The sequence below is a fragment of the Podarcis melisellensis genome (assembly GCF_964234715.1).
Source record: "Podarcis melisellensis genome assembly, chromosome: 9".
Taxonomy (NCBI): Eukaryota; Metazoa; Chordata; class Lepidosauria; order Squamata; family Lacertidae; genus Podarcis; species Podarcis melisellensis.
In genome coordinates this window covers 45010196-45082284 of record NC_138541.1, presented here as the reverse complement: position 1 = coordinate 45082284, position 72089 = coordinate 45010196, and positions in this window count along the sequence as shown.

The window sequence follows — 72089 nt, the reverse complement described above, 5'->3', positions numbered from 1 at the left end:
AAATAACAAGTGAGGAGAGCAGAAGACCTGGATTCACACTGTACTGTACTGTAGTATTGTCACAGCACATTGTTCAGGGTGGGAGGGGATTCCACTCTCCCCACCCCCAGTATGGATTCAAATTTAAGAAGGAGAAGAACATATGGAAGAGATCAAAATGCTCTACAATTCTCACCTGCAAATTCCAAGCTCACAAAGAGATGTTTCGGCAGCATGTCTCCATATAAAAAGTTGGGGCACAAGGTTTCTGGGTCTCTGGCAGGCAGCAGGCCTAGTGTAAGAGGTCCACTTAAACTCTGTTGGCCATAAACATGGAAACTGCTGTAGCTCAGTGGTAGAACATCTGCTCTGCATGCAAAAGGGCCCAGGTTCAATCCCTGGCATCTGCAACTGTGAAGGGTTGCTGCCAGTCAATTAACACAATACTGAGCTTGATGGACCAATGGACTGACTCAGGATAAGGCAGCTTCGTGTAAGCCTAACAAAAGCTAAAAGATGTTCACTGAACCATTAGTGCATGTAGTATCCAGAGATCAATGAATAGTTGAAAGATCTGTATGCTGAAAATGTTATTGCTGCTACCCTAATTTCAGTGCAAGAAGCGCTTCTGCAAACTCAGATGTCTCTGTGTGTCTTTTGCATTTTATAGACAATTCCACCTGTTGAGATGAAAAATGAATGAAATTACTTCATCTAGAATTAAAGGCAGGATTCTCATTAGGATCTTGCTGTTCCCTATTTTCTAATTACAAGAATGTGCCTATCAATTTGCTTCAGGTTAGATCCCATCTGAGGTCTGAATTTTCTCACTGAAGTGCATATGCTTAATCTGAATGACCCCAATTTAAAACTAGAGGGGGAGTTATTTCTGGCTTCCTTTCTTAAGGAATGACCACCCCTTACAATTTCCTCATTAAGGAAGACAAAAATCAGTTTGCAGACAATTCTTGCCTGTTCAAAAAAGAGGTCCTGTATCATTTTTGGATATTCACAGCAGAATCCTAAGCATGGTTCCTCAGAAGTAGCCCCTTCTGAGTTCAATGGATTTACTCTCTGGTAAGTGTGTTCAGGGCCAGTTCTACCATTAGGTTAAGTGAGAGGCCTACCCTTGTGGGGCAAATGGGGAGGCAGTAGTTGAAACAGTCTCCTGGCTGTTCCCCAAAAACTGCTCCCTGACCATTATTTTCTGTTGGAGGACAGAGCTATGTTTGCCACACAACTGGTCCAGGCACCCCCTAAACTAACCTGCTGTCTCAGGTGCAGTGGAAGATGCTATCCTTTCACCAGTGCGGAAGCAAAATTCAAGCCAGTCCATCCAGTTTCTGTACAAAACCACTCAGGTTTTTAGATTTTTGGGGGGTGGCCCTTCTCTCACCCTTCTCAGTGGCTGCTCCCAGACTTGGGAACTCATTCCCTAGATAAACTAGACTGGCTCCCTCCTTGCTGTCCTTCCACCGACCAGTAAATACTTCCTTGTTCCAACAATCCTTTGGGAATTGACAACTTTTTATGAAAGGGCTGCTTTTATTGTAATTAAATGGTATATTTTGAACAGATTATATATATGCATATTTAATTCTATTAGTGTTCAATTCTATTTTAATGATTGATTTTTCTATGTTCTTAGTGGTTCTTGGTTTTTTTATCATTAAGCCACCTTCAGCCCCATCGGGAAAATATGTGGGTTATGAATAATAAATATTTCAGGCACCCAGATGTCTTGTACGAGTCCTAAGTGTGTTTGTTTCAGATTCAGACTTTTGGGGACATCTCTGCAAAAATAGGTTCCAAAGTGAAAAAGCAGCAAACAGGAACAAGCTTATTGGACCAGGCCCAGATCAAACTAGCTTAGTAACTTTTCAAAAAAAAGGCCATATGCCCCTAAAAATTCACAAGTGGACAATGAACATTATGGTCATTATTCGCTATTTGTCCCTGGCATACAGTAAACTGCTGCTCTCATTTACACATGATGGGTTTGCTATTGCGGCTAATACTCATTAACACATCTGTCCTGCAGGAATTCTTCTAATCCTTTTTTAAAACAATGTAAGCTAGTATCCCCCACTGTATCTAGTGGTAGTAAATTCTACCAGCTAATTAGGTGCTGTGTGAGGCAGCGGTTGCCCATGAAACAAGAGAAGTGCAGGACTTCAAACAGGGCTCACGGCAAATCAAACAACGGAGTGCACTTCTGCACTGAAGCCTTGCTTGCAGGCTTCCCATGGGCAGCTGACTGGCCACTGTGAGAACTTTGACTTGATCCAGCAGGGATCTGATTATGTTGGAGAGGGTCTCTCTAAAAAGGCATTGTCTTTGGACTTGGCCCAGACAGAGCACATTTAAGACCATGCTTCCAACTTTTTGCAAATGCATACCCTCCAACATACCCTAAATATGAAAACGTCTGCAATGGCAGCACAGAATGGATTTCTAAAGGAAAAGCAGGCTCAAAACACACAATGCAAATTTAGCCAGAACTGATACACAGGTAAACAGGCAGACTGAAGAGAAGAAGAAATGATGACCGTATAGCGTGCATTTGACTTCTGATTCAACCTAATGTATAATTTAAAGCTGATGTTTGTATTTATTTATTTTTAATTTCCATCTCTATACCCAGATGTATCGTATTCTAATATAGCACATTGCTTTGGAGTCCTCTCCCTGCCCTCCCGCTTCTGCGGTGCTTTTCAATTGGTCAAGGGAAATATGCAGTATAGGCAAAATATTCTAAGTTTCATCCAAGCAGGCAAACCACTGGCTCTTAGGTATAGATGCTTAGGATGAAAGGAAGAAACAAGATTGTCTCAGCACTGTTGCTTATCTCAGACTGCCAGAGCTCCAACTAAGATGATTTGGGAAGTATTTGGGGTTCCAAAAAAGATTAGAAAGACTGAAATGGACTTTGTGGATTAATGTGAGTTTTGATTTCCTCTCCTTCCCCCCCCCCCCTTTCCGCAGAGCACCCCCGCTTCACTGTGAGTTAGCCAGAGAAATGTAACAATGTAACATGCCTCAGGTTTGCATATCATGATGAGCCACACACAGGAGTGGGGCAGGCGAGAGACAGGGAAAGGCGTTTCTTTAAATAGGTTTTCCTTGCAGGGAGAAATGTGAAGCTGAGGATTTCATGAGTATTATGCCTTTCTGCACGGCCAGTAATTGTAGCTGGCAGTGTGGTTCTAGTGGCAAAAAAAGAGAAAGTCTAAGAAATAACTCCTCGTTTCTCTAACAGCCGAAATTCTAGACGGCAAATGCTATAATGTGGCTCGTGGACAAGAAATAATTACAGCAAAAATCAGGGCTACCTGATGGTTGTGGTGGCCATTAGGGTAACAGCCGCACTATGCATTTAAAGCACCACTATACTGCTTTAACAGTCATGGAGTATCCTGGGATGGAAACTGTAGTCTGTTAAGGGTGCTGAGCTCACAGTGTCTAAGAGCTTTAAATGTGAGGCACGGATGTGACATGAATCTCTGTAGTGAAAGGCACCTTTTTATATAATTTTATCATATACATTGAGCACAGCCTGGACTAGCATTAGGCAGAATGAGACAGCCGCCTCAGGCAGCTGGTTTTAGGTGTCATGAAAGGGTGGGAAATGGTTAGATATTTAATTTATTGCATTTTTATTTTTTAACTGCTAGGGATTGTGGATTTTTCTACCTAAGAACTTGACAGGCAGCAAAATATCTTGGATTGACACTGATTCCGAAAAGAGCTTACCTGAAAAGTGGTTCTCTAAGGGGGCAGTCCTAACTTCCCCTCTGTTCCGGCCATTCCAGATGGGGCAGCAACCAGGCCCTAATTGGGCCCGATACCATCACATGATGGCAGTGGGGTCAGTTCAGAACCCAATGGACCCTGGGCCAACTCAGCCCCACCTCTTCCCAGCCTTCAGAAAGCCTAAACATCCCGTCCCCCTTGTGCATGTTCAGCAGGAAGAAGGGTGAACTCCATGGCAGCAGAGTGATGCTGCCATCACTCCACAGACAGTGACTGATAAGAGACCAAGAAGGACCAGCAGGGCGGGTCAGAGGGATGCCTCCACCCAATACAAATACTCCCCTCCAGGCTGGTGTGCAGTTTGAATTGCTGAATAAATGTTTTAACCATGCAGGCTTCAACAAACTGACTTGAGCGGCACCCTGCTTGCTCAAGAGCGTGACATCATTTAGGTCTTGGTCCAGATCAGTCCATTCACCCTTATTCAATTGACAGATTGCCACATGAAGGATAGAATGGCCATCTCTCTCAGTATACATCTATGTCTGAGACTTGGGGCTGTTGGGTGTATTACAAAGGTCTACTGTACTGTGCTAATAGGGCCTTCTGGAAGCTAAGATGCTGCATGACCCAATGGCTAAGCAAGTTCTGCTGATACAGCTTGTGAGTGGCTGGAACATTTGCAATAGCAACCTGCCCCCAAACAGAGTGCTGTGGGTTTGCAGGTCATAGCCATTCTCAAGCTTTTCACAGCAGCAATGCAGGCTGTTTATTTACGGTAATTTTGCATCTCTACACTGTCCAGTTCCTGAGGTTCCCTGAGCAGGTTACAAAACAGAGGTAGAAAAACCGTAAACTGCAAGATTATAAAAATAAAGCATAACATGAAGAGATCGACAAAACAACAACAACCCTGAAAGAATAAAAAGTTCTTCACCTGTATCTGGACATCATTCACAGGGAATTCAGATTCCATCACAACAATATAACCCATAGACTGCAGGATGTGTCCACACACTGCATGAACAGCAGATATCATAACATTTTTATTAAAAGCTTTAATTAGAATTACAGCTGGTTTTTTAAACTGCTTATTTCCTAACATGACTTTGGATTTCTCACTTGGAACAACATCACACGCTTATTAGCCTTTCCGAGGCTCTGTGGCTTACAGTAAACAAATTAAGCATCAGTAAAAAAATCCGGAAAATCACCCAACCAAGCCATAAACTAGCTAGAAGAGATGCACTTTGTACACCCTCCAACAGACTCAGAAATGGACATCCCAGTGGAGAGGATCATTTCACAGGTTTGGAGCAATTGCACATCCCCTGCTTCTAGGTTTGAGATTTCTCACTTCCCTCTGAGTGAGCACATGAAACAAGGCCTGATTAGAAAACTAATGTTGGTGTGCGGAACAACATAAGGAGAGGTAGTCTCTGAAATACAAGTGCTGTGAATTTCAGATGGGCTTTGAGGATGAAAGGTGAAGCTGCTTTAATCTCTGCGGGAAAACGTCTAACTCACAAACAAGGAAGGATGCATTCTCTCATATACTTTTTTAAACTGAGATTGCAGTATCTTCCTTTCATACACCTCAAAGTGTTCCCAAGGCTTTCTAGCAAATATATGTCTTAACTATGTACTATAGATTTTAATGGTGCAATCACAAAATTTTAAGATGGCCTAGATTTTAGTTAGGTCCTATCTACCTTTACAACAAAGGTCCATATAGTTAAAGCTATGGTTTTCCCAGTAGTGATGTATGGAAGTGAGAGCTGGACCATAAAGAAGGCTGATTGCTGAAGAATTGATGCTTTTGAATTATGGTGCTGGAGGAGACTCTTGAGAGTCCCATGGACTGCAAGAAGATCAAACGTATCCATTCTTAAGGAAAACAGACCTGAGTGCTCACTGGAAGGACAGATCCTGAAGCTGAGATTCCAATACTTTGGCCACCTCATGAGAAGAGAAGACTCCCTGGAAAAGACCCTGATGTTGGGAAAGATTGAGGGCACAAGAAGAAGGGGACAACAGAGTATGAGATGGTTGGACAGTGTTCTCAAAGCTACAAACATGAGTCTGACCAAACTGCGGGAGGCAGTGGAAGACAGTAGTGCCTGGCGTGCTCTGGTCCATGGGGTCACGAAGAGTCGGAAAGGACTAAACGACTAACCAACAACAACCTTTACAAACTTTATTAACTGGGGTGCGCGAGTATAATACTCTATAATTAAATCTTTTGTGATTACATTGCAGGACAATGGCACTCTTGATTGCAGTAGAAATGGAACTGCAAAACATCAACAGTAAATCAACAAGTAATCCACAAGATTGCCTGTCTCCTGTATCTGATTTGGTTTATCTCCAAAGGTGAAAAATTCACTTCAGATCTCAGAATGAAGGAGGTGGTTAGTGCTGACAATGTCATTAACTACCTTTCAATAAATAAATAAGATACCCCAAATACATATTTTTACCAAGAATTCTGCATGTTTTGTTATATTCAAAACTGTGCATAGATTGTCATAAATATACAAAACAGGTATTAATAATTGATAGCCAAAAGTCATATGCTACTCCAAATAAAATTTATTTGACTACCAGTAGTCCCACCAAACTTTAACCAGAGTATAATTTTTAAAGCATGGTCATACTTTCACTAATAAGTAAAACGTGTAATGAAAGCCCCCACCCACCCACCATATAGATATCTATATACATAAAAATGTAAGGCTGCCGTCATGCATTCCCCATTGAAAGATTTGTAGTGCTGCATCACAATCCTGGATTTGCATTAAGTCATAGCACAGCTCCCACTGTTGGATTTGTAGTGTCTCATTCTAAAAAAATAAAGTTCCACTTTCTATCTGCCTCTTGAAGACATCTTTCAAAAAACACCCTTCATCTCATTTATTCTGTACATCTTCTCCCCTTAACTGCCAGTCAATATCCTCACACCACTGTTCAGCTAGAACTGGACAGCTCCAGGATCATACTGTTTCATCCATGTTGGCCATCTCCATATGTATAAAGCCATCTCTATGGTCTCTATAAGGGCTTTAGTTCAGTGGTAGAGCCTTGTATGCAGAAGATCCTAGGGTCAATCCCAGGCATCTCCAGGTAGGGCTGGGGATTCTGAAGAGCTCCTGTAGTAGTGTAAATGGTAGCTTCTTGGGTTCCTGCATGAAATATTAAAAACCTCACACAACTTCAATGGGATGAAAGGGGGAAACCACAAATTACTGCCTACAGGTATGCGGTTCTGGGATATCACATGATTCGACAGTAATAGTCATGGTTGTTATTGTTATGTAGTGAAGTTCCCCCTGGGCCAGCAGGGGGATACTGTAGATAGTTTTCACTCAGGTCTGTAGATAGTTTTCACTCAGGTCCACGTCAGTTATTTTAGGCGGGAAACTCTGGGTTGTTGTTGCTACAATGTTGACAGCCGGCTGCCTATAAAAGCAGGCCGGCTGAGCTGTTTGCTGTTCAGTTTCTATTCCAGCTTACAAAATAAAGAGCTAATTTGGAGAAATCGCTGGGTCGTCTGCCATGTCTACCCACTATTTTACAGTTATTTTATTTATTTCAGTTATGAGTTGCTTCCCATGAGGTATCCTGAATGATTTACAGTTTTAAAACCTATGTACAACAGTTACATAAACTGTTAAAATAATTTCATATATAAAAACAATTATAAACAAAAAACCATTCAACTGAACAACAGGGCATACATAAAATCAGTTCAACTCAAGACACATACCAGCTGGGATAGAGGCTTGTCAGAAGAATAAGGAATGCCTTTAGCAACTGTCAAAAAGACAATAGAGAAGATGCCTGTCTATTATGCAATGGAAGGCAGTTTCTAAAGGTAGATGCCCTCACAATAAAAGCCAATTCTGACATTATGAAAATTGGATCTCCTGATAAGATGGTATCTGCACAATGCTCTCTTGTGCAGAATTCAATGATACGTTTGGTATGTAGGGTATGAGGCCATCTTTTAGGTATCCCAGTCGTAAACCATATGGGGGCTTCACACAGCAATTCAAGTCCCCTGAGCCTAGCGCACTAGCTAGTGAATGCTAATATGTCAAGTTTTCTTTACTCTTCCTCCAATAAAGACTGGAAGATTGTTTCTTATAGACCTTGCCAACAAGAGTACAACAATAGGACTCCTTCCATCAGGCGAATAGGTATTTTCCCTGTGACTTGGATTTACCTAGGTTTGTTTCTGCTTCTTGCAAGACAGATAAAGCTATTCCTGTTCATTCAATTTGCTGTGGGAAAAAGAAGTTTGAGATACTTCCCCATAAGGAACAGCTGCAACTTTTAGGTCTGCTTCTAGGCTTGAGAGGCCCTTTAGCATGGTGACCTCTGGCAGACCAGCTCCCCAACAGCAGGCACAAACCAGCCACTGCCCCAGATCGCTCAATAATGTACCAAGGCACTGTGGGAAGTGTTAAATTGTGCTCAGAGCCATCTGCCACCTGCTATGGCTCTGGCAGCTGCCTAAGGATGCTGGAGATGCTTGGAGTGTGCTTCTAACCACATCTTACACAGATGCAAACTGTGGTATATGCATTTGCACAACAGGCAGCTTTAGCAAATCACAGGCAATGGGAATAGCTGTAGGATGACGACTGTCATTTGCAAACACATTTCTTGCATTTACATACATATCAAAGCATGTTACGTACCCCTATAAAATATACATCTCATTCTAAAAAAAAAAAAAAATGATAGTTCAGAGGTTTATATGTCAGAAAAAGCATGGTTATTTCCATTCTGTGGCATTATGTCTAAAACTGTCATCTGGGTTGTTTTTCTAGGCACTGCTGTGACTTGATTGAGTTTCTTGCTATGTCCTCTACATTTATATCATATATATATATATATATATATATATATATATATATATATATATATATGAAGCATTAAAAGGATTTGAGAAAGGGATTAAAGTCTTTAGCCTTCCAGAGAGCTCTGAAAGTTATTTATCATCTTAACTCATGTGAAACTCAAGCATCTATAAATCTCTCAATAAATTCACAAGCACTAGGAATGGCAGTAGGCAAAGTAAAAACCACCCAGACTCTTGCACATTATGATGTATTGCGTAAAGCCCACAGTTAATGCTTCCTTTGCTTAGGCAGAGGAACACTAGAGCTCTGCCATAGTTCACTATGAGTCAGTGTACAACTTACAGAAATCTATTGTGGTCTTGAATTTTCATATACAAGGGCAGTAGCTCAGTGGCAGAGCATCCACCAGGAATGCAGAAGGCCTCAGGTTCAATCTCCACCATCTCCAGGTAGGAGTGAGAAAACACTCTTGCCAGAAACCCTGGAGAGCCGCTGCCAGTCCGTGCAGCCAGAAGTGAGCTAGATACACAAGTGGCCTGATTCTGTGCAAGGCAGCTAGTTTCCTGTGTTCTATATATAAAGTTATAGATTTCAAATGCATGCCTGGATAGTCCTATTTGTTTTATCAAAGTAGAACATTTCCTCTAAATTTCAAATCCCATCCTGAACATATGGGGAGGAAAGGATTACCGGGTTGTTTTTGTTTTTATTATGTGTTTTTACATATAGTGATTTTATGTTATGAACTGCCCTGAGACCTGCGGGTATAGGGTGGCATACAAATTTAATAAACAACAACAACCATCTCTAATAGCATCCTTTGCAAATTAAATAATAAAAATAAAAATTTATTATTTATACCTCACCCATCTGGCTGGGTTTCCCCAGCCACTCTGGGCGGCTCCCAACAGAATATTAAACAGAATAAAACTTCAAACATTAAAAACATCCCTAAATGGAACAGTGATTTCCCCAATGCCTTAAAAATGCCAAGAAAACCTTAAAGCCTCTTTTATTTTTAAACAACCCGTGCTCTGGTCCATGGGGTCACGAAGAGTCGGACACAACTAAACAACAACAATCATATTTTCAATACACTTTACAAAAAAAAAATCCATTTAAATATAAATGCAGAAATATGACTACCCCAGAGGTGACACATATCATCAAAGCAACATAAGCATGTCAGCAGGATTCAAACTGTATCTAAAAACTTGGGAAAATTAAATGGTGTTTGTCTGGTGCTGAAAGGACAGTAAGGCAGGCTCCCTTGGGAGAGTGTTATACAACTATGGTGCCACTGCTGACAAGGCCTTCTTCCTGGTTGTGAATTTCACTCAGTATTATTGAGAGATACTTCAAGGAGACAATAGCAATATTGTACCTTCCTAAAAAGAATCTCAGATAAGCTTGCAGTATTCCATAATGCGCTCACTATTGTTGTTTATTTATTAACATTATTGTAGTGGATATGGTGCTTTAAAAGCAATGCATATTCCTGCCTATAATACGTTAATATGAAGAATGCAAAAAGTTGTCAAGGAACATTCAAAGAGGCCTCGAGAGACATTGTCAGCAATTCTCAGAGTAGTAATCTCCGCTGCAGATCTCATCCTCCAGGGAGTCAATTTAAAATGAAGAAGGAAAAGGTCACATTAAGAGAAGCAGACAAACAAGTCAACCTTGAACATTCAGATCCTTCTAAATAAGGTGGGAGGGATTACCACCCTGTGCTTCAAATCTTATGGTAGGCCCAGCATGGATGGTCCTCAATCAAAACTTTAGCATGAGCCTCTGGAACAATGATTTCTTGAAACCACTGTCTCAGAAATGCACTTTTGAGTTTATTCTCAAACACAGCACTTAAGTTCTTTCAGAGTTTTCCCTGGCAAACAGGAGTCCTTCACTTGATTCCAAAGAAACCAGTTTGCTTAGGTTGAATATGCGTAACTTAGATGCAATTAGAGAGACACCATTGTGCCTGCCTGTTTCTGTATCAGCAGTGTGTGAGATTTGCTGACAGGCTCTGGGGAAATGCAGAAAACTCTGCATTGTTAAACTAGAGCAGCTCAGTCGTTTGATCCAAGACTCCAACCCCGAATCTTTCTTTTTTTCCCAAGTTTCAAACTGGAAGCTTCAAAGGTGCTCACATGGCAGATTTGGGCAGAGGCATGCTCTGTAACTCCCAAAGGGCTGCTTAATCGCTAGCTGCCTCTGCATTGGGGTGTGCAGATGCGTCTGCATCTTCCTTAGCTGGACGTTCAGCTGATGCTGGCGCCTGCTGAGTGAGATGCACATGGCCCCCCAGCGAAACGAAGCTCAGCTGGCGAGTTAATTATCCCCCCTCCCCCGTATGCACTGGAGTGTGTGTTAAAAAATCTGTCAGTAAACGAACCTGGCATGTTTAGGATTTAAAAGTGATTTTGCTGGGAAGCATCCGGTGAAGACATTTTGTCCTATGCAGTTGTGGTGCTCCTCACACCACTGTGAGAACACAAGAGCCCTGCTGGGTCAGATAAAAGGCCCATCTTGTCCAGTATCCTGTTCTCAGAGTGGCCAAACAGATCCATGGGAAGTCAGTGAGCAGGATCTGAGTGCAGCAGACTCCCACCGTTGTGATCCCTAGCCAATTATATTCAGAAACATACAGCCTCCGACAGCGGAGGTAGCTATCATGGCTAGCATTATCCTTCATGAGTCTATCTAATCTCCTTCAAAGCCATCCAGGTTGATAGCCATCACTAGGGGGAGCAGATTCCATACTTTCACTATGTCTATACACAGTCTAATTAAAATGATGGACACAATTCAGCGAATATTAAGAAGGAAAGTGTCAGGGACTGGGCAGAGGAGGAATGGTGGAGACCACCTCCCCAGCCTGACCCTTCCAGAGAAGAGGAAGATGGTTGAGAATTACAATAAGGGTTTGAGGGAGGTCACAAAGTAGGGAGATAATGGGAGAGGAGGAGCAGGCAGAGCCGGAGCAGCAGCTGGCTGACATGTTGTCACTAGACAGCATTCCACACCCACCAACTCCCAGAGCCTGGCGAGCCTTAAAAGTAGGAGAGCAAAGAGCTCAAAGACAGAGTGCACTTAGCGGTACCCTCCCATCTGAAACCCTGGAAGAACCACAGTCCATGTTGTAAACAATACTGAGCTAGTTGGACCAAGGGTCTGATTAGTATAATAGAGCTTCCTCTGTTAAGCATATGAAAATCCCATTGCTTAAAATGTGGGAGAGTAAATTACAGGATTAAACCCCTTAGGCTGGTTTTGCTCTGGATTTGATGGTAGGCCCATTTGCTTTATATTGAAGCTGGTCATTTGTAACTTGTGTTTTTCTTAACATGCCTTCTCTCTCTTGCACACAAATGCCTTCTATCATCCCCCATCTTTTAAAAACAAGCACTCCTAAGCACTTAATACATAGCAATCCCATGCTATTTATTTTAGGTCTAGCCAGCTGGAAAAGGCCATGCAAAAAAATAGGGCAGCTGGTTTGATCTCAAAGGCAGGTGAAGGAAGAATTGTACCAGTAAGGGATAGCATGGAGGACAATTGTGAAAGAGCTATTTCATGCATGAGATTCCCAAGCATAGCCTTGTAATATACACATAACAGGGTGGGGAGTGTCCTTTCTGCTCTGGATTCACTAATCCAGATGCTAACTGTAGCTCCTATCATCTTTATTTACTTAGAGCATTTTAAACCTACTCTTCAGGCACAAAGAGTGGGTTACATACAATCAATTAAAACATGGCAGTCCCTGTGGGCTTACAATCTAAAAGATACAACATAAATGGAAAAAGGTAAGGGGAGGATAAAGGAAAACAGCAAACACAGACAGCAATTCTTAAAAATAAAATAGGAGTGCGCTTGTGAAAGTGATTCAGAGACATCAGGAGCCTGATGGTATTTCAGCAGAGCCAGTGGAATGGCTGTGCTACCCATCTTGACCACTGCTGCAGCCTGTATAATGACTGCTGCCATATGACCACCTGAAGGAGAGAAGGTCTGGTGGAACAGGTCTTTCATCATTGGTAATATCCACTCACCTGGACACATTTTGAGATCTGAACGCACATAGAAAACCTTTAAGGATGTTTGGTTTGGTTTGTTTTACGATTTCAAAAGTCTCAAAACAATTTTCATAAATCATATTCAGCATTCAGTTTTTGCTCAAGAACAGAATTGAGTATAAGTATCTTAATTACGCTGACATTTTGCAAACATTTGGGGATGGGAGGAACCTCTAGCTACTTTTAGCTTTAACCTTTCAGGCAAGCATAACCAAACCTTTTAGCAATGTACTCAAGATTTAAAAGGCCAAATTCAGATGAAATCAGAATGGTTTGAGCTTAGTTTTTTGCTGCAAGTTTCTCTTTTTCTGAACTTGCCATTCTCTTTCTCTGAGAAAGAATTCAAACATGCATAAATTTGTTGTTTGTAAGTTGACAGAGATAAATTGGACTAAGTGCCAGGACAGATAAAGCAATTTCTGGCTTCTCCTACTAGATATGAGCAGACAAATTCCTAATTACATACAGATTTACATAACTAATAAGCAAAATACAACTGGAGTCCTCTAAAGCCTCAGAGAAGTTTTTTAAGACATTATCTGTGCATTTCATATTTATTTTGCTTTGTTTTTTAATATTTATTTATTTAGATTCACATCCTGCCTCCCAATCAAATGGCTCTCAAGGTGGCTTGCAAAAAAGGTGGGGCAATATGAACACCGTTGAGGGGAAATAGAATTTGAAGGAGGACTGGCAATCTCTGCATTAGTTATTATTAAGCATAATGATTGAATTTATTTCCCGAACTTCCTCTGATAGAAGCTCAGGGCAGAAAACAGATACACATTTTTTAAAAAACCAAAAACATCCCAAAATATTCTAAAAACAATTACAATTAAAAATGTTGAAGACATAAGAAGTGCCTACTGGATCAGGCCCATGGGAAACCCGCAAACAGGATTCGAGCACAAGAGCACTCTGTCCTCCTGTGGTTTCTAGCTAATGGTATTCAGACGCATTGCTGTCTCCATCGTTAGAAGCAGAGCAGATCCAGCATGGCTAGTAGCCTTTGACAACCCTCTCGTCCATAAGCTTGTCAAATCCTCTTTTAAAGCCATCTAAGTTGGTGGCCATCACTGCTTTGTGTGGGACCAAGTTCCATACTATGCATAAAGAAGTTGCGTGTGAGAAAGAGAGAAAGAGAGGGAGGGAGGGCACGTCATTGAAAATCCATGAGTTGTAGTGTTATGAAAAAGGAAGGATCTCCAGAGGCGGAGGAAGGGGGTGTGGTGGGGGCAGACCGCCCCAGGTGTCTTCGCTGAGGGGGATGACATTTGGCGCGCCACTCACCTGTGACTCCCAAGCCTACCCTGAGCCATCAGGGGAAGGGGGAGCCACGCCGCTGTGCTGGTGGCATTCCCCCCTTCTCCCTTCATTTTGACAGCTCAGGGGAGGTTTGGGAGTCACAGGCAGGCGCCGCACCAAATGTCTGCCATTGGTGGCTCGCTCCGCCCCTGTCAGCAGCTTGCTGCGCCCCCGGCTGCAGGGCACACACGCAGCTCCGTGCACCCAAGCAGCTATCCTGTGCTTTGGAGGGCACCCTCCGTGCCCCACCCCCTCTAGGAGTGCACCTTGCCCCCCTTGGGAACACACCCACCCTGGGCAGCGCGGGCCTATGCTCTGCTGCTGGGGATTTCGGTCCACTTTCTCCATGCCTTGCATAATTTTATGAACTTCGATCATATCACCTCTTACTCATCTTTTCTCTAAACTAAGAAGTCCCAAATGCTGCAGCCTTTCTTCATAGCAGAGTCGCTCCATCCGCTTGATAGTTTTGATTGCCTTTTTCTGAACCTTCTCCAACTGTACAAGATCCTTTTTGAGGTGAGGAGAGACCAGAACTGTACACAGTATCCCAATAGTGGTCACACCATAAATTCGTATACAGGCAACCCCCAATTTGCACAGTTGTATTTCGGGTCATTGTGCACAACAGCAGTGTCTTCACACCGCCGTTACAGCACTAACCTTCAAAATTCACGCTTATCAAAATGTAGAGGTGCTGTTCTCCAAGCAACCAGTGTTTCAAAATATGCATATATTAGGGGAAAGTATACATAAAGATGGATATATTTATGGAAATGACATAAAAATGCACTGTGCTAGGGGAAATTGCTTGCAGAAATGTGTACGTTAGTCAAAACTGCATAGACAAATGTGTTTATTAGCTAGCAGAGCTGTTTTTGCCAGGGAGGGAAATGTATATAGATTCCTAGACAGCTGACGTTTCAACAAGCATTTCATTAGCATTATGGAAGAGTGAGCAGGGAATAAGGAGTCTGTGTTCCCAATCCAATCTTTCTTATTCCCTTTGCAAGTAGGTGTTCGAGAAAAAATGAAACACTCAGAATTCCAAAGTGACAAGGAAGTAATAACTTGTTTTGTTCTCCCAAATCTTTCAAATGCAAAATTATTCTCTAGGGTCCCACGACTGTTATAATCAATCCATGGCTCAGACAATGTCACTTCCACCATGACTTCTCTTGAGATCTGTGGGGCACACTACAGAGAATTGTGGAGTCAGGCTTTTGGCTGCCTTGTTTTTCCTCTTTAGAAAGCTGCTTTTGAAAACTTTGAGAGAAGAAAACTTGTTTGCTTACCTGTGTGCATGTCCAATATTTTATTGCATGTTCAATCACAAAAGGAACACTGCTCAACAGGGGAGCCAATGCTGTTAAATGAGACACAATACATTGGTATTGGGTTGAAATAGACCACCACTTTCATTGATTATAAATGTGAACTTGTTTGGCAAAGACATTGGGTATGCAACTTAGATGAATCAGCCAACCTGCAGGATAATGATGGATGGGTCAACTCTGGAAAAGGAGGTTGACCTCTGGCCCCGACATACATTGGATCGCTTCTTGAAAGACTGCTATGGCCCATCAGGCCCTGTGTAGGTTCCTGGACAGCACAACCCCTTCCCAGACCCCTTTAATGGGGTACCCAGATGTTAAAGAGCCAGACGCAATGCCTTAACTGCCAAAGTTGTAATAATTGCTATGAGGCAGTCGAAAACCTGCAGACAGGCCAATCAGTCTTCAGGGTTAGGGTTTATAGCATCATATTTTGCTGTGTGGAAACTCAAAAAAGTAAAGGGTTCTTGGACTCAATGTTTACAAAGAGTGATGAGAAAATCAATTGCCTGTCCAAAGCCCTGAAGAAGAAGAAATCAAATTAACTTTTGAATACTGGAAACAGAGGGAGAAGGGGTGGACTTCAGGCAATAAATTTTAATAAATTGCTGCCCGTATTCATTTCAACAGGATTAATTATGAACCGTAATGCATAAAAACACATGGTATTAATCTGGCTTTAGTACAAACTTGCTAGGAGTTTTGAATTAATTAATATTGTCATTTTAGAGTTTATTAATTTCTTGATAATAAAAAGATAACTCTTCATTTCTAGCAAATTGATCTTTACCCACACTCCTTCAGCCACACACTATATTGACATGCTCAGGTCTAAAGGCTGAGGAAGTAAACTTTATGTCTGGATTGTAATAATGCAGACTGTGGGTTGTGGGACTCATGTGGCTAAATTATCCTCTATATCCCCTACTCCATATCCAGGATCTAGGGTCTACTCTAACCTTCTTTGTGACATAGTAGACATAAGTGTAGGGATGTGTTCTTGATTGTAGACTAAGGAGCGATACTGTCAAAAGGATTGGGGTGGCAGCACTTGACTCACTAATTGGTTCCCTTGGGAATGGGGGTGGAGCCTAGGCCAGGAGGACTTCCTGACCCATGGAGAGTCTTACCTGTTCATTAACCTCTGGTTGATGTTCTTCTTTCTTTCCTGAACTACACTTTCCTTTGTATTTTTGTAAATTAGAATTTTAATTGAGGCAGTTCTATTCATTTTATTGATCTCTTGCACGTTAGGCCTAGAGAAATAAATCAAATCAAATATTTTATTAAAAAGTATTTATAACCTGGTCTTTATCTGAAAATTCCAGGGCAGCGAATTGCAAAGCTGCCATTAAAATACAGTACACGACAGGCAATAAAACAGATAAGCAGATAAAGCATCACCTATCAGCACATTATGAAGCTATAACATAATGACCCATCCAAACTAAGCTTATATCACTTCCCAAGCCTAACTAAATAGCCATTTCTTTAGCTGGTGTTAAAATGAGAACAAAATAGGCACCTGCTGAATTTTGGGGGAGAAGTAGTTCCATAGCTGGGGTGGCACCAGAGAAAAGGCATCTGTTCTAGATAAAAAATTGATCAGACGCTTGAAGAGTTTCCACATTACAGATAAGTGGAATGTTATCTTTTTCTTTTTTTAAAGGGATTAGTCATTGGTTGGCATCCTTTCATTTCACTTGTTGAGTACAGTGGTACCTCGGTTTACAAACTTAATCCGTTCTAGAAGTCCGTTCCTAAACCAAACCTGTTCTTAAACTGAGACACACTTTCCCTAATGAGGCCTACCACCGCCGGTGCCCTTCCACCATTCGGATTCCATTCCTAGATCGAGGTAAAATTCGCAAACCAGGACACTACTTCTGGTTTTGCGGAGTTCGTAAACCGAATAGTTCATAAACAGGGCTGTTCTTAAACCAAGGTACCACTATACTGTCATTTGCATAGTCATGTTGTCTCAAATGTTATCAACCCACAGCTGTTTAGAAGGTTACTTGGACTAGCTTCCATTTCCATACTACACATGACTTGGGTGCTGTATACAATTCCTTGGGGTCTATATACAGGAATTCAGGGATCTATTGGGTTCAAAATGGCGAGGAAACATAGCTTTAGCAGTTGTGATTTGTGGAGAAATTTATGGCAATGATCAGCCATCACATTCCATAGCTCCCACATTTTGGTGAAAGGTGGAAGTATCAACCAAGCTGTCCATTTGCTTCCAGCAATGCTGACTACAGGTTAGCAGTTTTTCTACTTTATCTTTTAACCAAGCTATTTTGGTTCTCTACTTGTTGAGAATTCACACCCTTTTCTTATGTGCTGGCAGCAGCAGAAAAAAAATCGAGTCAGGGTCATTTCAAAATCTTTGCATTCTTTAATCTCCTTGATGCTAAGTTACATGCGCTTTTAAAAATGATACATTGCCCACATTTTAATTAGCAATAACACTGCTTTTAATTAGTTCTTGTTTAATCAGCTTTTCAGCCTGACAAAGTAGAAGTAATGTTCTTGGTAAAGAGAAAGACAGGCATGCCCCCTTGCCTTAATTTAACTATATAGATTTCATTAAAATCTTTTGTTGCTGAATATGCCATTCAAAACAGGTTCTGGAAGGTGAAATTGTGTTGAGATCATTGGGGCCCTACTTTATGGCCTCTCTCGTTGAAAAGGCAACTTTTCTTGAAGGCAAAAGTACCCAAAGCAAATGTGAGGGAGATATCCCTAGCCACACATACAGAATATGTGTACTTAATTGGTACCCAGCTTGATAAATCGCTTTGGTAGAGAAATGAATGTAGGCAAACCAAATAAACTCAAAGTTAGATCAAAGTAAATCTGGTCAGCAGAAGTGGTTCTCTTGGCTTGGTGAGCTCCAGCTGGGAAGGTTCTTGAGAAAAGTGTCCTTCAGCAGGCCTTCCCTAATATACTTACCTAGGAATGGGTAGTATCTCCCCAAATAGGCAGCTGTGTCTAGCCACCATTTTAATTGCCATTCTAATTGCATATGGTGCCCTCGAACAACACTGTGTTGGTGGTATTGTGAGAAATTTAAACGACAGCTTCATAGCACCTGACTGTAACAATGTAATAAATAAACAAGATTAACAACAACCAAAAGTCACAAACTAATTTACAGAAATATAAAGTGTTTTTTCAATCTGCAAAGCCTGACATTAATGAATGTGTTTGGGTTTTCTCGGTTCATATTAAGAAAGAATATGGTAAATAAGGTTCTCCCAGTTTAATGGAAATTACAGGTTGTCTAGCAATGTTGTTCTAGATAAAAAAAAATCCAATATAACACTGGAAAGTCCTTTGCATTGTGTATTTGAACAAATCATTTTCTATTGATCAAGCAAATCAATACACAGTACTTAAACTGAAGATTTATGATGCATTTGATTTACTCGAAGCCATCCTTCAAGGAATAAAACCCAGGATCTTGAAACTTATCAATATTTGTTAACTTGAGTGTTTGCATTAAAATAAATTCTGTATAATTGTTTCCATCTAAAAAAGAAGATTTGCAATCACTTGATGGCTCTGCTTTTCTGGACAATGCTGCATTTCCATTCAAGATAAGAAATGCTCTACTGACAGGGTTGTTAAAGACTGGACTCCTCCATGTGGGGTTGATTGAGTCTGCTCTGTCATTGAACTGGGAGTTAACCAAAGTAAAGCCTTGTTCATGAGGAGATAATTTGGGCAACTCTCTCTGAAGAATTTACCAAAATACTAAGTAAGCATTAAAACTTGGCTTAGAGTTTTAACCTTTGACAAACCTCAACTGCATTCTCTGTTGCTACTGCTGCTCAGCCTGGGGAGAACAATTTTGCTGTGATGACTGTCTTTGACAGGCTGAAAGAGAGAACCAATTGGACACATTCCCTCCACAAAATTTTGAAGCTGGGCAAAAGATTGGGTTTCAAAATGCCCAGAGAACCATCTTTAAACACCTATCTTTTCATATATTTTTTTCCAATTGATGGCTATTCTAATTTCTAAAGTAATGCATTTGTAAGGCTTGTCTGTGCATTATACTAAACATGTACAAGCATTCTCTACATGTGCATAAGTGTTAGTGTGGAAAAGTGCACCCCTGTAGATTCGTGCAGCTCAGCTATTGTGTATGCAGTTACACAGACTACACACTGTGTTAAATGTGAATAATTGTATGGGTGTACTGCTCAACCATTTGTAAACATAGGTGTACAGATTTCACATTTGCTGTTTGTACTGGTGGAGGAAGAGAAGTGCGGGAGGAGCGCACCGCCCCCAGCAGCACGATCCCAGTGGTGTGCCATCGCAGTCCGTCCCCCCCCCCCCACGCGCACTGGGCGTCTTGCCCCTGTGGGCGGTGCACCACACCCCAGGACACGCACCACGCCCCTGCAGATGGCACTCCCCGCCCCTGCCTGCTCTCCACCCCCCTGGTGCCGGAGCATGAAGCTCAACCACTGGCTGTATGTAACATGTAAACCCCTCTTCTGTCTTTCCTTTCAGTAAGTAAAAGTAAAGGGACCCCTAACCATTAGGTCCAGTCATGGCCGACTCTGGGGTTGTGGCGCTCATCTCACTTTATTGGCCGAGGGAACCGGTGTACAGCTTCCGGCTCATGTGTCCAGCATGACTATGCCGCTTCTGGCAAATCAGAGCAGCGCACGGAAATGCCGTTTACCTTCCCGCCGGAGCAATACCCATTTATCTACTTGCACTTTGACATGCTTTCGAACTGCTTAGGTTGGCAGGAGCAGGGACCAAGCAACGGGAGCTCACCCCGTCGCGGGGATTCGAACCACTGACCTTCTGATCAGCAAGTTTAACCCACAGCACCACCCGCGTCCCTTTCAGTACTGCCCTGCAAAACAGTTTGTACACTTGACTTTAATCTTTTCCCTTTCAGCTTTGTACTGTATGATTCTGAAATCAGCATTTAACAAGCTTTTATGAGCTATGTGTTCAGTATAATGGGCCCAATTTTGTAGGAAATTCTTCCAGTTGAGGCCAGAGAATACTTTTTTATTCCAGGAGACTTTTTAATTGACTTCTGATTCTGTAGTTTTAATTCTTTTTAAGTCTTAATAGTGGGACTTCTTTGCACTAGTTAGAGAATGAATTTTCCCAAATGAATAGATTCATTGTATCCTGACCAGACTCATAGAGTGCAATGTTCCAGTAAGCAGAAGGTGAGTAGAATTAGACAGAAATAAACTCACCAAACCAAACATTGGTGTTACATATATTCCACGTACTTAAAAGCCAAACCATCATAAGATAGGAGTAAATAACGTAAATATCATCAGCCCCCTACCTGGAATGCTACAGAAAAGCTTGTCAAAGTCCAAGAGGGATTAAAATGAAATTTCACACTGTGACAATAGAAACCTGGTAATGACTTAGAGAAAAAACATAACAACAATGCACAAAAACATCTAACGAGGTTCAAATCCAACAACCAAGTCTAAGAGAGCTATTAAATAAATTCCCTGTGCCTACTTTGACTGAATTTTCCCAGTACAGGTTTCTTATCATGAATCTTATTATTTTGCAAAACTACCTCTAGCGTGAAATACATTCCATAAGCTGCAAAACTAAACCCGTTCATTTATGCATTTCCCCCAATTCCTCTAATCCTTTCATTTCATGTACAGTATATCCTGACCTGGTGACCTAAAGCAAAAGCTTTTGTAACTAGGACAGAGGGGGCGTCTCTGTGGCAAGTTTGTTTCATTTTAGTTTCTTAAAGGTAATGTAAGAACATACAGTACTGCAGCTATCACAGGGGGCAGGGAGTGTGGGGAGAAATGTCCCAGAAATCTATTGGTGGGAATTCAGTCTCCCTTTCCTATAGGGTTTGGAGAAATTGCCCATTCTGCACTATTTTTTTTTTAAGCCCTGCAGTTCAAAATCCATTCCTGCAGCAATTCAGATTTAACTCTTGGCCTCTTATCAACTCTAGAATGCAAACAGCAACCTCTCCACCGTGTAAATTAATCTGATTATATCCTGACCAGAGGATAAGGAGTCTGTGACATCTTCTTTTTCTGCTGTCTTTTTGTCAAAAGCTTCAGCTTTCTGAACAGTTGCAACACATCAGAAAGGAAAGATGCAACAGTTATGCATAGTAATTATACATGTAGACTAAGAGAGCACATGCTATGGATGAGTATATTGCATAAAGATTTTAATAAGATTTTCATGTAAAGCCTTCCAGTATCTCTTTCCCCCCTCACCAATATAGCCCTGTGCACAGTCCATAGGACCAAAGTAGAGATTACACTATCTGCACAATTAGCAATTACATTCATGTGTAATTTTTTGGAAGCAGACAATAAACAGAAGGACATAAACCACATCGGTACTGTGGTATGTAGGCTTAGAAGTACAGGGTTTCTGACCCCAAGGTACAATTTCAGGTTCTGGCAAGTACAGCAAGGTGAGCCAAAGAAGGACCAGGTCTATATTATGGCTTGTTATGGACTTAGGATTCAATGACACCCTAGACAGCTTCATTCTCCAGCTTAGGCCAGAGGTTCCATAAAAATGGAGCTCAGATAGTATGGACCTCAGAATTCCTTCCACAGCTGGCAAGATGAAGACTTGGACCGCGACTAGGGATACTCAAAGAAAAGACATTAATAACTGAAACTCCTAAAACTCAAGATGCTCCTGGGCTTGTTTCTGAACCCATTTGGCTTACAACTGTCTGCCTGTGTACCTCTAGGATCACCAACAGAACCACCAAGAGTGAAAGTGGCAAATAAATCTCTATCATGGTTGATCTCACAAATTGTACAGGAAGGGTCCATGACCAGGTACAGAATTCTTCATTTGCAGGTTGCTGGTGCAAGATTCCTTTGCAATTTCCTCATTTATTTCCCCTAGCTATAGTTCTGGAGGGACAAAGCTTACAATTTTGGTTTCCCTCACTATCTCATTTTTACAGTCTTAAATTCAATTCTGTTTTTGTTTTTGTTTTTTTTAAGGCCCAACAAAAACACATTAGCATTTAAATGTGCCTTTCCCTTCATATACACATTTTTGTAGGCAATTTCATACACATTTTTGCAAACAATTTCCACCATTGCAGTAGTAATAATAATAATAATTTATTATTTATACCCCGCCCATCTGGCTGGGTTTCCCCAGCCACAGTGTAGTTTTTATGTTATTTTAACTAATAAATTCATTTTTTTAATGTACACTTTCTGAAATACACACATATTTTGGTTGGAGACCTGTATTACAACATTTGGAGAAGTGCAAATTTCAAAGGACAGCTGGCTTTTGGCTCACATGTTGTTTCAGGAAGTACAGACTAGGTAGGCTTGCATTAAAATGCAAGCTAAACCTCATTTATCCCCATCCTTAGTGTTCTGATCCACAGGCCCAAAGGAGGACCGGGTGCAGGGCTTCCAAAGAAGGATAGAAGAAATGCCAGAAAGATCAAGTCTAGTGCTTTATCGTAAAAAGATGAAGACGTATAAGACAATGCAAAAAACCCTGCTGCCTTTACAGACTCCGACGGATGCCAAAACAGCAAGCATTCATCATGACTGCCCATAAGAGACTAATAGCCTAAGTGTTACTTATACAAAAAGCAAGCTACATACCGTAAGCTGGTAACAATAGCCCAATTAACCACCCCTGGCTTAGAGACCCATTGGCCACTCCCATCCGTCTCTCAGATAAGGAAATAACTGGCAGGCAACTAAGCATGAATGACAGCCTCCCCGCTCCTAACTAGCTAAACCTAAGGCTTCAAAGCATATATTATCTCATTTTACAGCTGGCACCAATTAGTACTGGATATCTTGACCACCAAGATGGAATTTTAAAATCTTCTGGGACATTTCCCCCATTTGGTTCTACACACCTGGTTCTGGATACCTAGCTATTGTTTTCATAATTTTGTCCTGCCAACCTTACTTGTTAACCCTACCTGGATGGTCCAGGTTTTGCTGGACTCAGCAACTGGCAGATGTAATGGAAGATCTATATCCAGGTCCACTTCTTAAACAAATGCCATGGTTTGTAAGAATTGGAGCTTGACTCACACACTTTTCTAAGGTCACATGCAGAACACTAGTAACACTGGCATACTGACCCATTTTTCTGTCAAAATGTTTAAAATGAAAGAGGGTAAACTAAAGTAAACATACACACATGCAGATTGCTCAGTTGAGCTTGTAATCACTTGCCAGACTTTTACAAATACCAGTCTTCTGTAACACAGGTGTGATAAGGAAAAGAAAAGAAAATCCTAACTCCAGCTGTTTTGTGTGGGTGGGTGTATGCGGAGAACACAGGAAGCATTCCATAAGGCAGAAATATGAAACAAAAAGAGTGTATATATTCATCTAGGTTTAGTGAGCAAACTGGCTTCACATATAACTTTGATTTGTAAGATTTGCTTTGAAAACTCATCAGATTTGTATTCTTCACCTGGCCATTACAAACTTTTGTAACATTATTTTCCCCTGGCTGTCTTCCTTCACTCCTTTATTTCCCCTGTGTACACTACTCCACAGTTATTTGAGGAGCTGTCATAGTTGTCAGAGTTTCTGATGATCATTGAAGGTTTCTGGTTAACCATTTGGGAATCACTGGCCTAAGCACACACCTGAAACTTATCTTATTACAGCTAGAGGTGTATTTTTTGGAGGTGGGGTATTTAAAGTACAAATAGTGATATAAAGTACTGCAGCCTACTTCCCAAGGAAGTCCAGATCAATGTACTTTAATGTAAAGTGCTATGAGAATAATGTGAACATTAAAAGCTATCATAAATGGAATCCCTTGGAGGTCTATCGCAGCATGACCTGGACCAATGGCCTTCATGGTGCAGTCCCCAGAGAGTGTACTCTGGAGCTGCTTACAAAATGTTCGTCTGAAGTGCTTTAAATTAGAAGCACTTAAAAACATTTCAGAATGGTAGAGTTTTAGAATGTTATAAAACCCCGGTGTGAAACTCCCCTTGTGTATGCTAAATTTTATAGCCTATAATTTTAAGTCTGATAGAGAAGGAAGGGGGGGGGGGACTCTATAGTTGAAAAATCAAGTCCCCTCTTTTACAAGATGTTGCCTCTTACAAGGGTTTTTCTTCCAGCAACATTCAAGGAGAAATGGAAGTTCTGGTTCAGTTAAAAAAGAATCTGGAGGATCTGATTTGAAGCTGTTTAAAGAATATGGATACAGGGACGCGGTGGCACTGTGGGTTAAACCACAGAGCCTAGGACTTGCCGATCAGAAGGTCAGTGGTTCGAATCCCCACAACAGGGTGAGCTCCCATTGCTCAGCCCCTGCTCCTGCCAACCTAGCACTTCGAAAGCACGTCAAAAGTTCAAGTAGATAAATATGTACCACTCCGGCAGGAAGATAAACAGCATTTCCGTGCGCTGCTCTGGTTTGCCAGAAGCGGCTTAGTCATGCTGGCCACATGACCCGGAAGCTGTACGCCGGCTCCCTCAGCCAATAAAGTGAGATGAGTGCCGCAGCCCCAGAGTCGGTCACGACTGGACCTAATGGTCAGGGGTCCCTTTACCTTTAACTAAAGAATATGGATAAGATTTGTATTTTTATTTTGGCATGCCTCTAAGTCAGGTGTAAACATGGCACCTTCCAGATGTTGCTGAACTAGGACTTTTGTCAGACCCAACCTGCATGACGGACATCAAGGATGAAGGAGGCTGTAGTTCAACAACATCTGGACAAATTTGTAATAAACCTGGATTTCATGAACACAAAATATGTGTGCTACCTGTAAATGAGGCTGTAGACATTGACAAATCTGAAACAAAACTTTATTTTCTGAAGCATTTTTTCTCTCTCTCTGCAAACCACTACTGAACTTACAATTTCTTAGGCGCTGCTGGAAAATGATAGAATCTATTAACTTTCTGCTGAAGAAGGAAGCACTTCCCCAAATTTGAATTTCCAAGGGAGACAAAAGCTTCTGACATGCTTGCATCTGGGAGAAACTATGTTAAGGATGTTGTTTAATCTAATGTGTTGATTTATTGCTTCAATAGCAAACTGGGGATTATTTCACTATGCAGAACTTGCTGATCTGTTCTAAGAGAGTCTGTACTAGCTGCGAATACAGCAGGGAGAAGGGAGAAGCTGATTTATGATATAATGAGAACAATATCTCCTGAGGATTGAAAAGCTGAGTCTCACTTAAAATTGAGCTTTAAAAAGAATGCAGAACCTGTGATAGAATGTTTCTAAATAATAAAGAAAAGTGCATTTTTAATCCAGTGTTATATTGAAATGTAGTCAGAGTAAATAGAACTGCTACAAACTGACTTATCTGCTCAGGTCAATGCCTACTACTACTAGGACCACAGGGAAATTTGTTGAATTTGTGGACAAATTTCTACCTGGAATATCTACAATATTTGAATATCTAAGTGTGCATAGACACTGCATGTGAGTGAGACCCTCTATCATTCAGAGGTGAACATGCAGATAGGAAGGGCAAGGCCACTATCACACATGACTTTGGGGAGGGACCTTTGGGGTAGAGTAGCTTCCAAAAAAGGACTGTAGTGGAAGAACAAACATAATAACACCACATCTACTATGATGCTGTCTCTAACACTTAACAAATAACATCACAACCAATAGATGTGGCTATATGATGTTGCCACTGAGAGCAACCGAGAGCAATTTAAATGAATGAGAAAATGTTTTTGCAAGAACTACCTAAAAATCACCCAGAAGGGAAATTGTTTTTCAGCGCTGCCAAAATAATTCACAAAAGCTAGAGATTAGGTCACAGATCTCCTCATAGCATTCCTCTGCCACTAATTGTTTTGCAAACTTATCATACACAGAAAAATAATATAAGACTCGATCTCTTGAAAATATGAAAACATATAAGATCTTTATTGCAGCTCAGTATACATTTGGAAAGAGGAGTGGAAGAAACCCTCACACACACCACCCAAATCATGCAGCCCAATTTTATGGATGTTTACACCAAGGTTTTTTTTTTTAAAAAAAAACTAATTTCAACTAAGCAAGTTTAGAATTGCAACCTTAGCAACTCTAGATTTCAAAGCAGCCTTGATTGTTTTGCCTTCATGATCTCTTCAAAAACAATTGCTCCCATTAAACCCAAAGCCAATCACAGACCTCATGCTTACAAATGAAACATCGTTATACTTTCTAACATTGCATTTCAACCAATCTCATCTTCTAGTCTCATCAACATCATTCCCTTGCCTACTATAAATATACCAATTTTATACTATTAAGAACCTCGGATCACACAACTGCATCTGCAGAAATCCCTTAATGCTTACTCAAGGACAACTCATAACAATTGCATTTAGCATAATAGCTGCAATTTTAAAGTAGTTTCAGTGAATATAAGTTGCAGAAGTAACAGAGGCATGAGCCCTATGCATGTGTTAATCATGTGTAGGAGATACCAATCTGCAGGCAGGAGTGGGGTCTTATTTTCATACCACCCATGAGGCCTGATCTTCTTCTTTTAACAACTGTAGTTGCCTGTATAGAAAAAGCCGACATATGAGTACCTCTTTCTATGCAGGGGCTCCATGCAATCAGGATTAGGTAAAGGAAAAGGGACCCCTGACCATTAGGTCCAGTCGTGACCGACTCTGGGGTTGCGGCACTCATCTCGCTTTATTGGCTGAGGGAGCCGGCGTACAGCTTCCGGGTCATGTGGCCAGCGTGACTAAGCCACTTCTGGCGAACCAAAGCAGCACACGGAAACGCCATTTACCTTCCCGCCAGAGAAGGTAAATTTATCTACTTGCACAGATGGGCAAATTTGCCAATGTTGATCTCTCTCCGTTTCTCATTTTTCCAATATTAAATTCAGCTCTCCACATTCCCACATTGGTCTGAGAATTTTAAAAAAAAAGAATAAAAATTTCCACGTGAAAATTCATCACCATTCATACACTTGTTTGTATGAAATTTTGCATAATATACACATTTTTCCAATGCGATCTCTTCTAAAATGATGCATTTTATATTATTTTCACTAAGGTATGTATTTTGTATACACATTGCTTGGCAAGAGAAAGGTCACCTCTTGCCTCAATTATTGTATTTTCAGCACCAGACAAATAATTTTTTTTTTATTCCTTCAGGCATTTGAATGTTTGGAATATTTTCAATTCATTTAACATCATTGAATTATTGGCATTTTTTTTAAAAGTCTGTTTGGCTGTCAGCTGGGAGATTACTGTCCCTTCACCTACACAGGAGGAATGGAGAGCTTTCCCCCCAAAGCCTAATTTCTACAGGAAAATGGCATCTTCACCAGAACTGCAGCATGTGGCAAGGGATATCCCTTCATTCTCCATCTGCCACCCCCCATGTGGCAATTTGGTTTAGATAAAAGTCCCCATGGGAGTCTAATTGTAATGGGTAGGAGGTGATTTTCATTTTCATGGAGATGGCAGGCAGGGGGAGAGAACAGGGGTAGACAACATGGTGCCCTCTATATATTCTGGACTCCACTCCCACCATTGGCCATGCAGTCTGGGGCAACCCTTGTCTTAGAAATTCTTTGGAGAAGGAAAATCTGAGAAAATGTAAGGCCGTTTTGTGGATGGCACTGTTCATCAGTCCAGATTGCAGCTGATTTCTGGAAGCAGACTCACTGTAGAATGAGTACTTATGCTGACAATTTCAGAGAAGGAATGGGAAAATCTCTAAAATATGTTGACTTGCTGGCTGGAAACCTATTTACTGCTCCCACTAAAGCCAAACCCCACAATCTAATGATGAATAATCCTTTGTGGCTGAGCCAGCACTTTCACAGCTGAATGAGACATTCCATAACACAAGGAAATGGCTTGACAAATTGAAGCTATAAAGAAGGACACGGTAAACTCCAAATTCAAGCTTCTCGCTTCCTTAACAATTACAAAAAGGAAAAAACGCTGCTGGAAGACAAGGGAATCTAAACAATACTATATCAGAAACAAAGTCCAGTGCATTTGCTTGCTACAATTAAAAAGACCAAATGGATTCTCTTAATAAAATATATTATGTGGGGCTTTTTTGAGCTCTTTATCAACTAATAAAAAGCAAATGCTTTTCAGTGTACAGTGGTACCTCGGGTTACACACACTTCAGGTTACATACACTTCAGGTTACAGACTCTGCTAACCCAGAAATAGTGCTTCAGGTTAAGAACTTTGCTTCAGGATGAGAACAGAAAGTACTTAACCTGAGGTACCACTGTATAAATATATTTTTGTGTGTGGCTGACATTAATCTCTTTCATTTTCCTCTGTTAGGCTGCAGAACCTGATCCCAACTTGTCAAGTTTCAATCTGCAGTAATTATTTTTGAAGCACCGAAAAGGTAGTTGAAACAGCCATTTCATATCTAACGCTCTGCCACCATTACTTGTCTTCTGCACATAATTGTCCTCTGCTATTTTCCTCCATATTTCATTATGATCCAAGCAAATTCTGCCCATTTTAATGTTCAGAGTGGTTAGCAATGCAGAACTGATATCATGACCCTGGACTCCAGAAGTAACCAGGACACCAAGTAAGAGGCTATGGTATCACCAGCTGAAGTGCTACGCGAGGGCCCTGGCCCCGAGGCTGATACTGGTGATCAGGAGACCACTGAATCCAAGGCTGGCAGGTGGAAGTGCACTGAGCCAGATGTCACAGCTCTAGGGCCTGGAGAACTAGTGCCAATATCATATCGGGTGTCTTCTCCTGAGCCTGAGGAATGAGTGCCTCACATAGTACTTCCATGGTCCAAGGGCACAGGAAGTACACCAGCTGGGAGGCCATGGAATGCCAAAGAAGTGTCCATCTTCAGTTCAGACAATGGGGCCTTTGAGGAATTCTAGTACTTCAGAAAGGTAGGGGGCCTATAAGAGGCAGAGACTCAAAAGGCTTTAGTTCATTTCCAACCCTTATTGGAAGCATGTTGTTCACATGGAGCTCTCCATGGTACTAGGACAATCAATCTGCTATTCTCCCTTACTCCTTGGTGTCCTCCATGGGGCTAGAACAGGACAACTGAATTGGTCTCCCCCTCCCCAACAATCCCCTTGAAAATGATTATATTTTAAGGGAAATGTAGCTTCTGAAGACAACTTGTAAGGTGCCTGCAAACCACCTATATGATGTCTGGTGTGGGGCAAGTAGGCATGGCTTGGTTTAAATGACCTCACAGGCCATGTGGGGAAGCCTTGTAGGCCCAATTAGGCTCACAGCTTTAACCATAGTAACAGTGTCTACCAGGATACAACAAAAGAGGTTCAGAAACATTGATCCTAACATAAAGAAATAACTGGGCAAAAGTTTCAAATAGAAAGTCTGAAAACCTGACTATCATAGCTGCTTACATGCAGATTTTCTTATGAACAGCAGTTTGAGCAAGGCTATAGTGTCAGCATTTACGTGAATCCACATAATAAATATTTCCTCAGCTTCTCTTGGGAAAGTGTTATTGTATCAATGAAAAGTAATGTAGTTTAGACTGCATGTAGTCTCATTGATGTTTACTGTTTATAATTGAGAGGGGACCAGTTAATCCCAGCTGTGGAAAGTCTGAGCGAGCTGGATATAAGAGAACCCGGACCTGACATTTATGAGGGCAAGGTAAACACACAAGGAGAAAATGGAATATACTTATTTTCCCCCCCAACCCCAGTTCAAGATGTTCATAGAATCCCAGGTAATGCTTTTTCATAACAATGTATGTATATTTATAACATGTTTTCATCCCAAAGTGTTTCTCAGATGCTTCAAAACAGCAGGCTTAACACGACACTATTTAAATGGAGACTTGACTGGATCAAACATAAAGAAACATGCTCACGTCCATGAGAAAATACAGAGAAATGACAGCGCTCTGCACGCATTCAACAGACAGATAATGAACATGGCGCAGCAAGGGCACTGCCTCCCCTCAACTCCCCACACTTCTCACCATGCATTTCTGGGAATGTCTGTATTGTTATCATTATTCATATTAATTAATTTATTTAAAAACTGCTTACTTGCCAAAATCGCTTTTGTATAGGTTCCCCATTCACTTAGGTGCCAGTGTGAAGGACACTTGACACATAATTGGAATCCCTGCCTTGGCAATTCTTTTGTCTTCTCTTTTCTCATGTATACACACACACACACACACAAACATGACTCTAATAATCTTGTTATTCTTTATCATACTAATCAGTGCTTTTTTTCTAGAAAAATAGGTCTTGGTACTCACCATGAAGTTGTTACAGTAAGCGCCACACTTTTTCACAACAAAAAGAGAGGTGTGCCGGTACTGCGTACCCTTGAGTACCTCCTGGAGAAGGAAAGCACTGAAAACAATAATCTGGAAAGCATATCTATTTCTATTTTTAAGGCATCAGATAGAAACATCCAAAAGAGCATCAAAATTGACAGTTACATTGAAACAAAAATAAAAATAAATTCTGTCCTTACTGAATGTTCATTATGAGGTCCATATGTTCTACACCAGATGATGGAGAATATTGTACACTAGATTGATCAGTATGTGAAATAATAATGTTGGTATGTTGTATAAAAAATTCTTGGTTTGCTTATGTTCTCTCTCAGTTTCATTTGCAACCTGCCCACATATAGCTATATACATAGGGTCCTTCTGTACTGACATTCTTATGATGGGACCATCAGATCATATAGGTAAACATAAACTGTGACCTGCCAAGCCAAATGCAGACCATCAGTCATCTTTTGAGACCCAGAAAGGGCTTGGAAAAAACCTGGTTTTTCTGTCTGTTGAGAGTGCAAAATATGGTGTTTGTCAATCTTTGAAAGTCCACAATACCTTGTCAGTGGCCTGCGTTCAGCTTGGTGGTTCACAATTTTTTAGACCTAGAGATAAGGGATAAAAGTAGAATCATGGTAGCTTAGGTTGCTTAAAACTCAATATGGCATAGTCAATTTTGTTCCATTAAAAAAAATCTATCTTACGTTTGCTCCTCATTTCACCCCTGAGGCCTCTTTGTGACTATTTCTCCCTTCAGTTATTCCTGAATTCTATGAAACTATGATTAGCCAATGTTCATGCATTGTCCTTTCTCCACCTGGCTCATTCCTGTCCTCAAATGGTCTTACACTTATTCGCACAAATAATTGATACCATTTATAGTTAGGCAGAAGTACATTTGCTCACACTGTACTAGATAGAGCACAGAAGCACAGACAGACTGCATATGCAGACAGTACAATTGGACAATTTTCTTATTATTTCATCTCATTTACTCTCTCACATAATGGGTCGACTATCCATCACATTTTGTGCCTGCTGTTCAATTATATCAGTCACCTGAACTGGGCCTAATAAGGCTGCAGTGCTTCTAAAATACAGTAATAATTAGAATAGGTGGACTATTCTTTGCTATTGTCCTGTAGGGAACCCCTACCTTGAATTCCTTTTGTTTTTGCCAGAATAATTCACTTTCCTCCTACCCTGACTCTAAGTAGAAAGTACAGGACTCTTTGTGCAAGTGAAATATGTCCTTTCTGCCCTTTCTGTCATGCTTGTATTTTTCAGAAGAGGAATATCTGTATATGAGCAAATTATTTCGGCATAAAACATATACCAATGCATCATTTGTTTCATCCCATTTTCACTTACTTAGGACTGAACCCAACTACCTGAGTTTCCTGGGGGAAAACAGGTGACAGGTGACAAAGTACTAGTCCTTATTGGAAAACTAAAAATGAATGGATCACCAGGTCTAGAAGGCATCAAAACAAAAATCATAGAATCATAGAATTGTAGAGCTGAAAGGGACCCTGAGGGTCATCTTGTCCGATGCAGGAATCTCAAGTAAAGCATCCATGGCAGATGGCTAACCAAGCAATGCTTTAAAACCTCCAAAGAAGAAGAATGCACAAGCTCTTGAGGAAGTCTGTTTCACAGCTCTTACTGTCAGAATGTTTCCCCTGATGTTTAGTTAGAATCTCCTTTCTTGTAACTTGAAACCACTGGTTCAGGTCCAAGCCTCCACAGCAAGAGAAAACAAACTTTCTCCATCTTCCATGGGACAGCCCTTTCGATATTTAAGATGGTTATCACATATCCTCTTTGTCTCCTTTCCCCCAGGCTAAACATACTCAGCTCCCTCAACTGTTCCTCATATGGCTTAGTTTCCAGACGCCATATCATCTCAGTTGCCCTCCTGTGCACCCATTCCCTCTTGTCAATATCTTTCTTACACAGTAGAGTTCTCAAAGAACCCAAATGTAAAATTACTGATCTTCTAAGAAAAATATGTAACTTGTTTCTAGTTTTCAGAAATGGAAGCTGAACTTAGAATGTGACCAGTGTAACCCAGTTTTAAAAAGGGATCCAGGCTGGTTGACTGAATGCCTCTTCCTGGACAACTGGTAGAAATCATTATAAAAGGAAATTATGAAACATAAAGAGCAGGGATAGTAAATTAGATTTGGCTAGCAAACTGGATCCAGAACTCCCAGCCACCCCTCCCACACTTTGAGAGGAGAGTGGCGTACCTGTCAATCACTTGATGCCAACTTAGAATATGATTCAAATTCCTCCTCTTCATTTTGGCCCAAGGGTCAAAGATTATTTCCACCCTGATTTCTTTAAAAGTAAACATACTTGTTTTTTTAAAAATACTAGTTGTCAAATGCACAGTCAACACACTTCCTATCATCCTGTGCTTGCAATAAGTTCAGCTAAGGATGAATGGGTTTTTCAGAAAACAAAGAAAACCAAGGCAGGCTAGAAAGTGCAGACCTCTGGAGAGATAATTTGTAAGATGAAAGAAACTGACACCCACTAGGACACTTGACCACTTGAAATGGAGATAGGCAGAACAAAACCCTCCAGAAGTAGTTCACCAAATTCAGAAAAAACCCAGAGCAGATTTGGAGAAAGTGCAAGTGGGGCACGGGGTCAACAGGGAAGGGTTATTTTGTTGTGCTCATGGATATTGTTCCATATGTGCAATGATGTTGTTCAATATAACACTATGTGCTCATATGTTTGATAGCTCAGACTTGATTATGCCGACTTGATGAAAATTTAATGTCATAGACTTTCTCTGCCTATATAGATGCTAATAAGTTTCTAATCAAACAATACAGCCTGTGCAAAATAAAAGTAAATCATTTAAATATAATATTAATAATTTAAAACAACCCATGCATTAAAAACACATTGCTTCTTAGCATTAACTTTTGGCTTTTTAAAGCTTTTTTATCTTCATGAAGATGAAAAAACATGTAAACTAGAAGTTTAACATTTCTGAAAAGAATGAAAACAACATTTTATTAAAAGAAAAAAATGTATTACAGCAGTCCTAGCAAATCACAACTGGTAAAGATATGTATCTTAACTTAATGCATATTAGACAATGATTATATTGATTCAAAAAGGTATGTAAATACTTTTGATGTAGATGACTGCACAAATGAACAGGAAATGAGCAGAAGGAAAACATAATTGCAAATGTGTAATAACCTAATTGTTATCAGGATTCAGCAGGTATGCTTTAATTACTAGCTGTTTCATACTTCTGTACTAATCACTAATGCACATGTGACAGTAAATCATTACAGTTACTATACATGACACAGAAATAAGCACTCATGTTTGATCCGCAACATATGGGCTCCAATGCAATTTAACATCTGCCCTGAAAAGAATACTATAATCTTCCCTCAGTAGTTCTCCCCTTGCTTCACACTATTGCTATGTGAAAGAGGGGCAGAGTAGGGCCACAGTGTCCCACCACCGAGGCAAAGGAGCATAGTACCCAAGTCCAGCCAAGTTATTTTGGCAGCTGAAACCACAAGCACCTCTCTGCTCTCTGGCAATAACAAATATAACCAGTGCTTTTTTCTGGGGGTATGCAGGGGTACACATACCCCTAAACATTTTGTGAATCCAAAGCAACCTTGAGCCAACACACCTGAAATGTGATGATGATGATGATGATGATGATGATGACAGTAATATTTTATTATTTATGCCCTGCCCATCTGGCTGGGTTGTTGAGATAAAATAGAAAGCCATTTATAATCATTTTCATTACAAGAAAAAGTAGGGAATAGGAAATGTACTCTATTATCTTAAAACTAGAGGAGAGAATGCATGTCCTCATCCTAACATTTTGAGTTAGCCTTAGTTGCTCTGCTTTCTCTCAGTAACTTAAGAAAGGAACAGTATGGCCAGAGGGTCAGAGACTTATAGTACTAGATGGGCCTCATTGGGAGCTTTGGGTTTCCCTTGACTTCTTGCTGAAGAAAAAGAGAGGAGGTGGGGGAATAAAAATCCCATTCCATTGGGTACCAAGAAGGATTGAATAAGAATATGAGTGTAAGACAGTGGAAATCTCCATCTGACTGCATCCTAGTAAGATGCAGCCCTTGTCAATCAGGTCAAAAGGTCCATCTAGGTGGGCATCCTTTTCTCACAGTGGCCAACCAGATGCCTATGGGAAGTCAGCAAGCAGGACAGGAGCACAACAGCACACTCCCCACTTGTAATTCCCAACAATTAATATTCAAACCAATTGAATTTCAAAGGCATATTGCCTCTGACATCCTCCATAAATTTATACATACCTGACTTCCTGTGGATGTGGGAAGGCGGTAGTTTTGGGTTTACCATGTAGGCAAGGACAGTAGCCTTTCATTCCACATTGTTACAGCCACAACAGTGTGAAGTTTTTGGTGCTGTGGTGTAAACCACAGAGCCTAGGGCTTGCCGATCGGAAGGTCGGCGGTTCAAATCCCCACGACGGGGTGAGCTCCCATTGTTGAGTCCCTGCTCCTGCCAACCTAGCAGTTCGAAAGCACAAAGTGCAAGTAGATTAATAGGTACCACTCCAGCGGGAAGGTAAATGGTGTTTCCGTGTGCTGCTCTTGTTCACCAGAAGCGGCTTAGTAATGCTGGCCACATGACTCAGAAAAACTGTCTGTGGACAAACATCAGCTCCCTCAGCCAGTAAAGCGAGATGAGCACCGCAACCCCAGAGTCATTCACGACTGGACTTAACTGTCAGGGGTCCTTTACCTTTTTTAAAATTGGTAGTGGCCATCAGTTAGAGTCATCTATAGCCAGAGTCATGTACCTTTGAAACTGCTTCCTGTTTCTCACACCCAAAGAATGTGCCATGCCAATGCTCCCATTTAAACATAGTGACTTCTTCACAAGGGAACCTTTGCCAAGTAACAAAGTTCCCAGACACATTTGCAAAGAGTTGAGTGAGAGAAGGTGACACCTTGATTGACACTGTACTTGAGTCTTTTTAAAGCTCCTTATTGCCAGTGTGGTATCGCACTTAAGGAGAGTGCAATCTATTATTTCAATATGCCTGCTAAAATAACACTGAAATGGGGCGCAGACGCTTTGCAGCTCCTCGACACCTCAAGAAATCTGCCGAATGTTCGGAAGATAAAATAATAGCTGGAGATATGCAGCAGTGTCCTTGAAGATACCCTGGCAACTACTGTGAAGTGAGGAAAAACTCAATGTTTTTCAACTTGAGAGGAATGACATGTCAAGGTTTGATTACAGTGAGTGACAGCACCCAGCAGTGCAAGGAGTCAAATGGGGACAGCCCTTGATAAAAAAAAAAAAAATGATACAAGCTGCCAGTGCCACACTCACAGTAGCAGCTGTCATGTCATGAAGGGGAAGGGGAGACGTGATAGAGGGACAGAGAGCAATTACAGCCTGTTTCTTCTACTTCTGAGCATCGGCAGAACACCTTCGGACTAGCAATCTCTCCAGTGCAAAGGGAAGAATGAGTTCCCACACCCCCTCTCTCCTCCGGCGGAGGAAAGCTCAAACAAGAGTGTGACATGAAAGCGTCAAAAGTGTTCAAAGTACCCTTAACTCTCACAAGACTTTCAAGATACATCTTGCAGTGCAGCACAATAAACTGAAACTAGCGAACATAAGGCATGAGACTAGTGTAGCTTTTTCTCATTTGAGGAAAAAAATATTGACAGTGTTGTCTGGCAGTGCAGACTTTTCCTCACAAAGTGCAAAAGATTCCCAATTATTTTCTTCTAGCATGAGGAACCGAGACACTTGGTGACAGCGATTAATTTATTTGGACAATTTTCAGGCCTCTACACTGGGTGCGTACACTGGAGCTCAGATCCCCAATCAAATTGGCCTAATCCAGGCCGATTCAGGCTTTGGCGAGATCAGATTAAGGCAGCCCTGGATCATCTGAGGTCAGGTCAGCCCACCTGGAGAATCCAAGACTGCGAAACGGCAGGTGGTTGGGCAGCCAGGGAGAAGGACAGGCAGGCAGCCTCTTCAGAGTCTGCTTCACCAGCAACTTCTTGTGATTGACATCCTTGACATCAGTGGTGGGGAACCTGTGGCCCTCCAGATGTTGTTGGACCCATTTGCGCTATATATTTAAAGCAGATCATCTTTAAACCATACCAATTTAAACAGCCACAGCTTCTCCCCAAGAAACCTGGAAACTGCAGCTGCTAAGAATGCAGAGAATTATTAGGAGACCCCAGTTTCCCTCACCAACGCTGTCTTTCTAAAAGAACAGGTGTGGGTACTCACCACAATCCTCTCTCCCCACCCCCGTTCTCACACACACAAACACACTCTCGTGTCCTCCCTCAATCAATTAAACCACCATTTTGCATGCCCCTCCCACTTCTTCAAACCCTCCCCATGCACCCTCCCTCACAAAGCTCAGAGTAGTTTAACAGTCAAACCCTCTTCCCTGAAATGAGTCCTAAATATTCCTGGTCAGCCCAAGGCAAGCCTTCAGCAGTGGAACAAAGGCAGACCATCCTGCAGTTTGTTATCCAATGAGTTTTTATTCAAAGCCTCATCTTCTGTAGGTTCTACTGCAGCTAATTGCATCCAGTGCCTTCTCTTTCTCTCTCCTTATGCTCAAATCCTATATCCCTTACAATAAACAGCTGATGACCTTATGGTCTTCTTTCTTTACTTTCTATGTGGTACAATACTGGCATAAAATGTCCTTCTGAGATTCTGCGTGAAACAGGAAACAGGAAAGATAGAAGAAAGCCATGCATGTTGCCCAACTTTCATAGTAAGTTGCTTTGAGCCATTTTAAATGGGTTTGAATCATTTTTATGAGAAGGTTATTAATTAAATAAGTAAGTAATTATAGTAATGCCTACTGGTCATATTCCATTGTTCTTTTGGGTGGGGGCAGAGCAGCATTTCTTGTTCAGTCCAAATCCTGCCAGCTAGACTGCTGGGCCTTTCATTGTATAATATAAATTCTAGCCCATCAGCATTCATTCATGACGAGGTCCAAATTCCACCCTTTGCTATATTTTTTATGAGCTGCAAACATAAGCACAAAGCTTTGCACAGATTCAGAGGGAAAGCTTTGCTAAGGGCATTCTCGGTGCAGGTACCCCTACACTGGAATGCCTTCCCAAATCCAGCTGATGCCGACTCTTCTAAGCTATTTGTGCCAATAGAGACTTATTTATTTACCCAGACCTTTGGCTGATCAATTTGCCCATATTTCCGCTGCTATGATGTTTATTTTATCTTGCTGCTATTTTCTTTTCATATTCCATTGGTGTGTTATTCTGTAATTTATTATTGACTATGTGTTTTAACAGCAATTAATTGTAACCTGCCCTGGGATCATCTTGTATGATGAAGAGAAGAACAGAATTATTCAATGGGAGTTGTAGTCCAGCAATATCTGCAGTGCTACAAGTCTATACAAGTCTCATTGACTCAAAGGGACTTCTCTCTGGGTTGAAATGCATAAGATTCCACAGTCCCAGACTAATACATTTATTCTGACAAGCTTTCATGGAATGGACCCTGCATCTTCAAATATGAATAATGCGACTTGCACCATTGCATTGGGGGAAAGAGCTGGGCATCCTTATCACTGCAGTTAATGGACAAAATAAGCACAAATCCAGAAACTCTGGCAAACTCTAATTTTGATACATCAACTGTAGATTTGTTGGGGTAATTTGTAAGATTTAGCTCATTGCTCTTTAAAGCTAATTTGTTTTAAAAAAATGGAAAATGAGTCTTGCTTTCGGAAACCAAGCAGATTTCACAAAACTAATTATAAAAATTACGACCGGATAAGAAGTGTACTAATTCCAGATGTAAACTCCAGACTAAAACTATGATTTAGCACAGAATTATCCGCATAAAGGTCCCATTGATTTGCATTTATTTTATGTATTCATTATGTAGATTTATAACCCACCTTTCCAGCAATGGATTCAAGCTGGTATACATGGATCTTCCCCTCCCCATTTTGTCCTCACAAATAGCCCTGTGAGGTCAGTAAGGCTGAGAGAAGTCAGTAGGCCCATGGGTACCTAGTAAGCTTCATAGCTAAGTGGGAATTTGAACCCACATCTTCCAGTCCCTAATCTAACACACCAACCACTACATCACACTGTCTCTATTATGACGGGCGGGGCATTTGATGCTCAAGTAAGCATGTGCAGCACTGCTTTTCTTTTCACCTGTGCAATGTACCCTGGACTTGGCTTGGTCATTCATGTTGTTTATTATTATTTTAACTGAGCGTATTTTCTTCTTTGTTGATTATCATTATTTCCATGTATGCTATTGAGGTTGATTCAGAGACTTTATGTTGATGTGCAAGCACATAATCCTGCATAAGAAAAATCCAAATCTATCCTGTGTCACCTTTCGAACCATAGAAACCTGATGAAAGTGTTGCAATATAGTTACTGACTCACACTTGTGTGCATGAAAGGGTTAACCTGAACCCCGAGCTCAAGTTACCATGAATAGGACTTAGCACACTCCCAACAGCCTTTTCTTCCCCCCTCCTCAGCCTCTTTCTCTCCTTCCTGAAACAGCAGCCAAACAATGGCTTCCCGCTGGAAAAAAACAACATGTGAATGGAATATCACACTAAAAGAATATTTTTACAACCTGCATTTTGTATGATTCTTTTGTAGAGAAACCAAGTCCTTTTATTTTTAAGTCATTTGGAACCCTTTTTCTTATTTATTTTACTGCCAATTGATGAAGACTTGTTATCTGTAACTTGTGAAACTTGTGTGAGTAAAATCTTCATTTATTTGCAACGCTAAGGTGTCTGTGATTTATTCTAGCCTAAGTATTTTTATGGGGAATATATATTTAAAGTTGGAGGGCAGATATATATCTAAGCAAGTTTTTATGTGCTTGGAGCAATCACCTTTGTGCTAACTCTGCTATGGGAGAGTAAGAAATGTATCTTTCAAACCTCTATCTCCAAAAAAGAGAATAAGAAGCAGAAGCAATGCTAATGGCTTCCCTGAAGCATTAACAATATGAATTGTCCCAAGTCAAATGAAAAAATGTATTCCCATGATAGAAATGTAACAAAACTTTTTTGGGACCACCTTCTAACTTTATTGAAGGTCTTTAAGAACTTCTTGGCAATATATTCAAGTGATGCAAATCATTCTAGTCCTTACAAGTAAAAAAGCATTTACTGCTGTGTAGCGATAGTCTGCCAAAACTTGTGTGTGTGTGTGAGCTTGACAGAAAAGTTGTCTTCAAATGCTGAAATTGACTTATTACATATCTCTACTAACAGCCATCAATTCCAATCTACTGAGAACAGCTCCCATGGATGCCATACCAAAAACGCCATCATCTTTATTTCAATGGGCCTTGTACATGACCAAATTCTGAGTAAATTGTGCCAGAACTTTGCGATGCCCTAAACAGGCAGACTACATTATGCATTGTAAAAGTCTAGTGGCTTTGAAAGAACTCCTTTTTTTAAGTAACCTATCTGAATTTTTCTTGAATAAGTTAGATTGGTTTTGTGGCTTTTTGTGTATGCATGTCAGCAAATCATTTGTAAAGTGCCTCTGATTGTAGCTATTCCCATGAGCTCCAAAAATAGTCAGGTTGAACAGCTTTTCATTTTAAGAAGTGTTCTTAAATACACATGCACTCATTTCTGATGCAAAGGCAACATTTCACTTCAGTGATTATGTATGTCAGCGAGCTGTTATTTTTGTTGTCCTTGGTTAGTTCTTCCAGTTGTCTGCAATTTTGTACAAATATTTCTAGTGGCCCTGTGATGTTACCATCTGTTGGTCATGGTTTTCTGAACATTTCCATATCAAATGCATGCCTTGAAGAAGAAGAAATAACACATTATGTCTAAATACTGCCATTTTTGCCAATTTACCCTAGTCTCAAAGCCAATTCAGTCTCTTACATTTTTCTTTGTTTATTATTATTCTACCAGAAGTACAAGTCAGAACCTCCAGTAAATAATAATGAAAGGGTACAATTGTTCGTGTGTGTTATGAAATTTCATAATATATACTACACTAGTATTTTCTGTTGTACAGTTTTATGCATCAGGCAGTTCTAATATTCATGTTTGTTGAAATCTAAGGCATAAGAGTGGTCCCTCACATCACTACAATTACAAGTGTATAATAAAAATGATAGCTCTATTAGGGCTGTACAAAACACAAGCTGATCAAATGCCGTCAAGCTCCACCAAACTCTTTCTAAGAGACAGAACGTACAAAAGAATGAAGGCAGCATGAGCTTCCTGTATTTTAAGATTTCACCAATCACTATGATTGGAGAGTGTTATGTGAGGGTCTAGTTTTGGATTAGAAGCTAGAGGTGTCACTGAGCAAAGTCCACGTGGCCTCCTCCCCCCCCCCCGCCTCCCCACTGTGGTATTTTCCTTATAGGTAACTGCATAGGTGCCAGGTCCCTGGGGCCCTGGGTGCCCAAGCACCCACAAAATCCCTATGAAGGGGCCGAGCACCCACAAATTTTGGTGCTTTGGCCATGCACACTGCATGGCACCCATGGCCCCAGGCACCCACAATGAAAGGGCCAAGCTGGCACTCCAGAGTAGCTGTAATTAATAACTGCAACAGTTTGGAGACTATGAGCTTTTTCTGAGACCATTTTTGGATCAGCACAAAGCGCCAGAAACCCAATATCTGGATTTGGCATAAATCAGCCCAATTCAGTCCAGGATTTGAACAAATCAGTTGCATAGTCCTAACAACTATACAGTGGTACCTAGGGATGCGAACAGGATCCATTCTGGAGCCCCGTTTGCATCCTGGATGGAACGTAAGACGTGATGGTGCGTCTGCACATGCACGGGTTGCGTTTTGCCACTTCTGCACATGTGTGTGACGTCATTTTGAGTACCTGTGCATGCGCAAGCGGCAAAACCCAGAAGTAACGCGCTCTGTTACTTCCGGGTTGCCACGGAGCGCAACCCGAAAGTGCTCAGCCTGAAGCACATTCAACCCAAGGTATGACTGTAGTTACAAACAAATATTTCTTAAAGTGAAATTTGTGGAAAATTGGGGAAGTGCTGCTCAATCCGAATACTTGCAGAAGTTAAATTATCTGAAATCGAAACAGGAATTCTGGGACCAGGTCTTGCAGGGCTCACAGGAAAGGTTTCTCTAGCCCCTTTAAAAGCAGCAGCTTCTGTAGCTGGAATCAGCCAGGGGCCCAGCTGGTGAGGAGACCTGGTGGGTCAGAAAAAGACCAAGTACCATAGGTTCCTCACCCTTGCTTTACATGATCTGATTTCAGCACTCCATCAAATAGGAGTCCTTGGCTACATGACAGTATTTCTGGATCTCGGGAAGCAGAACTTTTGACCATCAGGTTTTGCATTGCAAACCACACACCCATAAAGTGCTTCTTTCCGCAAAATTGCAACAAAAAGTATTTATATGCATGACAGGCACTAGAGAGTAATTAATAATGCAAGCAATATCATCTTACTATAGAAAGCATTCCAAAATTATTCCCTTTTAGACATAATTAATGGCTCAGTTCAAGCATATTCAGTCTAACAATTAATCAGTCGCAGTCAGGGGAAGTTGTGGAGGTGAGAATGCTCAAGGGATTGACCAAGCTCTGAATTCCTTCTAGGTAATGGACTGTGCATACCAATCAACTACCTACAGCCAAGGAGTCAAGGACTTTTTAAGGCTATGAATCTAGGAAATGATTTTTAAAAGCTTAGTAAGACATAGCTATAATAAAACTAAAGCTGTGTGTGAACGGTCATCTGAAATTTCCCACCCTATCAGTGGACAGGAAAGAAATTGGGGAAACCATTTCATGAATGTTTCCCATGGAAATAGACATTCTCCAACAATTTTCCACGGGGGAGCTACCACTTATATTTCACTGATTCCCAATGAGAAAAGTAAGTGCTTGCTTAGTTCTCCCACTGAAATAAATGAGATTTAACCATCCTTAATCTTGATTGAATCTTACCTTTATTTAACTACTGAATCTTACCTTTATTTAACTACACATTGACATAGAAAGCCTATTGATTTTTACAGACATGATACATGTTTTTTTCTCTCCAATGGACATCATTATGTTTTGAAATATACATGCATGCTCCAGCCCTCCAACAGCACAAGTTAATCCTAATGTAATACAGACACCATTACATAAAGAGTAGTAAGATGAAAGCAACTAATATCTCAATTTTCTTATTTTTTTCCTGTTGTAGGAAATAGACTGCCAAATAGCTATATAAACAGGTTTCCTTTAGCATGCAACTGACTTTATAGGTATTTGGCAGGTATTTGTCTGAGACACACAGTTTTTGTAATTGCATCTAGTTTAGAACTGTAGCCAGAGTCTGGGCTATTAAATTAGCTGAGACTGTCTCATGTCTTTGTTTTTAGTTTTTAAGGCAATTCATGACTACCTTTATCCAGACTGTCAGTAAATACAAATGTATTCCAGGCTATAGTTCATAAAAGAATATTCCTTCCGCATTCAATGATGAGGCATGTGTTAACCCAAGTTCACCCCATCTTCTTTCAAAATATTGGTTTCCATTACAACTTCTTCTAAAACCATGTAATTATAAATAATTAAATCAAGCAATCATACAAACGGTATATTATTCAATTACAAAATTTAGATGCAGAACTTGCTGCTGTTTGGGTTATACTTTAGCCTTTATTTTATGTTGATAAGAGATTTATTATATTAATTTAAAATCTTATTTTCCAGTTGATTAACCATTTGGGTTTTAATCAACTAATTGATTAAATTGTAATAGATTTACAATGCAGCCTGCATTTACCTCATCATCAAAAGGCTGCCAACAGTTGATTAAGTAAATAGTGCAGTAAATGTGAGTTGATATTTAAGTTGTTATAATGATGAGGCAATCTCATAGCTCCTTTATCACGAGCAGATCTCAGCCTGCATTCAATTAACCTATGTTCTTATCAATCCAACTTAGCCTTTTGACTTGGCCTTGAAACAGAAAAAAAGTTATGTGAAGAGCCCAGCATCTCAGAGCAGAGATTTCCTTTTGATAATGTTGGAGAAGCTACACTTCTTCAAACTGTTGAAGGCACTGAACATGGTTCTCAAGAACAGTGTCTTATCTCTTGTGCCACAGGTATGTTTTTTCCTGGAGGATAAGCAGACTAGATGCAAGGCACTTTCTCTGCCTCAGTTCCAGCCTAAAGAGAATCAGCTGACCTGTCAGGTGATTCTCCCTAGGCAAATAGGGACATACCAGTGTTTATAAAGTCCATGCAACCAAAACCCCTCAGCAGTCTGAGAAACCTTTCTTGGATTTGAAATTTTTGCCAACTTCTTTTTCTTGACTGCTGCTTTGGGTTCCTAATGCTTTTCCTTCTGCTGCTGTCTTGTATTTTAATTTTCTACTTGGTTCTGACTGTGAACTTGTTTTTGGACTTTTGCTGTTCACCTGCTTGATCCAGTACCTGAATTCCAGACCATCTATGTCCATATCTATTGCACAATTGATTATCAGCCAACGATACCTGAACTGGACCCCACCTGTGTCTTGAAGCTAGGACAGAGCATGGCAGGTCTGCTTAATGGTTCATCATCATCTACTCATGGACAAACTAATAACAAATTAATGAAGCTCCCTAGGCTACAAAACAAGTTTGTGGAGAGAAGTTTAAAGAGATCCATTTCCTTTTGAAACCAGTTTGTTCTGTTCCTATTGTGTTACTGTTGCAACTGAATATCCTTCTGAGACGCATAGTCTTTAAACAACTCTCAAGTTCAGAAATAGATTCTTTGAAAGCTGTTCTTGTTTAGCCTGTCTGTTTCACACTGGTACTCAACTGGGAGGAAATTCGCTACAAGTGTTTCCTTCTCTCAATGTTTTTCTCAGTTCTCTGGTAACAGAAATGAACTTAAACTTCCTTTCACCTCCTTGCTCAGCTATGCAAAGGCTCTTATAGGAATATGGTCCTGGCATGTGAGCAGCAGATGTTGGTTCACAAAACAAGTTTGTATGAATATTCCATTTTGACTCAACATCAAGAAAAGCAATTCCTTTCAATAACTTTCTACATGAAAAATAAGGATAGGACATCTCTGATTCTCACATGGTAGGAGTTTTTCACATTCCAAATATCTGAGCAGAAAGCATTACAGGTGAGATTTAAAACTGATGAAATCATTCTGTCATTGCAAAATACTGAGTTAATGGGCAGGCTGTATATTGAGCTGGTTCAGAGACTCTGAAGTCATGAGTAGCTCTGCAGAAACAGTTGCCTCAAAATGCTGCATTTTTCTGTGCAAAATGCAGTTGACACCCACTTTATTTAGTTTTAGAGCAAAACCAAGCTCAGTAGGGGAAAACCATGAAGGGGTGGAGAGGCCTTTCATTTGGTGGCTAGCTCCAGGTTGTAATCACAGTTATTGCAGTTATTTTCCCAAGGCAATCCAATCACGGTGATTCAGGAGAAGGGTGCTGGCTACCTTCCCAAATGCTCCCCCTAGCAAATAATAAAAAATCAATGCTTCAATCAATTTATTTCATACTACCATTTTCCTTCTCTTCCTTATTTTTCCCCAAGTTTACATTGTTGGAATTTCAATTTGTGTGTGCTTTATTTGTGTGTGGTTTATTGCAATTTGCGTGTGTTTTATTGCAAACTTTTAGGAAAGCATCAGGACAAGGTAATACCACTTTCTGTCTCCCTCAGTTAAGATGTAGGGATTGTTGTGTGATTTACTTGTTCTGTTGTATTCAAAGCCCTTTCTACCCCCATGCCTACTCTAATTATTTGCTTTATCTTCTACTTGTTTTCACTTACTTTTACTTGGGTTTGTGCAAATGTCCCTGTCACCCCAGTTTCTATGTATTGCTTTTTATTCATTTCCAGTGTTTTCTCTCTCTTGGTTTTTGTTTGCTAGTTCAAAATTTTCATCCTCTGCTCCTCAATTTTAGGGTATCTGTGATTTCATTATTGCTGAGTATTACTATTCATATTTTTATTGACATTTATACCTTTTCCTGTCTGGCTCTAGTAATTATTGAGGGAGATTGCAATCAAATACAATTAGGAAGCACAAGGCTAGATAGTGCATGAAGGGGTTAAGACCACAGAGAAACTTTTCAGTTGTGTTGTTCATTGCCAGTCTATTATAACCCACTTATCCAGCAGCACTTCTCATGTCACCAGTTTTCAGACTGATGGCACCTAAATCAGCAGGCGAGATTAATGGATTTGTATTTAGCATATGTCAAATTGGTACAAGATAACCACAGCAACTATCACTCAGAACATTCGGAACATTGGCAGGCTTTCATGACCTCAGAAAGAGCAACCATGTCTGCAAATTTAAGCCACTTCTCTGAAAAGGGGAAAAGTTGTGGCCAACTTCTCCATTATTGCAAGGTAAGTTGTTTTGGATTTAACAGTTCTGATTTAGTCCCAAATAACACACTGAATAAGTAAGACACGGGCTGCATCTACACAGCTATATATAAAAAAAGCCTGAAAATGGAAAATTTCATAGAGTTCTGCTTTCAGCTCTAGAATGCCATATAGTGTCAGTGTTAGAACAGATTTATAACATTTTATTTTTACTAATGTAGCTGAGTCCCACAGAGTGGATTCAAAATGGATTGGGTTACCTTCCCAATACTGCAGCTAGAAGGTGAAACTTGTGGCTGAAAATAAAAGTAAAATCTACAGGTGAAGAAATAAAACAAAGCCTAATTAGTGGTCCCACTATGGGGTTGGCACTGATCCACAAGAGGGCCTTCTCAGCAGCAGTTCCTTGTTTGCTGAATACCCTCCCTAGTAAGGTGCATCTGTCTCATTAATTACTTTCAGGAGAAATTTAAATATAATCCTGTTTGTTCTGGCCTTTGATGGCTGAAAGACACTGTTCCTGGCAACCCTGAGATCATTGGTTGAAATAATGTTTTAACTTTCTAGTAATGCTTTTAAAGTGTTTTTAGATTCATTTATTTTTTTCTATTTTATCATTGTTGTCTCTCCTACCCTGGGCTGCTTCAGAAAAAGGGCAAGATATAAATTGAACAAACAAATAGTCCAGACGGGTCTGAGGTCCTTACATGCCCTAACTTAGTGTCCTACATCAAAGCAGATAGCCCATTTGGGATGTATTTAGTGGCTGTCCCCTGAGCAGCTGGCAATGTTTCATAGAATGAAATCACTCAGCACATGGCAAGAACAGCAAGGTAATAAAATGGGGGCATTCAGGATTGTCAAACCAGTTCTAAATGGTGCTGTAGACAGTCAAAGTGATAGCTGAGACCAAGTCGCTTCTCTCATTTGTCATCTCCTATATGTTGTTTTAATGAGTCATTGTTGTGTCAGGCTTTGTTGTCACATTCAAATCCCAGCTTGAAACTGTCGAATGTGACCGAATTTGTCAATGAAGCAGAAAGACAGAGGGAATTTCAATGCTTCAAAACACATGATTGATTTGGGATGTTAATTATATAAACAATACAATCTGTATATGCAAATATCAGGTGCGCTGGTTAACTTAAACCACCGGAGATTTTGACTGTACTCTGCTTTCTCCTTCTTCTTTGGCCTGTGTGATCCCAGCAGTCTGTTTCAGGGGGAATATGCTTATTAAGACAAATGATTAAATGAGAGCTGTGGTGCATTTTGGCCATTTGAGAATGGCTTGTCGAGTTCTAATTTAGGAATGATCTCATTGTGAAAGGTTGTGTCTGGAAAGAAAATAAAGCAAAGATGGGCATTAGATAAACAATGGCATATATCCCATCGCTCCTTGCATTCTTCAAGTTCGTTTGCAAGCTGCATACGTAATTAGAGCCAACCGTTCATTCATACAGAAATCTAATTAGGAGGTGCTTACGTCTTGGGAAAAGGTAGCTAAAAATGGTCCAAGTTCCCTCAGTACCAGAATGGAAAGTGCATGGTAATTTTTAATCATTAATTAGGATGCTTATGTGGGAGAAGGTCAAGGCCCATTTCCTACAGCTATTTTTTTCTACAGTACCTTGGAATAAAAGGGGAATTAACAGGGAACCAGAAGCAAATCCAGCTTGTAATTATATGAATGAATATAGCTTTAGAGGCATGCACAAACAAAAAAAATCTGCATGGAGCATACAGTTATAGTGTCACCACTTGGACATTTAAAATGTTAGCCTTTTCAATATACCAGTGATAGGGGAGGGACCCTGCAATGTAAAACTGGCTGATGCACAAACAGATTGAGATAGCAATGAGGTGCTAGAGACCTGAGTGGAATGATGGATTCCACTCTTTCAGACAACAGGTGAGGGATCACAGACATTTAGTATGGTCCTCAACTTAAACACATACACACAGAGAATATCCTCCCTCCAAGGAGAAGGAGAGGCCGGCTAGCATTGCACTTTCCATACCCTCAACCGCCACTTTCAGTCTATGATAGCAAATATTTGTTGCTGGTGGAAGGAAATGCCTCGCCAAAGGAAATCAGATTTTAGCCATTTGAGCACCAAGGAGACATAGTTTTGCTCTATATGACTTTCAGCCTCGTCCTCGCTCTTTATTTAAGACAAAGTATAACGAGACAGGATTTTTCTTCTTCTTCTTGCTGGCTGCCTTTCTTTTGATGGAAGGAAGAAAGAATCACAGAGGACTTGAATATGGCACAAGAAAGATGTGCCACCTGGCATACCTCTAATGACACGCTGCTCTACCTGCTGCAGAGTAAGACCTCACGTAGCTGTGCAGACACCTTGTCACAGATCCCCGGGGCAGCTGATCACCTTTCTGACACATTAGACAACAACCACTGTCAGGAGAGACTTATTTATGACTTCATATGTATTCACAGCAGGGAGTCCGATCCTCAATGCAACCTTTCACTTTCAGCAATGAATCTTGATAGCTTGTAACTGACACCAGGTAATGTACCACCCTTTAAAGCACCAGTCTGACTGTTAATATAGTCACTTTAATATTGTAATTCCTTGGAGTCACAGACACAATGAAGCAGAGCTATGTTGATATTTGCAGCCTAGAAATCCCCTGAATTTGCAATTTAGATATTATTATTATTATTAATTTATTTATATCACACCCTCCAGCTGGGCTCAGAGCGGCTAACAACAGTAAAAATAGCACAGTTTACATAAAATCACAGTCAGTTAATTTAAATACAGTGGTACCTCAGGTTACATACGCTTCAGGTTACAGACTCCGCTAACCCAGAAATAGTGCTTCAGGTTAAGAACTTTGCTTCAGGTTGAGAACAGAAATCATGCTCTGGCGGCGCGGCAGCAGCAGGAGGCCCCATTAGCTAAAGTGATGCTTCAGGTTAAGAACAGTTTCAGGTTAAGAACGGACCTCCGGAACAAATTAACCCGAGGTACCACTGTACATTCTAAAATCAATTCATTGTAAAATCAATTCAGAATCAAATTAATGGCAACCATTGGGCTAGAGTTCTATGAGGATTACAGAAGGAGGGAGGTCAGACTGTGCCTTGGCCAAAGGCCTAGTGGAATAGCTCTGTCTTGCAGGCCCTGTAGAAAGATGTCAAGTCCCGCAGGGCCCTAGTCTCTTGTGACAGAGCATTCCACCATTTTGGGGCCATGGCCAAAAAAGCCCTGGCTCTGGTTGAGGCCAGCCTAACCTCCCTGTGGCCTGGGATCTCCAATATTTATTTGAAGACAGTAAGGTCCTCCGTGGGACATACCACTATCAGTATTATCTAAGACAATCCAAAACTAAGCTCCTATGCGTCAAAGTCAATCTACCACATTCAGAAATAATCACGTGGTTCAGTCCCCTAGAGATTACACCACTTGTGATGAATCTTGTCCATTAAGCAAATTTGTATAGTATTTTGAAAGCTAGCACACTGGGGAGATGAGTTCTAGCATAACCCATTTATTTCCAGTTTTCTGCATGTAAATATGTTTTGTTTTTAACCTTGGAAAACATACAAAATACACTCCTTTGCTTGTAATCTAAAGAGGTGTATTCCTCTTCAGTAATGCTCCCAGATCTGCTTGTGTGGATGCACATATACATGCGACACATATTTTATATGCATGTTTCTAGGAGCATCATTTTGGGGATATTTATGAGAGTCAACTGCAAAGTAACCAAGGTTACTGAAATGGATATGATCATTTTAGAAATACCAGTATTATCTTGCTTGCTTAGAGGAATTAGCATGAATCAATATTCATAAGAATGTACAAAGGTGGAGTGAGGTACTAATTGCCTGTCCTGATAAAGGGAGGATAAAGATTTGCCAAGCTTCACTGTAACCTGCAGGTGCACAGTCACAGCCAGTTCAGTCTAGGGTTTCTCTGACAGTGATTTAGAAAAACAGGTGAATGGGTCCTTTCAGCGTGCAGAGGCAGCAAGTTGCCTCTGTTTTCTGGAAGACTGCCCCCCAGGCTTAGGCCATGATGGAACAACTGAATTTTCAGCTTAGAGCAATGAAGATAGTCAACCTTATGGAAAACAAGTCCTATGAAGAAGGGTTGGATTTGAACTAGGTATGCTTACCTGGGAGAAGAGGAAGGACATGACAGCCCTCTTAAAATACCTAAATGGCTCTCACATAGAAGAGGGCAAAGATTTGTGCTCTGCTGGAATAGATCTAACAGGTTTAAGCTGCAGGAAAATAGATTTTGGCTGAACATTAGGACATATGTTTCAGTGGTAAGAGTGATTCAGTAATGGAAACAATTACCTGGTAGGGTAGGAAGTTCTCTTACAATGGATGCCCATCTAGGGCTCCTGTAGACCTGGATTTCCTCCATCAAGCAGGGAGATGATCACCTACAATCGCTGCCTCCTTCAACTCTATGATTCTGTCATCTCTAGTGATGGGTCCAATGATAGATCACAGGGAGGTTAGCAGCCAATTTTGGTTGCCAGTTGTAGATAATGGGCAAATGAAATGGAAGAACTTCATAATTATGTGATGGAGGAGGGAAATGTTGTGGGCTCTAAATGAAGGTAAATGGCCTGCAGTAACAATGGTCAGGGGTACCTTTACCTTTTAACATGAGTCTAGGTTTCCAAGAAAGACGTTTTTGCAGCAGAATTCTGTCCTATTGCCCCAAATTGTGTGGGAAATACTTTTAAGGCATCTTGCATTCATTCATTCTGTTTTCCTGTTACAAGAATAGCAGCAGCAACTCTAACTCATGTGCTTCCTCTCTTCCCTCTTCTCTGCCTTTGTGCTTGCAAGGAGGCGACTGAAAGCTTCTGCTTTAGATTTTAAAATAACCATGGTTCCTCATATCGTCTGGATTGATAGAACTGGCTTGCTCCATGGTTTAAACAAACTACAATTCCTCAAGTTCAGAAATCACAGAAAACTGTGGTTGGATCAAAATCTGTTGCATCTGAATCAATTCACAATGAATTCAAATTAGCTTAAAATGAGAATTGAACTTCTTACCCATAGTCCCACATTGTTATTTCTGCTTATCACATTGCTCTTGCTGATTTCCTTTTGATTAATATAAAAAATGTCTTAATTTTAGCAATGCTTAATTCTACACAACAGAGAGAGAATTGGCTTGCAATATTCTTTTTATTAAAACACACATACACATATTAATCTTTTTGCCATAACTTGTAATAAAATAAAATGAAATCATATGAGGGATAGAAGTAGTTGAAGCAGTCAGTTTATCAGCTTATAATTTAATTGTATGAGTCCCATTAGATTTTTTTTTAATTTCTGCTATCATCTCTGTTGAATATTTATCTTATCCAGTAGCTATTTGATTCATAATGGGAGCCTCTGACATTCTTTTATGCATTTCTCAGTCATGGCTAATGCACACCATACAGTATTCCATTTGTATGGAAAATAGGCCATGCTGGATTACATCTAGAATTAGATATCGAAGTACTAACTTAATTTGGCTGATATTTGAGAAAGAACTGGAAGCAGAAAGGGCATGAAATTTTGCTACATGTAATACTGCATATGTCCTTTGAAAGCATATAGTCTATGAGAGCTATAGCAGTAACTCTGTGAATATGAATGCAAATAGCATATTACTTTGGCTCTTAAACACTGCCTGCACAGACATCAATATAAATGTCTGACAATGTTCGTTACCATTTAGAAAATCAATTACATTCAAATGGCCAGAAAAGATTTGACTCGCTGAACTAACTATGGCATCTACCAATACATTATACAGCAGGATAGCTGTTTATATATCACCAAAAAAAGAAAAGAAATGCATTTTTTAAAAACCCACCCAAAAAAGGCTCTGAGAGAATGACAGCTTCTGTGATACTTGCATAAGTTGATTCATATGTATAGATGCAAATTTTGGGGGGGGAAATGCTATAATTTATGTTATCAGTACATCTCACCATAGGGAGACAGTGAGCAGGCCACTTGTGTGCCTTATTAGACTGTTGATGGACAACTTGTTTCTGTTTATAGTTCTTTATCTTTAAAATGGATGTGAACAAGTCAGCCCTTAAAATAGAGAGTGTGATCTGACAGCTCTTCAAACAGAAGACTGTATACATTGTCCCCTCATGCAATCCAGATTTTCAAAGATAGGAGATTGCATAGCAGATAAACTCAGATACCAATATAAAAGCCTATTGCAGTAGATTAGATTTGCCACATGATCAAAATGAGAGTGTGCATAAAGTAGGGTAAGGAAACCGCTTTTTAATTAATGTGAAGAGAGCAAAGAAATCTGCCACTATTTGCTTGGGGGGGGGGATATGGCATTTTTAATGAAATGAGAAAGGTCTACAAAACTTATAATGTGAAGCTTATCATCTTTAAGAAACAATATTAAATGATCCAAGCTTCAACATTTAATGCAATGTAATTCTAATAATCTGTAATCTTCCAACTTTGCTCCAGTTCCAACTTTTATTTAGGATGTAAAATATTGACAAAATAGATTAACAGCCTGATTCAAAGCATGTTTATTCAGAAGTGAGTCCTACTGGCTTCACTGTGGTTGACTTCTTGGTAAATGTGCTTAGAACCTTCCAATAAAGTAATGCTGTTTTGCGTTTTCTTTTAAAGGCTTCAGCCATAATTAATTCATTTTTTCAAAAGATTTTTGTGGACTACATCATGGATGGTGTAGCTGAGATTACTGCACCCTTGGAGTTCCTTTCGACTCTACAATTCTATGATTCTTTCTGCTGTATTTTCAAGATAACTACAAATGCAGAATTTCATTAGTGTATTTACATTGCTCAACTCATACTGAGAAAGTGAATGCTGATAATACAAGAAGCTTCTTTTTCTACACATAATAAGTGTAATAAGTAATAGCAGAATCATATAGAAGGAATAAAAAAAGAATCTGTGAGGAGTCTACCTGGAAATACATGGTAGAGCAGCATTTCCTTGTTTTTGCTATGCCCCATGAGCTCCAGCATGCAACTCTCGCTTTGTCAGATTGTTTTTCCCACTCTGGCCAGACAGCCCTCTTCATACATTGTCCTCATGAAAACTGCTCCCTGTGATTAAGGAGAAGTGGGCTGAGTTGCTGGCTCAGACATAATATACCGAGACTAGCCAAGACTGCATGAAAGGAGGACAGCGTGAATGTGGGTAAACTCCTTCATAAGATTGTGCAGGGCTCCCAGTCTGATAGATACCCCCCTTCAGAACTAACACTTGAGAGCTGGAGCTGGAGCTGGCAGGGACATAAAGGCAAAGTCCAGCATCCTGTTCTCACAATGACTGATCAAAATGCCTATAGGAAGCCCACAAGCAGGATCTGAGTTCACCCAACCTTCTCCCCACTTGTGATTCCAAGCAACTTCATTCATAGGCCTACTGCCTCCAACAGTGGAGGTAGAACATAGTCATTGTGGCTAGGAGCCATTGATAGCCTTATCCTCCAGGAATCCTCTTTTAAAGTTATCCAACATGATGGCCATTGCCAGCAGGGATGTTGGAGGAGAACTTCTGAAGGGGACTAAAATCATTGCACGACAGCATTTCCCATTCCAGAACCCGCTCCTCTGAACACTTGCCTGCTCTTGACCTTTGTGTTTATTTTATGTACAGTGGTACCTCGGGTTACATACGCTTCAGGTTACAGATTCCGCTAACCCAGAAATAGTAACTCGGGTTAAGAACTTTGCTTCAGGATAAGAACAGAAATCATGCTCCAGCGGCACAGCAGCAGTGGGAGGCCCCATTAGCTAAAGTGGTGCTTCAGGTTAAGAACAGTTTCAGGACTTCCAGAACGAATTAAGTGCTTAACCCGAGGTATCAGTGTAAACCTTTTGAGCTTTTTCATGTACTTTGGTCAGAATGGGAGGAATGCATTGGAGTGGAGGAAGAAACAGCAGCAAGGGACTAGAGAGAAATAGCTGTGGGGAGAGGCCTAGGAGGAAGTATCAATCAGACGGAGCAATCAGAACGTAATGAAATTGCAGGATCCAGGAATTATGAAGGCATAGATTTTAATTGTTCTGCACATTTTTGTGTGTGCTTAGACACTGAGGTAGTTCATGGCATCCCCTGCTGAACTCTGCAATCAGGAATTGTTGCCATTCAGCAAGCACCTGCTCATTTAGGCCCTTATCCAGAGGGAGTCTTGCTCCATTCAGCAAGCATCTGGCAAATTAGCTTGGAACAACTGGTAAGATGCACTGTGCTCTGGAAGTGTTGGCTGATGAATGAGATCCTCACATTTCTGCCATGATCGAAGCCATGTGCAATGGAAACAAATGCAGCTTTACCCAAAGCTCTGCCTATAGGCTTCCTTGGCAGGAAAAGAGCAATGTGAAATAATTTGCAAAGCAGCAAATTCACACCTTTAAGTTATTTTATATTGCACTCACTGAGGTAAGCATCAATTGGTGCCCCACTATCAGCACGGCTGTGTCTATGGTATGAAAATCCCAAACTAACAGTGAAATGCCATACATATGTATTCAGATGGCAATACTAATCCAGCCTGGTTATGTGTTTGACTAGGAAGAGAAATGAACTGTTGCTCTCGTGAATCTTGAAATGTGTTACGCCAGTGTTAACTCCTTTTAAGTCTCACTAATTTTCAGGGAGATAGTTCAGAACAATTTCTCCCATGCATATTAATTGGATTGAAAAAGCACTTTCATATGGCTGAAATACAGTAATTTAAAAAAATAAAATACAGGCATCCCTCCACTTTATGCAGGGGTTACGTTCTGGGGCCCTATGTGCATAAACAAAAATCACGTAAGTGGGGAGAATCCCCTAAAAAGCCTCTAAGCACCCATTCTTTCCTGCTCTCCTGTTTTCTCTCCTGTCTCTACACAACTCTCTCTTCACCTAGAGTTGAAGCTCTGGAGGATGGAGAATGCATGAAAAGCAGCTGTTGCTGCTGCACTGTCACATGTTTCATCTGCTAGGTAGAGAAGCTGAGCAGCAGAAACAAAGCCCCACCGGACATCTGGTTTCTTTGGGGCCTCCTCCGCCCACAATGAAGTCCTTTTCTGGCTCTGGGGAGGGTCTGCTCTCCAGCTCTCTCCTGCCATTTCCTGGTTTGGATTTATTTATTAATTCCCCTGTGCTTGCGTGTATACGTGATTGCACATGACTCGATCATATGTTAAGTGGAGGGGATGCCTGTAATCAAATCCCAAATATCCCATATGATTAAATTACTCACAAGTCACCATCTTGTAAAATGGTTATATCAATAGTGGTGGGACCTCTGTCCAGTCTCACTTACTGCTTACCAGGAGGTACAGTGTGAGAGGCAAGGTGACACTAAGGTTGATGCAGTACAAACGCATCACTGGAAACACCGGATTATATATATGGAAACAAAGTAGGCAAGCCAAAGCTTTCATACCCTTTATTTCATGAGGGTTGGTCTAGTAAGCAATATGTGTAAGCATAAACACATCCGCAAGCCACAAGAGCTTCTCTCTTTCCTTTTTTTAATGCCTATTAAAATTTTAGCACATGGTGTATAGCTTTCAAAAGCCCGGTCAGAAAAGAAATCTTTTCTCTGCTGCCCTTTTGACCTTTATTTCGTTATGTGATACCAGTTTCTGTCTAATTAAATATTTCTCTCTGAAGTTCCTAATTTATTAAATTGCAAAGTCCTTGAGCCATAGGAATGTTTTTCCCCTTTCCCCCCTCTCAGATACTGACCTCATACTTTACATTTAAGTTACTTCCAAATACATCTCTCCTGCAGTCTGTACCAGCAGGGGCACCTTCACATGTTACAATTTAATGAGGCTCAGGCACGAGTCCCTGAAGAAAAGTATTACCTGATCTGCTTCATTTATTTCTTCCAATAATCATACCATTACCTACAGCTTCTGTTTTTAATTAGTGATATCTAATGATTAACACTGGCCAATTTGCATCCAATTATGTCCCTTGAAAAATTAGACTTGGACGTAAAGGCGGAATACAATTAATCATTTAGCAAAAGGGGACTTGCCTAAGTATCAAGGATGAACATGCTGTACTTTCTCAAATGAAGATTTCAAGGGAAATAGTCACAGGTTCAGGAGCAAAAAGACACTGGAAATCTGCTTGCGTTTAATGAACTGTGGGGAGGTTAGGGGAGTTCATGAACATACATAGGGAAGTGATTACTAGGGAAAATCATGCATCATAGCTATTTATATCTGAATCATAATGCTACCTTGAAATAAAAAAAGAGGAGGTAATAAAAAGGAGCAAAAGCTGGTTTCCATGGCATATTTTTAATTTCCTACTCAGTTCCTGCTTAGATTGTTCCTCAAATAATGGGAGGTTTCTACTTATTCAGGGTAGCAAAATGTGGCCCTGGTCAGGCTTATGAATATGGCTACTGGTGTCTCTCAACAGAAGGAAATGAGTTTGGTCATTCTCCTCCAATCATTTCCTATAAGCAATTATAATTAAGACTGACATAGAAAGAAAGAAAAAGAAGGAACCGGAGGAAGAAGGTCACTGGTGGGCGACGATGGTGGCTCTGTCTCTGTGTCAGGTGGCAGGTCATCTTGAGCAAATCTACTTGTGCATAAGATGTTTATTCATTAAGGGTTGCATCCAGTGTAGCATAAATAAGTCATTCATGCTGCAGAGGGATTTGAACTTGCAGAGCAGATCTTTCCCCACCAGTTGTCCCCTCACATGTCCCCTAAATGTACAGGTTTCATAGAGTTGTAGAGTTGGAAGGTATCTCAAGGGCCATCTGGTTCACCCCCCTGCAATACAGGGATCACAGCTGAAAAACCCCTGGCAGATGGTTGTCCAACCTCGGTTTAAAAACCTCCCATGAAGAAGAGTCCACCATCTTCTGAAGTAGCCCAATCCACTGTTAAACAGCTCTTGCCATCAGAAAGTTCTTTATAATGTTTAATAGGAATCTTCTTTTTTTGTAATTTGAATCCATTGGTTTGTATTCTAGCCTCAGGAGTAGCAAAAAACAAGCTTGCTCCATATTGACTGTCATAGCGCCTCTCAATCTTTTCTTCTCCAGGCTAAACAAGCCCAACTCCCTCAGCTGTTCCTCATAAGGCTTCATTTCCAGACTTTTCATCATCTTGGTCTCCCTCTTCTTTCTACTCATGATACCAAGTCACCAAGTACAGCCCCACTGAAATCAATGGAATAAGAAAGTCCACACCAAACATTTAAGGAACATGACTTTCCCCAAAGAAACCTGGGAACTGTAGCTTCCCCTTCACAGAGCTAGAATTCCCAGCACCCTTAACAAGCGACAATTCTGATGATTCTTTAGGGGGAACCATGTGCACTGCATGTGCTTTAAATGTGTGGTGTGGATGAGTCCTTAACTGGACAAAAGCATGACTAATTTTGTTTGAATTCAGCCTTTAGTGCCGGGCATTCTTTGTTTGTTGGTTTAATATTTAGCAACACACATGGGGGGGGACAAAGTGGGGGAAAGGCCTTTGCAAAAAATGACTTAGTACTTGGTGGCAAAACCCTTGTTGGCAATTACAGATGTCAGACCTTTCTTGTAGGTGGCCACCAGGTTTGCACACATCTCAGGAGGTATTTTGTCCCACTCCTCTTTGCAGATCCTCTCCAAGTCAGTAAGATTTCAAGGCTGATTCAAATCTTCAGCTCCTTCCACAGATTTTCGATGGGATTAAAGTCTGGAGACTGGCTAGCCACTCCTTTGTTGCCTTGGCCGTGTGTTTTGGGTCATTGTCATACTGGAATACCCATCCTCGACCCATTTTCAATGCCCTGGCTGAGGGAAGGAGGTGCTCACCCAAGATTTGATGATACATGGTCCCATCCATCGTCCCTTTGATGCGGTGAAGGTGTCCTGTCCCCTTAGCAGAAAAACACCCCCATAATATGTCCCCCTCCATGTTTGACAGTGGGGATGGTGTTCTTGGGGTCGTAGGCAGCATTCCTCCTCCTCCTCCTCCAAACATGGCAAGTTGAGTTGATGCCAAAGAGCTCGATTTTGGTCTCATCTGACCACAACACTTTCATCCTCCTCTGGGTCATTCAGATGTGCCCTGGCAAACTGCAGACAGGCCTGTACATGTGCTGTCTTGAGCAAGGGGACCTTGCGGGCTCTGCAACATCTCAGTCCTTCACGACGTAGTGTGTTTCATGGTGACTATGGTCCCAGCTGCCCTGAGATCATTGACAAGTTCCCCCCGTGTAGTTCTGGGCTGTTTCATCACCGTTCTCATGATCATTGCAACTCCATGAGTTGAGATGACAAGAAAGAAGATTCCACCTAAACATTAGGAAGAACTTCCTGACAGTAAGAGCTATTCGACAGTGGAATTTGCTGCCAAGGAGTGTGGTGGAGTTTCCTTCTTTGCAGGTCTTTAAGCAGAGGCTTGACAACCATGTCAGGAGTGCTCTGATGGTGTTTCCTGCTTGGCAGGGAGTTGGACTCGATGGCCCTTGTGCTCTCTTCCAACTCTATGATTCTATTCTATTCTATTCTATTCTATTCTATTCTATTCTATTCTATTCTATTCTATTCTGATTCTACCCCTAGCTAGATCCTTCATGGAGCCCCAGACCGAGGGAGATTGACAATTATTTTGTGTTTCTTCCATTTGCAAATTATTGCACCAACTGTTGTCACCTTCTCACCAAGCTGCTTGGCATTAGTCTTGTAGTCCAGTCCAGCCTTGCGTAGGTCTACAGTCTTGTCCCTGACATCCTTGGACAGCTCTTTGGTCTTGGTCATGGTGGCTACTTTGGAATCTGCTGGATTGATTGCTTCTGTCAACAGGTGTCTTTTGTACAGGTACTGTAACAAGCTGGGATTACAGGTAAGACCTCTCCCTTACAGCAGGTGCTTTTAATCTCAGCTCGTTACATACATTGAAGATACCAGGTAGCCTGACATCTGGCTAGTTGATAGGGGATCAAATAGTTATTTCATTCATTATAATGCACATCAATCTCTGACTTTTGTCTTCTGGGTTTCTGGGGGTTTTCCTGTTGTTATTTTGTCTCTTACAGCTACAATAAACCTACCATTAAAATTATGGACTGGTCATTTCTCTGTCAGAGGGCAAATGGGCAAATTTAGCAGGGGATCAAATACTTTTTCCCCTCACTGTATATGAAATGTAAAAACTTGTCTTTATTTTTACATTTTCCCTAAGTTTAGCTAGCTGCATTATGTGATGGATTCGTCCCGCCCCCAAATTATATAAAATACTTCACTTCTGTGCTAATTTTAGTACATGAAAATAACCTAATAAGTGTTAACTAGTCCGTGAAAAGCTTAAAGGATTTATGGCTACATTTTTTTTTCTGCTGGATGTGGAGAAATTCTCAGCAAAATTCAATACCTTCCTACACTGCAGTTTCCATATATAATTTCAAAACTTCAGACATTGGTCGTCAGCTGACACACACAGCACCAAATGCAAAAATCCACTAGCATGCTCCAGTTCGAAAATTATTGTTTCTTCTAATCCCCTCCTCAAGCAAGTTTCTTAAATCTGGCAAAAGTGAAAATGATTTCTGTGGTGTCAAGGAAAAATATGTCACAGGCAAATCTATACTATTTCAAGTCCATGCTTTCCTCATGTGAGGGCCTGATGGCTTGTTGCTAGAGCCTTTGAAACAGCCAAATAAAAGCCTTGAAAGATGGTTGCCTCCAACTGAGAGATGGCCAGCTCCAGTCAAGTCAATATGTCAACATTTCATTTGTTTAGTTACCTTGTTATTTTAATTAAGCATTATGACAAGAACAATAATGGATTTTTGAGCCCTGGTACCCAAAGAACACAATGATGGAATTTGTGCTAAGTTAATAGCATTTAAAGGTCACAAACAAAATGTCAGGTGAAAAGAACAATAAAGCTTCCAAGGAACAGTAGCAGTAAATTAAATATTGGTTAAAAGTAATTAACCACACTGCTACAAAACATTATATAGAAGGGTTCCTCAGAGCTTTCCTAAAACATCATACACCTATTTTTATTATTTGGTTGTCAAATAATAAATATCCAAAAGCTATTTATTCATTCAGTTGTGCGTATGGGCTTACTTTGTTTTGACTGGAACATTTGGGGACATTGTGAATTTGAAATACTTTTTGCAACTAGCACTAGTGCGACTTAAGACACATAATATGTAATGTATAAAAGTACTTTTGATGAGGATGATGTTATTTATAAGTGTGATCAATGTCTATCAGACATCAGTAAACTTCAGCCCATGGGCCAAATTAGACCCATCAGTAGTCCTAATTTGACCAATAAGGCCATTTTCCCCAGTCACATCCCCTTGTCCCACGAAGGACATAATGTTATATCACAAACGGGTCAGGTAATATAGCTGCAGGAAAACAACTGGGAGCCTCAGAATGTCCTCTCATTGCTTCTCTCTAAGACGAGCTTCTCTTGAGAAGTAGAGACATCACCTTGCCAACAAAGGTTCGTATAGTTAAAGCTATGGTTTTCCCAGTAGTGATGTATGGAAGTGAGAGCTGGACCATAAAGAAGGCTGATCGCCGAAGAATTGATGCTTTTGAATTATGGTGCTGGAGGAGACTCTTGAGAGTCCCATGGACTGCAAGAAGATCAAACCTCTCCATACTGAAGGAAATCAACCCTGAGTGCTCACTGGAAGGACAGATTGTGAAGCTGAGGCTCCAGTACTTTGGCCACCTCATGAGAAGAGAAGACTCCCTGGAGAAGACCCTGATGTTGGGAAAGATGGAGGGCACAAGGAGAAGGGGGCGACAGAGGACGAGATGGCTGGATAGTGTTTTCGAGGTTACCAGCATGAGTTTGACCAAACTGCGGGAGGCAGTGGAGGACAGAGGTGCCTGGCGTTCTCTGGTCCATGGGGTCACGAAGAGTCGGACACGACTAAACGACTAAACAACAACAACAACAACAAAGACGAGCTTGCATTTGGAGCCAAAGGCAAACCCTGTGCAACCAATCCCACTGAAAGAAGGGCTTTCAGTCAGTGCTGAATTTAAATTCAGGCCCCACTGGGATTGGTTCCATTTGGGCATTCCCAATCTGACTTCCTGAGGTCAGCCAATCACTGCTGAAATCAGAGTTTGCAGTCAGCACTGAATTTAAATTCAGTGTTTTGGCAGGGATCTTTGCAGTCCTAACATGGCTTCGAATTAAACTGGAAGAAAGGAAGCAATGGGAGGGCATTTGGAACATGGCCCCATTTCTTCCTTTGAAGTTAAATGATCTGACATCATATGATACCAGGTGATCGACAGGTTGTCAGCTGGATCCAGTTATCCACTCTTAATGTACTTGATACTCTAAAAAGTATCATAAGCAATGAAGGAAGATACCTACTCCAAGAGGTTGCAATGTGAACTTCAACAAAACAAAAGAAGTAGGTGGAAGAAGGCATAGGTAGATATACAGCACCATAGGTGCCAACTCCCTGTGGCCCTGAACGCCTGAGCATCCACAAAATTCCCCATGAAGGGGCCTGGCACCCACAAATTTCAGTGTCAGGGCCATGGACACTGCATGGGACCCACGGACCCAGGCACCCACAGTTACAGGGCCAAGTTGTCACTCCTGTACAGCACACCTTTGCTCTGAAGGCACATGTTGTAGCAATGTTCCTGAAGCTAAGATGGATTGATTCTGCATGAGAATGATTGAGTTCTGTTGAAGGAGGCATCATATTAATGCAATAAATTAATGACATTAATTTATTTCTTAGGTATCATTTCACTTAAGAATGGAAACCAAGGAGATGAGACAAATACTGCATAGGAAAGGGTTTGAGCCATGATGCAGAAAAAGAAACTCTGAACAACAAAAACCCAAAAGCAGAAGTTTGTGCCTTCAGTCACAAGCCAAACACCCTCATCTTTGAAAAATGAAAGAAAATGGGGGGGCCACTAGGTGGCGCATCGGAAGATGGCTGACAATAACATCTCTCCAACCCACACAAGGTAATTTAGAGGCTATGATGGGCGTAATTAGCCTCCTTAACCCCCCCCCAGGATTGTGGGGGGGATGGCCCTTGCCTGCTGTGCCCTATACCACCCCTGAATTTGTGGGGGTGGGGGCACTAGGCACAAAGCCCTCGTGTGGGATTCCGGCACTCCTTGACGCCGTCCCTGATTCGCGCCGCTAGTTGCAATGATCTTTAAAAGAAACAATTTGGACGAGATTAATTGCACATGCATCAAGGAAAAAGGGGAGTAAAGACTGCTGACAGAAGAGATCTCTGATAACAAGACAAAAATAAAATATGAGAAGATACGTCAAGATACGGTACGACAAATGACTGAGGGGGGAGGGGGAAAAAACCTGTCTTCCCTTTTTTCTATGTGATTTAACAAGAATCCCCTCCCCTAATGAGTCAGAAATTAAGAACTTAAGCTGTGGATTTAAGGCTGTGTGGAGATAAACTTTTGATCCAAAGCAATGTTTCAAGATGAAACTGGAAAGCTAAGAGTTTTGGAATGACGCAGGTAAAAATGCCGTCGCCATTTTGGGAGGCATTGTTGGAGCTCTTGGGTCTGGGAGGAGAAAGAGAAATAGAGTTGTTTACATATCGTGGATCAACTCCTCGGTGGGACTTAAGAGCGACAAATGCAAAAATTTACGATGGAAAGAGTAATGTTATCTACGAAGGAGATATATGGAAACCATCTGGACTTAGTGGAGGAACGGGAAATCCACACAGGATTATTATACTTGCTATCGGTTTAAGGAGACTAACAGAAGAGATCGTAAAGGAAAAAGAGAAATTATATGAACAAGATATGATGTGGAAACACCAAGATAAGACTGGATAGAATTATGAACTTTGTTTGGACTGATTGGGACTGATTTGGACATTAACGCAGTAATAATAAGATGATCTGAATCCCCCTTTGGATCTTGAAGTATGGGTTCCCCCAACAAAATTTAAAAGTTTGGCTTTGTAATTTGGAATTTATGCGATGTGATTTAATTTGATGTGATTGGCCAGCTAATAAAAATTATTTTTTTAAAAAGAAAAGAAAAGAAAAATGAAAGAAAATGAAGCTGAGATTTTCAAAAATATAAATGTCATGCTTTATAATAATTTCTTTGCAGGTGCATGGAACTCACAAAGTCTGGCCTTGTTGGATTAACTCCCTGCTTAAAGGTGTGCCCTGACATTTTTGTAACAGAAGATTTTTTTCTAACGCATATTATGTATAAAATGCCAGAGCTTGTTAAAACCTGATTATAAATTTGTCCCACGCTTAATGCTCAGATTGCAGAAATTATTTTCTTTTCTTTTGATGGATTTTTGTTGGGGCTGTTTTTTGCCTCAGAATGCAAAATGAGATTCACTTTGATCAGTGTTGTTTGTAGGCACATGCATAGAAGTTCTCTAATGTTAGCCCCTTGCTCTCAATGAAGCTGGGGCTACACACAAGCAGGGCAAGCTGAAATGAATATGCTAAGATACACTGCCATGTCACCACCATCCCTGTTATTTCCTAATTCATGGAATATGTCTGTGTGAAGTGAGAAGCTTCCTCTACTTATATTTCCCATTCTATTTAGAACCCTACATAAGAAAGACTCTAAACCATACAATGAGGACTCAACTAGATTGGTAAAGGAAAAGCGATCTTCGTGCATTGTATATGCAATACAACATTGTGCTACCAGATGGCGCTGTGGAGTCTCATTTTTCCCTACATGATTTCCCTGTTTAAATTTACAACGCATTTAACTGAAATGCTTCTTTGATGTGTCTTGATCCAGCCTGAAGCTCCATGATTGGAGGAGGCTTCCCAGGTCCCAGAGTTGCCCTGCTGATGCTGGAGTGTGTGAAAGAATAGGACTTTCGACCATTTTGTATTTGTGTTTTGGTTGTAAAACAGTTACTTTTCTACTTTAGAGATTCTCCTGTATAAGAAGGTAAAGGTTTGCAGGGGGAAGTGGTACACAGGAGGATAAACTTCACTGGTGGGTGTTTTGCACAGGAGGGTCAAAGGTTCTGTCTGGGAACCAGGAAATTAAGGAGAAATAGACACTTGATCAGGAGTCTACTCTCCTAATTAGCTAAAATGTTGGGACATGGAGTAAAACTGTTGTATATAAATCAAGCTAAAAATAGAGTAGTTAGTTCTGGAGACACTTTGTAAATAAATCATTTTGTCAAAAATGATTCAACTTATTGCCTTAATAAAACCTTAAGTAAAGCCATAATTTGGATTTGGGTTTTGGGGGGTGGGTGGCCTGAAGCTTTGTAATTCACCCCATGCTTGTGTGTCATCCTGCTCTGCCCATAAAGGGAGAAGGTTGGTCCAGCATTTGTTCCATGCCAACTGCCCTGTTACCTCTTCCTCTGTTGTGAGTACCACAGTCCCAAGCAGGCTCAGTGCTGATACAGCAGTTGTTATCAGTTGAGGAACAGGAGGAGTAGGATGCAGTGGACTCTGTTGGTGGAGAGTGGCCCAAGTCAAAGGATGAGGCCTCCACTTCATTGCCTTTAGGTACCAGGGATGGGGAGGCAGGCAGTCCTGCTGGTTCCCCATCATCTCCCATCGATGCAGAAGATGGATTCCTTGGGAATGGGGGAAGATGTTGACCTGCCAGGAGGGGAGGAGGGGCCAGAGGGGCTGACTTCTCTCCTAGGTGCCACCTCTGCAATTGGGAACACACCCACATCCCCATTTGGAGAACCGCATGCCTCCAAGTGTACCAATCTTGTAGAGAGTGAGGGAGTCTCAAAAGTAAGTATGCCACATCTATCATTTAAAAACTGATCCCCTGGTGTCAGTCATGAGCCTAGTCATGCCTTTGGTGATCTGGAGTCTGAGCTCTACCACTGCAAGCTGTCTTGCTCACATGTAAGAGCATCTGTCACTGTTTGGGACAGGAATCTCCCTGTAAGCTGCCGTGACTCAACTGTCAACAGGTCAGACAACTGCTGACTCTATCCGCTCCTGGGACTGTCATGATAAACTCTTGGAAAATTCCCATTGTGGGCAGAAAGTACAGAAGAGAAATACATCGTTCCTGCCTCCTTCTCTAATGTATTATACTTTTGTTCTCTTCCATCATCCTAAATGATGAAAGGAAGGGATGCAAAGAGGTAGACCTTACAGGACTGCCAGCAGGTGGTCAGACACACCATGGCTTCCACTAATTAGCAAATCAGAAAAATAAAGATGAAAGAAATCTGTACTGATTGTCTTTATTACCAGCAGAGGTTTGCCGTTCATCATTTCTCCCGTGGCACCGAGATGAATATCAACTTCACCCTAGGGAATCACTTGGCACTGACAAAACAGATGCATGTTGGAGCAGATTCTGTAGGCTAATGTTTTCCTGATTAAATAAAACAGTCAGTTAGCTAAACTTTCTACTCTCCTGTGAGTCAGAGAATGTGTGCTCAATGACCTAAATGATGTTCTCTTTGTTCTTTCTGCATCCAAGGAATTGCTAATTGTAAAGTAGTGCCTGATAAGCTAAAGGAGAATTTGCAAACCAGTTAACATTGAAGCCTTTGAATTCAACACAATTTAGTTCAGGAAAAATCAAGATGACTTAATCAGTTCCAAATCCAAGAATCACAGCCCCACCTTTTTTGTAGAAATGAAAGATCATTCCAAATTATAGAAGCAGAAGAGAAAAACCATTTCTGTCATTAAGTTGTTCAGCTAAAATATCCATTAGACATAATAGCTTCTGTGTCATTGGAGACTGTTTTCAAAAAGGTGCTTAGATGATCTTGCAAGCCCAATTAGTGTATGTGCAACTTGAACACATGGGGCTTTAAACAATTAACCTTCCTTGACTGAAAATATATGTCGATGAGTGTATCGATGAATGAAATGTGTCATGATTTTCAAGTAGCATTATTTGCTGCAGCTACAGACTACCCATTATACCAAACCTCTGAAGCTTGCAATATTATAGCTCAGGGTTCAAAACTCCAAACTCAGGTTCTCTTAGCTGTGAGCGGTATATGCTCAAAGTCCTCATGTGATCAAACAGTTGGTGCCACATCTCAAATTGCAGACATTGTTTGCTGAAACTTTGACCAGTTGTCCTCAGAATACCAAAATTATTACTGAATTGTACAGGATTGTTGTTTTCTGAAGTTCCTCTCTCCAAGATAGAACGAGAATCTGTTGTGCTTTTTCTGGGGGGACACAGAGGTATGCATACCCCATAATATTTTGTGAATCTAACAGGAGAAGAAACTAAAAAAATATATTAAAAATAGTTTCTTCTCTAGCACGGTGAATCGTCAGATCTGTTGCTATCCCTGATGGTGGCCTCATTTCCTGTCATGGTGTTTCCTGAGTATCAGAAGCAAGCGTTTAATCTGTGAAGTAGGAGTTGGAATCTAGCATGGTGATTGGTCAGTTTCGTTGCATTTACTGTATTTATTTTTCCTGATTTGAACTATAAAATTGTGATTTTCTTGAGTTAAAATGAGAGTACCCCTAAACATTTTTTTTTTTAGGAAAAAGTACTGTTTAGAAGGCTACAAAATACACAAAGGAGCACAGGAACAGGCCTGTGCAGAGTGGGGGCAGCTGGGTACACTTGCCCCAAGCCTCAGAGGGCTAAGCTGGCCAGCGACTGGCTGCTTTTTGTTTGAGTTTATAACTTTATTCTAGCAAGACTTTCGCCCCAGGCCTTAGAAAAGCTCTACACAGTCCTGCACTGGACACTCATCAATCTGGCTATCCTGTCTCCGTTTGGCATGCTCACCCATCACAATGCATAGAAGGCAGTGTGCTTGTGTGACTAGCATTGTCCTAATCTGCATAATCCAATGACTGCACAAATTAGATCCCTACACACATATATGCACATGGCACCCATGTTATATATTACCATATGTGACCATGGGAGTTGATTGTGCGTTCTCTATAAAAGGGACCTCTGGCTTGGTTAGTTTAGGTGCTTGGACTATGCCAGGCTCATCATTCGTATAATTAGTTCCTGCCAATTGTTATGTAGCCCACCCCAGGAAACTGAAGTAGCTTTCTTGAACTGAGAATGGCTAACAGGTACTCACACAACTCTTACTTGATTTGGCTTCTTTTGCAGGAAAGGTCAGTTCATTACTTGGGTCAATGCATTGCAACTTGTTCATTAGTTGCATTAATGCCTTTACCATCTTCAGTCTCACATTATACAAGGCATTGATTCTGGATGTGGATTTCACTTGTACCAATATATCTCATTTTAACAATAAAATCAATGAATCAAATGTGTACTAGGAAGTTCCCAGTTCAAATTACGCCTCTGAAATGAGCACACTAGTCTTCATTAGGTATGCCACTGACTCTCAGTCCCAGTGCCCTACCTGCCAGATTCTGATTATCTGAAATTCAGAAACCTACTTTGTAACAAGATGGTATTAATAATACCTTACAGTGTTGTTGTTAGGTCTACAGAAGATTCATAGCATGGAGAGAGAGTGCACAGTTTGCGTGCAGAAGCCTATGTTCATCCTACGGTATCTCACACCGAAGAGATGAAACCTCCTTCTCTTCTTGCATTCCTATATAATTAGAGCATAAAACCATCAATGGTTTCTAGTTATTATAGACACAGGTGGTGCTGTGGTCTAAACCACTGAACCTCTTGGGCTTGGTGATCAGAAAGCAGTTCAAATTCACTCGACGGTGTGAGCTCCCTTTGCTTTGTTCCAGCTCCTGCAAACCTAGCAGTTTGAAAGCTCACCAGTGCAAGTAGATAAACAGGTACCACTGCAGCAGACAAGTAAATGGCATTTCCATGCGCTCTCGTTTCCATCGCGGTGTTCCGTTGCACCAGAAGCGGTTTAGTCATGCTGGCCACATGACCCAAAAAGCTTTCTGTGGACAAACGCCAGCTCCCTCGGCCTGAAAGCGAGATGAGCGCCATAGCCCCATAGTTGCCTTTGACTGGACTTAACCATCCAGTGGTCCTTTACCTTTATTTACCTTTTTATAGTACCTGTAGCACTATAGAGCTCCAGCATCTCTTTTTCTAGAAAAATAGCACTGTGTGTATAACTATTGATTTCCCGATGTGTAGATAAACCAAAAGCTGTTGGAGACATTAGAGAATCAAGAAATAAAAAGCACGGGGAAGGTGGGGTGGGAGAGAAAATCTTTGGATGACTTCTTAGAACTCTAGAAAGCTGTCATTGTTAATATGCTGATCTATATAACTCTACAACTAAACAAGAGCAGATGATGGAGAATGGACTCCAGAACAAAAAATAAACAAACACAGCACAGTTCAGCATCCTTTCCTTGCAACAGACTCTATAGCTAAACAGAAGAGCAGGTGACAGAGAATGGACTTGACATCTGTTCTTTTTCTTTTTACAGTGCTGTAAAATTGCTGGGACAGAGGGGTACTTTTTGGAAAAACCCCAAAATAGCAAAGCCACTATAGTCACACTTTCACCCGGGCACCTTTCCATTTTAAAAGGGAGGGAACATCAAGGGTTTGATAAATAGCCATGCAAATGTAACCTGCCATATACTGAAACCAATTAAATCAAGTTTAGCAGCTCAAGAGATTTTTTTATTTATTTAAAAAAAGTTTTCTGCTGCATCATCAGAAAGTCCCGATAATTTAACACAAAAAAAAAGGAAAGGAAAGGAAAGGGGTGAATCCTTGAGGGAGAAAGGAAACCTGAGCTGATGTCAATTTTCAGAAATAGTGAAGCAAGCAAGCAAATAAACAAACAAATAAGTAAGTAAGTAAACATTTTTCTCTGTCTGTCTCTTTCTCTGCCTCACATTTACCATCAGTTCTACTGGGCTGGAATTAGAATTTGCCCTTCAATATTTGTAAAAGAAAAAAATTGGGCAGGGGGGAGGTTTGGAGAATAATAGTCCCATCAGGTTTTGTTAAGTGCACTAGTCAATTAATTGCTTGTGTTGTGGTAGTTTCTCCAAAGTCCTGGATTGCTTGGGAATGTGACTTCCATTTTAAAAAGTCCAACAGGCCATTTTGAGGGGCCAGCAAAGTTTGTATTGGTACTTAACCCGAGCAGACTGCAAGGGGCTCACCTTCCCCTCTTGACCAGTATTTTTCAGGAGATACTGTAGTTGAGTAGCATCTGCCTGCCTGCCTGCCTCCTTAATAAGTCGGCAAAGATATAGTCACCTTGTTCTGGTCATATATCAGTCTTATTTTGTCCAGCTCTGGCTTTTACGAAATCTTGTCTCTTGTATAACGGATCCCTACACAAACAGGCAAGATATCTTTCCCCCAGAGCTGGAAACTTCCTGTTGGGCAGCATGGCAAAGGATTTACTTCTCTTCGTTCTCTAGAGTATATGTTCAGGTCTCAGAGAGCTCATTTGTCTTCCAAGTGTCAGAACCAACCTGTGGAGAGTCAGGTTTTCCTTCTTAGAATAATATAACTATTAAAGTATGTGCTTTTCTTCATCAAGAAACTTTTAGCCAGTTTGGGATTAAAAAAATAAATAAATACTTGAATTCCTAATAGTTCTGATACCCTAACGCAGAGCTTTCCAGATTGTGTGTCGCAACACTTCGGTGTGTCGGCTGCAGTGTGTCGCACAAACTCTCCCCATGTTCCTCCCAGGGCTGGAAAGGGATTAGTTTAACCTCCAGTTTGCTAGTAAAACTGAATTACTGTGTTGCAAAACAATGCCTGTCTAAAAAGTGTGTCACCATCATGAAAGGATTGGAAAGCTCCGCCCTAATGAATAAAGCCCTTTTTAATTACTGCATAGTGTGCTTTATGTATTTCTATTATGCTGCTCTTTACTGATGAACATATATAAATTGAATAAATGTAACTGATCTGTAGAAAAGGCTTTACAACCTGAAAAAGAGACAATGCATGTACTTTTGTAAACCAAGAAAAGCTTTAATAAAAATAAATTATTATTATTATTATTATTATTATTATTATTATTATTATTATTATTTAAGGGCCTTAATATTGACCCCTGGACTGTAGACTGAGCAAATTTTTTTTGAAATTATGGTATTATTAACAAACCAACAGTGGACAACTTCTTATAAAAGAAACTATTACTTCAATAAATTCCTTTATCAGGGTGCAATCCTAACCCCATGTATCTAGGAGTAAAATTAAATTGGCCTTACTTCTGAGATTAGGTTTTCACAGTTAGTTAGGTAAAGGGAATTTCAGAAAGTTTATCATACCTATTGCCACTATTTGTTAAGATAAAGAGCTAAGTAATAAGACTGTGGTTGAAGTACTGTTTGTAGATTCCTTTCAACATGGGATAAACTTGGCAAAATATTATGGTGAAGGTTGTTTCTGATTCATTTCTCCTTCTAGAGTTGTATTAAAACTACATCTGTTTGGAGCAAACATGTACCAAGCTTTTTATCCCTGTGCACTGCAAGGTGTAACCAGGTTAATAATCATAATTTTGACTGCTTTAAAATATGAATTGAATAGTGATGTTTCTTTTAAGCTTGCCTTTACTGTACATGGCTTTAACCAGGTATGGTTCAAAACAAAACTTGTGGCGCTCATTCACAACTTGAGCTCAGGCAACTCATTTGACCTCCATCTGACACAATCTACCCAGCAGACAAAAAAAGCGAAGATCACTCAAGAGCACATGCTGCATTTGAGCAGACCTTCCTTGACGAAATAAATTACAGGAGAACAAAAGGGAGAGAAGAAAGCTGTGATTCTTATTGCCAAAGTCACAAAGCTATAGAAACATAAATTGGAAATGAACAAGAGGGATCTTGGCTGCCAGGTTTGCTTTGATATTTGGAAAACAACGTTTTTATTGTGAGATACAGATATGGAAGGTCTCTCGTGAATCTGTGGTATGTTTGTCAACCTGGTTCCCTTTTTGTTTTTCCTTAAAATGCACTATGTAAAGGTTTCGCTCTTACTCTTTCCTTAATACCTTGTTTCCTCGGAGACCCAACGAAAGTTACTTGATATCGCATTATTGATACCTTTTGCAGAGTTAAATATATATTTTTCTCACAGGGCCAATCTGGCGTCAACAACGTAGCAACTCTCCTTTAAAAGCTACCTTCATACATCCATACTTGTCTTTATTATGCATGTTTGTTTTAAAAATGTTGGCTTTATCTATAGGTTGATAAAGTGCATGTCTACTTTTTATAAAAGTTTGATCTTATCAGTATTTTTAATGAATATATTGTGCTTTAGAACTCATGCAGGCTACACATTTAACACTTCAAAACTGGGAAGAGATAGCTCCCTCCATCTTGCCCCAATTATACAATGGACAGAATACATAGTCAGCTAGCTGCCTGCAGTGGCAGAGGAAGGGGGTTGTGGGGTGTGTGGGTCACCCCAGGTGTCATCACTGAGGGGGGTGACAAAATGACAAAAATATGAGGTTTTTTATTTTAAAAAATGGGCTCACGAAACTTTTTAGTTCAGTCAACAAATGTAAAGAAACGCAGCTGGCACTGGGTGCCGCACCACGAGGGCCGGCACCTACCACGGGGCCTGCATCGTGCCCGAGCCACACGTCTCTCCTGGGAGTGACTTGGTGGCTTGGGCACCTGCAGGCTCTGTGGTGCTTGAAACAGCAGTGTGGGGCTTGTGCCTGCCCACCGCCTCTCCCTCAACCACCCTACAGCTGAGGGGGAGGCGGTGGAAAGGCTACACACAGCACACCCTGCCCCCTGATGCAGGACGCACATGCCGCAATGGGCACCCAAGCGGCTAACTACACCGCTGGCTGCCTGACCTTCCACAAGCGAAAGAAAGAGGGAAATCTTTTAAGTAATCAGTGGTACCTAGGGTTACATACGCTTTGGGTTGCATACGTTTCAGGTTATAGACTCCACTAACCCAGAAATAGTACCTCAGGTTAAGAACTTTGCTTCAGGATGAGAACAGAAATTGTGTTCCGGTGGACCGGCAGCAGTGTGAGGCCCCATTAGCTAAAATGGTGCTTCAGGTTAAGAACAGACCTCCAGAACGAATTAAGTACTTAACCCGAGGTACCACTGTATTGACTCTAGACCCAGATCGATTTGCATGAATGGACACTGCATA